The sequence below is a fragment of the Balaenoptera ricei genome, chromosome 9, assembly GCF_028023285.1.
Source record: "Balaenoptera ricei isolate mBalRic1 chromosome 9, mBalRic1.hap2, whole genome shotgun sequence".
Classification (NCBI taxonomy): Eukaryota; Metazoa; Chordata; class Mammalia; order Artiodactyla; family Balaenopteridae; genus Balaenoptera; species Balaenoptera ricei.
The window spans coordinates 57,601,329-57,662,276 of record NC_082647.1 but is presented as its reverse complement, the minus strand read 5'-3'; the positions used below and the strand labels follow the sequence as shown (position 1 = coordinate 57,662,276).

The following is a 60,948-nucleotide window of genomic DNA, read 5'->3' as shown; positions in this document are numbered from 1 at the left end:
AAATAATGCAAAATGTGCAGATTTAACAAAGCTGGATTGTATTCGCTGTTGGTTATATAATTTCTGAATACTTGACACATTTTTTTTCTTTGAATGCATTCCTTTTATTTTTTTGCTTCTTTTTGAATTTTATTTTATTTATTTATTTTTTATGCAGCAGGTTCTTATTAGTCATCCATTTTATACACATCAGTGTATACATGTCAATCCCAATCTCTCAATTCATCCCACCACCACCACCACCAACCCCCTCCCCACTTTCCCCCCTTGGTGTCCATACGTTTGTTCTCTACATCTGTGTCTCTATTTCTGCCTTGCAAACTGGTTCATCTGTACCATTTTTCTAGATTCCACATATATGCGTTAATACACGATATTTGTTTTTCTCTTTCTGACTTACTTCACTCTGTATGACAGTCTCTAGATCGATCCACGACTCTACAAATGACCCAATTTTGTTCTTTTTTAATGGCTGAGTAATATTCCATTGTATATTAACTTAGATATTAATGTTGATTGTGTTCATCTAATCCTCACACTTCATTCAGTTTTCACCAATTGTCTCAATAATGTCTTTTATAACAAAAAGACCCAGTTTGGAAGCACATGTTGCACTTAATCTCCTCCAGTCTGGAACATTTCCTTAACCTTTCCATGATATTTATGACCTTGACACCTTTTAAGATGACAGGCCAGTTATTTTGCAGAACATCCCTCAATTTAGGTTTGTATGATGTTTCATTAGATTTAAGCTATGCATCTTGGCAGGAATATCACAGGAGTGATGCTGTGTACTCATTGCATCCCATTAGGTGATGCATGATGCTCATTTGTCCCATATTGATGTTGTTCACCTCAGTGACTTGAAAATACCACTGAAAAAAGGGCATACAGGCCAGACTTCTCCACTGTAAAGTTAAGTCTTTCCCCATTTGTCATTAGTATTTGGTGGAGAGGTAATTTGAAACTTTGTAAATACACTATTTCTCACCAAATTTTCCATCTATTCATTTACTTATCTGTATGGACTCATGGTTTTCCATTTCATTCAGTGAATTATCTGATTATTCAGTGGATAATCTGTTACTACACTATTTATTTTGATGCTCCAATTGTCCTAGATTTGACTAGTAGGAGCTTATACAAGTTGACTAGACCTTTTCATGTTGTCCTTATCTTTCTTTGATTTCTTCCTTGCTTTCTGAACAAAAGATGTTCCAAGCTTATCTAATACTTTCCCTGTCCCATCTCTGGAATCAGCTGTCTTTCCAAGGGGCCCTGGTTCTTCATAGAGAAAAATGGCATTTAGAAGACACCATCTGAATGCTAGTTGTGTTCATTGCTATTGTGGTGTCTCTATTCCCTCTCAATCAGCAAGCCTAGACAATATATTCACAGCTATATTTATTTCTGTACCTAAATATATTTAAAAACCATGAGTTCACACAGATATCTCCAATTGTAGTTCCATACTGCAAGTTACTCTCTTCTCGTGTTTGTAAACCACTTCTCCAACAGTGAGAAATATGGCTTTCATTTCCTTATATATTTCCTTATTTGAGCAATCCCTCTGTGTAATCAATCTTCTATCTCAATGCCCAGCAATCCCCTGCCCAGCACAGGTGCATTCCTCTCTCAACTCAGATCTGACTCTTGACCAAAGTGGCCTTTAATGATCCCCTAAGCTTTACTAAACTTTGGACAGTCATCTTCTAGACTATAGGTCCCTGACTAAAGGCCTCCCTTTCCTTAGAGCATTTACTTTAGAAAATTTGTAATGGCAAATTTTTTCTCTGCCCCTTTAAAATGTATGTAAATCTTGGGATTTCCCTTGTGGTCCAGTGGCTAAGACTCCACACTCCCAATGCAGAGGGCCTAATTCGATCCCTGGTCAGGGAACTAGATCCCACATGCCGCAACTAAAGATCCCACATGCTGCAACTAAAAAGGATCCCGTGTGCCACAACTAAGACCCGGTGCAGCTAAATAAATAAATACATATTAAAAATTTTTAAATATTAAAATGTATGTAAATCTTCTCCCACCCTGTTGCCAATTTTATAACCCAGGATTGTCTTTCTCAAGCACCAGGGAACCAGGTATTTGAAATGTAAACATCAAAGAAGATAGCACCCCTGTCTCCCAGTATCAGTAGGAGGGTGGAAACCTGACTTGGATGCACGTCAACTAGCAAACCCAGGTGGCCTAATCACAGAGAAAAACGTTTGCAGACTGAGGAGCAATCCATGCGCTTGACACACGCCACTGACCAACCTACCTGATAGTACTCCAGTTCTTTTCCACTAGTTCATTCCAGGGCTTAAAAACCTTCCCATGTTTTACTTCAGCTGAGTTGAGTTCAGTCTATCTCCCCTCTATTACCATAGTCTTGAATAAAGTTTTCCTTGCCTGTTTAACTCTGCTCAGTGCAATTTTTGACATTCTTCATTTTAGGATCTTCTCCCAGAAGAACATTGTCTTTTCTGCTTGAGCTCTGATATCCCACACCAGGCCAACTCTCCATTTAGACACTTTGCTCACTGTGCTTGGGCTCTGACACCCGAACCAGGCTGCCCCTGTACACCCTCCACGCCTCCTTCAGGCTCTTATTCCCAGTGCTGGCTCACTCTTGCAGGTGGATACTCCCTTCACACTGTCCAGGTTCTGACTCCTCACCCCAGGTCACCTCTCTGAAGGGCCACCTTCCTGGGCCCTGACTTCCCCACTCTCCCACCACAGACACCTACCTTTCTCTGCATATGTAATGATTGTAGGGCATAATTGTTTGAAAATGGAAGAGAAATAAAAAGGTAAGGGAAAGAAAAGGAAAGAGGAAGAGTTCATTTTATTCTAGACATTCTTGCCCTGTCTACATATTAGAACTGCTTAGGAAGCTTTTAAAAACTTACTGATATTTGGCCCTATGCCTAGGGATATATGATTGCCCAATAGCAGTCCTGGGCATCATCTGCCTTTTTTTTAAGTGTTTCTTTTTTTTTTTTTTTTTGGTTGCACCAGGTCTTAGTTGCAGCTGGCGGTTTCCTTAGTTGCGGCACATGGGCTCCTTAGTTGCAGCAGGCAGGCTCCTTAGTTATGGCATGCGAACTCTTAGTTGCAGCATGCATGTGGGATCTAGTTCCCTGACCAGGGATGGAACCCAGGCCCCCTGCATTGGGAGCGCAGAGGCTTAACCACTCTGCCACCAGGGAAGTCCCATCATCTGCTTTTTTTGAAAACTCCCCAGATGATGTTATTGTGGAGTCTGAGTTGAGAACTGTTCTATTAGGTACAGAGAGGAGAGGAATGTAGGGGTGCAGGTGGGTTTAGGGATCTGGAGAATGGAGCATGTGAGAAAGCCCACCTGATACCTTCAATTTTGTCCATTAGGTAGGAAGAGATGTCATCAGGTGAGAGTGATGGAGGTCAAAATTGTCGGGGGGTGGAAGTGGAGAATCTAGGAAACTATGCTTATTGAGAGAGGGAGACAAACTGAAATAAGAACGAAAGACTCTGAAAATAATGAATTTGACAAAAACTGTAGCAAGAGTCTTACTGGGGTGAATTGTTCATCTTTAGAATGTTGTAGTACACAGGAGCATGCACATTCTGAAAACCCACGCCTCACTTGGCTTTTAGAACAGCCAACCAGTTTGGTAAAACAACTGGGAGTATCAGTAGATATTACAGCACCTCAAACAGCTATAAAAATTATCTTCATTTAATAATGAAAAAATGTTCAAAACATTCTTAGAGAATTTTGTTTCTTAACAAGCTAACCAAGATTGTATGTGTGTGTGTGTGTGTGTGTGTGTGTGTGTGTGATTCAGATTTTATTGCTTATTAATTATATCATTCCATACAATTTTAAGTAAACAGACTGAGAAAATATACTGGGAGCATTAAACAGCTGATGGCAATATTGATGAGAATGTCCAAGTACTTTACATAAGGTAGTAGGAGGCACCACTGCCACTATCACCCTCCCAAAATTTGTGCATTTCATATAAAGGAGTAAAAATAATTCTTTGGCATTTAACTAACGTTATTCTTTGTAATCTATGAACCACAATACACCTGAACAATTTCAGAACTTCAAAGCAGAACAAAGTATTTTCTTCCACTAGCAGATGTAGCAGTTTGTTTCTTTAAAAAAAATTAACAAAAACTGTACACACAACCCCAAAACAAAAGTTGGCATATTCCAGTGGTCCTGAATTTTGATGTTCATATCATATTAATTCAAGAAATAAAATGTAAATAAATATAAATAAAATTCAGCTTTTACCAGGCACTGTTCACTACCTATTTGAAGTTATATGTTTCAAGGTTTGGTAAAATTTCCCAAATATTATATTTATATTTTTTTAATGTATGAATAGAGAAAAATACAATGGAAAATAGAGATTGCATTTGGATAATATGGTTCTCCCTGCTTCTTTCCATATTCTGTATTTCTTAAGTTTGAAAATGAATTTTAGTCATATTCATACTGAAAAGACTAATGTTTTAATTTTCAAAAAATAATGAAATTAATGACGACCCAGCACACAGAAGTATTAGTTTGCTGGAGCTGCCATAATAAAGTACCACAGACTAGGTGGCTGAAAAATCAGAAATTTATTTGCTCACAGAGGCTAGAAGTCCAAGATCAAGGATTTGGCAGAGTTGGTTTCTTTTGAGGCCTTCTCCTTGATTTATAGATGACTGTCTTCTCCCTGTGTCTTCACCCAGTCTTGTGTGTGTGTGTGTGTGTGTGTGTGTGTGAGAGAGAGAGAGAGAGAGAGAGAGAGAGCATGCAAGTGCCAATCTCTTCTTACAAGGAAACCAGTCATATCTGGATTAGGGTCCACCCTAGTGACCTCATTTTAACTTAATTAACTCTTTAAAGACATTATCTCCAAATACAGCCACATTCTGAGATACCGAGGGTTAGGGCTTCAACATGTGAATTTGGGGGCGGGGCGCAATTCAGTCCATAACAGGCACTTGGATCACACTGAGTTTTTAATATTTTCCCAGTGTTTTTTTCTATAGGTGTTTTTTCACCTTGATTTCTTAACTCTTATAACTTGAAACTCTGGTGAATAGTTTCTCAGCAATGGTTCAACTTTATTGGTAATTTTTTGTGATGTTAATCTTTTAATATTTTATAACCATTAAAATATATTTACATATATTATAAATATATTTAATATTTTATAAACCTAAATAAATACATTCTGAAGCAAAACTGAAACTGTTTGCTTTTCTACTTCCTCATTCTGCATCAGCACAGGGGCAGGGCATCAGGAGACCAGTAAACTTCACAACTTAAAGGCTTATTTTTTAAAAAGGATCCTTGCAATCATACATCTCCTACCCATTAGAAGAGGAATAAGAAAGCAAAGATTAAAAACCAACTGTTTCAAGTTTCTGACATAAGAAGAGGAAGTTTTCAGAAAAATCCTGGTAAGTTTCTGAATCATTACACTTTTATTTTTTATACTTATGAGGAGACAGCTATTTTCATAAACTCCAGCTGTACTTCTTTTATAATAAAACATGTGTTTGTGCATAAGCCAATTACTCGTAAAACTAATGAAAGTAATTAGAAATTTCAATGGGTTAAATACCTATCAGTATATCTAACTGAAGCTAACTTTGTAAATGCTCTTCTGCAAAGAAATGGATCATCAAGTATACGTTAAGGTGGCGAGAGTGTTTCTGGTCATGTAGGGCAGTGGGAAAAATGATACAGAAACAGTGCAAAGAAGTTCAGGAAGTTAAGCATAAAAGACTATAAAGGAACCTGTGGTTGTGTGCAATTATGCAAAATTCTGTCTTCCAGAACTTGAGATGTTACTAGAAGTTTTACATTTAATCAAAGATAACGTCCTCCAGAGGCTATTTTTCAATGTAAGTGCTTCCTTAACATCCATGTCATACAGCAATCTGGTTTAAAAATTAAAATAAAAACTTATCCTCAGGAAAATAAAGCCTAACTTGGCTTATGTGTGGTTTCAGCTCATCAGACCATTGGGGGAGTGTGTGTGTAGCCGTCCCAGGCAACAGCCAGGATTCTGAATTGTCTCTCCCCACTATCAGCTGTACGTCCTGTGGAGCAGAACAACTCTTCAGGGCATGGATATCTGGGGTGCTACTGAGGACGCTCCTGAGACGACGGTGGGTGGACTTAGCCCTAAGAGGACTTGTCCCTAAGAGCTCTGCTGATTTGTTACTTCTTGTTTAATACCTCAAGAGAGAAAACTGGAGGAGTCACTTGAGAATGGCGTCCTATAGCTCCTTTGCCAATAATTAATGTTACTACTAATAAGAAGATCTGTGTTCGTGATTATTTCAAAACAGGAAGATGAGGGCTCCTAGGAAGCCAAGAGTTATATCAAGGCATTCTCAAAATTTTTCCACACCAGTCATTTTAATCTTTATGTATCTCCAACAATATATATACATATGCTCTTAAAACTAATAAAGTATAAACTAGTTTAAAAACATTCCTCATAGGATTTCCCTGGCAGTGCAGTGATTAAGAATCCTCCTGCCAATGCAGGGGACATGGGTTCGATCCCTGGTCCAGGAAGATCCCACATGCTGCGGAGCAACTAAGCCCATGTGCCACAACTACTGAGCCTGTGCTCTAGAGCCCGTGAGCCACAACTACTGAGCCCACGTGCCACACCTACTGAAGCCTGTGCACCTAGAGCCCGTGCTCCACAACAAGAGAAGCCACCACAATGAGAAGCCCGCGCACAGCAACAAAGACCCAACGCAGTCAAAAATAAATAAATAAATAAATAAATTGTGAAAAGCATTACTGATAGAATAGGTTCAAATCATTATACGTTCACAACAGCTCTCATGTGGGGAGAGGGGAGTTGAGTGACTTTTGACATTATAATCAGTCCAAGGATATTATTGAAGAGTTTAGTATATAATATTGAGACCAGGTATTCCTGATGTTTCCATTTAACAGAAGAAAAGACTCCATACTTGAGGAATAAATGTCAGTGACCTTATTTGAGAAGAATATTTCTATTTCCCTGGTATCTATTGGCAGAATCAGAACAAAAGGAAGTAACAGAAAACTGTCACCTTTTAGATGGCACAAAGTTCCCTTTGCAGCATCCCCTACGTCAGACAGAGCACACAGTGAGTCACTGGTGGTATAGAGGCCAAAGAGCTGTAAGAATAAGGGGCTTACTGCAGAGGGAATTTCTTGATGCGCTGCTTCATTTCCAGAAGGTTGGGCCCTATTGGAATTTTGTAGTCACTGGTTAAACCAAAAGAGAAAATCTGGAGTCTGTCCTCTCACTCTTTAGGATATGCAGAGAGAGGGGGGATGGTTAAATTACTGAAAGAAGGCTCTGGCTAAGAGAAGGTATTGCATCGGACCTAAATAGAGTGTGTCTGTGGAAAGGGGCAGGCCCCTCACCTGGAGATCAGCTTCCCAGAGCAGAGGCAGGAGATTAAAACAGCAGAAGTGCTGAGGACCCAGAGGAAAAAGGAACCCATGCCGGGGAAAACCTGGTATGAGAAATGGCTTCATTTGGGGATTGAGAATGACACAGCAGAAAACTGATATGGGGTATTATGGAACTGGGGTACCTAGAAGGACTGGGGGAGGAAATATATTCATTTTCTTTTCTTTTTGATAAAAACTTTTCTTTTCCTTTTTTTTTATATCTTTATTGGAATATATTTGCTTTTCAATGTTGTGTTAGTTTCTGTTGTACAACAAAGTGAATCAGCTATAAGTATACATATATCCCCATATCCCCTCCCTCTTGAGCCTTCCTCCCATCCTCCCTAACCCACCCCTGCAGGTCGTCACAAAGCACGGAGCTGATCTCCCTGTGCTATGCAGCAGCTTCCCACTAGCTATCTATTTTACGTTTGGTAGTGTGTATATGTCAATGCCACCCTCTCACTTCATCCAAGCTTCCCCTTCCCCCCGGGTCCTCAAGTCCATTCTCTAAGCCTGCATCTTTATTCCTGCCCTGCCACTGGGTTCATCCGTACCGTTTTTATAGATTCCATATATGTGCGTTAGCATACAGTACTTGTTTTTCTCTTTCTGACTTACTTCACTCTGTATGACAGACCCTAGGTCCAACCACCTCATGAAAAATAACTCAATTTCGTTCCTTTTTATGGCTGAGTAATATTCCTTGGTATATATGTGCCACATCTTCTTTATCCATTCATCTGTCGATGGACACTTAGGTTGCTTCCACATCCTGGCTATTGTAAATAGTGCTGCAATGAACATTGTGGTACATGTCTCTTTTTGAATTATGGTTTTCTCAGGGTATATGCCCAGGAGTGGGATTGCTGGGTCATACAATAGCTTTATTTTTAGTTTTTTAAGGAACCTCCATACTGTTCTCCATAGTGGCTGTATCAATTTACATTCCCACCAACAGTGCAGGAGGGTTCCCTTATCTCCTCACCCTCTCCAGCATTTATTGTTTGTATGTTTCTTGATGATGGCCATTCTGACCAGTATGAGGTGATACCTCACTGTGGTTTTGATTTGCATTTCTCTAATGATTAGTGATGTTCAGCATCCTTTTATGTGTTTGTTGGCCATCTGTATGTCTTCTTTGGAGAAATGTCTATTTAGGTCTTCCACCTATTTTTGGATTGGGTTGTTTGTTTTTTTCATACTGAGCTGCATGAGCTGCTTGTATATTTTGGAGATTAATCCTTTGTCAGTTGCTTCGTTTGCAAATATTTTCTCCCATTCTGAGGGTTGTCTTTCTGTCTTTTTTATGGTTTCCTTTGCTGTGCAAAAGCTTTTAAGTTTCATTGGGTTCCATTTGTTATTTTTGATTTTTATTTTCATTACTCTAGGAGGTGGGTCAAGAAAGATCTTGCTGTGATTTATGTCACAGAGTGTTCTGCCTATGTTTTCCTCTAAAAGTTTTATAGTGTCTGGACTTACATTTAAGTCTTTAATCAATTTTGAGTATTTTTGTGTATGGTATTAGGAAGTGTTCTAATTTCATTCTTTTATATGTAGCTGTCCAGTTTTCCCAGCTCCACTTATTGAAGAAGCTGTCTTTTCTCCATTGTATATTCTTGCCTCCTTTGTCAAAGGTAAGGTGACCATATGTGTGTGGGTTTATCTCTGGGCTTTCTATCCTGTTCCATTGATCTATATTTGTGTTTTTGTGCCAGTACCATACAGTCTTGATTACTGTAGCTTTGTTTCAATCTTTTGTGACTAGATGATTGAAGCTAGACTTAGTTCTGGCCTAACAGGCAGCACAGAAAAGAAAGTTCCCCAGATTTCAGTCTGGGATTCAAGCCACGTAAAATAATTGACCTAGTGAAATGAGCAAAATCCCTTGACCCACAGACACTGCTAACTCAAGGGTTTTCAAAAATTCATTATTTTTTACTACTCTAAGAAAATATGTTATTTATTCGACAAATTTTTGTTAAGAAGCTACTATGTGTTAGGCACTGTAAAATAAGTGAACAAAACACACAAAAATGTTTGTCCTCATGAATCACACAGAATAATGGGTGGGGCAGAAAATAAACAAGGCAAATACGTAAAAATATATGGAATGGAATACTTGATTGTGGTAAGTCTTAACTAGATATTTTTAAAAGCCGGATGAGGGATAGGGGACCTTGGGAGATGGGATAGTTTTCAGTAGGCTGGCAGAGCAGTGCCTCTGTGAGAAGGTGGCGTTTGATAAAAGACCTGAAGGAAGTGAAGGAGTGAGCCCTGCAGGTGTCTAAGGACATTCCAGGGAGAGGAAACAAGTGTAGTACTGGAAGAAGGAACAGGTGCCACATGTGAGGAGCAACAAGGCAGCCAGGGAGCTGTACCAGATTTAGAGAGAGGAAAAATAAAACTAAGATGTTATATCAGAGGGGTAACAGGGTGCCAGGTCATATGAGGCCTTGTAGTTCATAATAAGGAGCTCAGCTTTCACTCCAAGTCAAACGGAAAGCCACTGGAAGGAGTGAACAGAATATTGGTATGTTATTTACATTTGAAAGGATCACTCTAGCTGCTATTTTGAGACGCTCCCGAAGGGATCAATAACAGCAAGAGGGAAACTCGTGAGACAGCCACTCCTATAATTCAGGAGAGAGACATGGGGACTTGAACCAGCTGGTGGGGAGTGGTAGCTGGTAATCAGATGCTTGTTTTGAAGCAACCTATAGGATTTTCTCCACATTGAATGTAGAATGTGGGAGAAGAGAAGGAGAAAGTATGCCTGCAACATATTTTGAATGTTTATTTTTTTTATTAACAGTATCAGTATTTAGGAATATAGGAAGAGATGCCATCTAGCTGAAGGATGTTCTTTTAAATCTTCTATGTTTGAAAATTTTTATAGTGGAAAGTTAAGGGGAAAATCTGTCCTGTAAACAATTTCTAAGCAACAGTCCAATCAACTACATTTTAATTTTGCTGTGATATCTCTTTTTTTTTAATGTAGTAGATTCTCAACAAATATACCCTCAGGTAAAACTAGGAAATGACCAGGTCTATTCTTCTCACATATCTACTTCCTCATAGATGCTTTCCGGGATGTGACTCCTGCAAATTCACAAGAAAATGCAACTCATCTAACTGCTGGAGGTCAAAGAACCTCTTGAAGAACTATTTCAAGTTGCTGATATGAAAAGTAGAAGTTTTCAGAAAAGCTCTGGTAAGTTTCTAATCCTTAAAGATATCTGTTTCATCAACTTTCTTTCAAAGCTATCTTTAAAAACTAATTCTAAAAACTAAAGCAGAACTTTGGAAATGAATATACTTCCAAGTGTACATAAGCCATTTCTAGCAAAATGATTCTAAAAGGAATGAGAAATCTCACTGCTTTCATATACATATCGCCAGATGCCACTTGTGCTGACTGCAGAGTTCTTCAAAAAAAGAAATCTTCCAGCAAGCAAGGTGCAGAATGTTTCTGATGGTGGAAGGCTCTGGAGATGAAGCTAGAAGACCTAAGTAAAATGTAGATCAGAAGATCAGGAATTCAAGCATACGAAACTGTGTGGAAAATTGTGACCACATGCAGCTATGCAAAATTCTGTCCTGTGTAACTCAAGATGATATCAAAAGTTTACATCTAGTTAAAGATGAAACCCTCCGAAGTTTAATCAACATTTTATTTAAGGCTTTCCTTCACAATTAGCTTGTACAGAGACTATGAGAAGAATCACATAATGTTAATGTAGTTAAACATAGTTCCAGAAAATGAAAGTAGCTAGCTTTGTAGTTTCAGTCCCGAAGAACATCAGAGCAGGGCATAAGCCTGCTGAGCTCCAGCCAGGACTTCGAGCATCCTTCCCTGGAGGCATGACTACCTGCAGGCTGCCAAGGCCCAGCCTCCTAGAGATGGGGGTGGGCACTTGTTCTCACCCTGAAAGCTGCTAGTTTGATCCTTCCTTCTCACCCCCCAAAGAGAGAAAATAAAAGTCCTTAGGGAATGGATCCTGAAAGTAAGTACTCATAAGGAGAACTCTAGGGTGCAAAGTTTTCCCAGAACAGAATAAAGAAGGTAAAGTGTAATTCTTCCCCCAGTTCCAAACAGAGCAGTTCCACCTTTACCCAATTAGACACAGAAGTTTCATGTGCATTTCTTTTGAAGAAGCAAAACAAACAACAAACAACACTGGTTCTGGTCCAATTCCCCTATACGCACAATGAATGGGAAAACAGGTTGTCTAAGAGGAGACATAATTTAATTATGGCATAGTTTTCCTGATCACAACTCCTCCCCCTTTACTTACACTATGCAGCTTCTTGCCAAACATAAAGGTCCCTCATGTTAAAAAATATGCCAACACTCCAGAACATAAATCTGATCAGATAATGTTCATGAAAGGACTTTGTAAGCCTCAGAACAGTGAACTATATTAAAGTTCTATATAAATATTAACAAATCATCACTGAAAAAAAGGTTGAAGGCACTGATGGGCCAAGGAGTTATGTCAAAGCATTATTAAAACCTTTTTGCTCAAATCATTCTCACCTTGAATTAAATACATAGCTCCAAACCAAACATGGATCAGAGACCACGTAAGTTGCTTATATAATTGACAGAGTACAAAATTCATCTGAAAGCGTTACCAAATGTATAGTAGCTTCAGATCATTATGTATCTTCTCAGCTCCCATCATAGGAGTGGCAGCTGAGAAATTTTTTAATGTTATAAAGGGTCTTCATCTTTGAATAATGGGGGAACCTTTGAGATAAGGTAGAGATAAAAAGACAGGCTTGGGGAGAACAGATGTCAGTCACCCTATTCCATCTCCCTGGATAGAATTCCTCGGAGAATTGAAACAATAAAGGAGAAAGCAAGAAGGAACCTGTTTCCCTGTGAGGTGGCACAAAGACAAGCCCTCCCACCATCTCCATGTTACACACGGGCACATGCGTGTGCCCGTGGACACGCGTGCGTACGCACGTACAATGTCTCTGGGCAAGTATAATAATAGCCGGTAAGCGGGAAGTCCTTCATATGCTGTTTATTGTAGAATGCTGGGCTCAGGGGCAATTGCTGCAATCACTGGCTCAAACAGGAGAGAAAACCTAGAGCTTCTCTTTACAGTCTTTGGGGCGCCCATTGGAGCGGGTGGGTAGCTTACTGAGAGAAGACTCTAGCTAAGAGAAAATAGTGCCTCGGACCTGGGCAGAGCAAGTCTGTGTAGAATGATAAGAGCATCTCCAGAGGAAAGTCCGTTTGCCCAGAACAACCAGAGCAGTTAAAACGGCAGAGGATAACGCAGAGACCCTGTGAGTCAAGCTCACTGAGGACCTGGAGTATAAAACTCTGGAAACAGGGTGAACCAAGACAGCCAGTGGAAGAAGCTTATACTTAGAAAATAGGCTTACAATGCAAGCCCACCTGTGCCAGTCATCCATCAAGTGAGTGTACACAGGTAAGTTAGAACCCTGTTTTCTCATTTGTCAAATGATAATAAACTTTGTTTGCAAGCGTCTGATGAGGATTAAATTGGATAGCACAAGTTACATATCTGGCACTTGGTAGGTTCTTATTAGGAGGCAAATTTATTGCGATAATTCACATACCATAAAGTTATACAGTTCAGTGGTTTTTGGTGTATCCACAGAGTCGTGCACAATCAATCACCAATTACCCCATCCTCCAGCCCCTGGCAACCACTAATCTACTCTCTTTCTCTATGGATTTGCTTATTTTGGACATTTCATATAAATGGAATCACACAATATGTGTTTATTTGTAAATGGCTTCTTTCACTTTGCATAATGTTTTCAAGGTTCACCCATGTTGCATTATCATGATTTCATTTCTTTTTACTGTCAAACAAATTCCATTATATGGATATACCACATTTTGTTTATTCAGTCATGAAAGGCAATTTATTTTTATGAAGCACTAAATGAATATTGCTTTATTGATCTAAGATGGGTGTGTTTTACCAAGTTTGCTAAGGCCTTCTTGAATTTAAATAATAGCTGTCTTTGTCACTCCGTTTCAGTCTTTGGTTAAAGAAAGTTATTTACTGACACTCTACTTCAAGCCCTTTCCCCTAAACATACAACCTTAGTTTTCTCAAACTGTATTGTTCACCCCTTTTCCAATATTCATCTTCACAGGTAGATATGTTGCAGTACATCAGTTTATATGATTTTAAATAAAAACAATATTTTCCCAGTAGTTGGAAAACTAATTATCACATTGGAAACAGGGAAATGAACAACTGGATGGAAAAACAAAAAACAAACCCATAGGTTTTTTTTAGTTCATTACTCATACCTAAGTTAAGTATAAAGTGAAAAAACAATTATACCCCAGAATGTTTCTTCAAACCATTTAAATGTTTTATTTTTTCATTTTTATTTGAGAAAATAAATATCGTTCCTGAATATCAAATTTGCATGAGTTATCTAAGAGCCAGAATATCTTTAAACGTGGTTGGCTTCTACTGAGCACTGTGAAGCCATGTTACAACACTTCCTGAGGGATGGGTAAATACAGGCCCTTCGGATCAGCAAATCCTTTAGGGAACAATCATTCTATTTTCCAATATTAACAATACTTCCAATGTTTCCTCAAAACACATGACTAGATAAACAAAGAGACTGGATTAGAGAAAAACTTACAGTAAGCTTGGTATCACTCTGAAGGGATAACTGGTATATTAGTTTGGAAATACCTATAATAAGAAATGCGCTCTCCCAACATGGCGGCCTCAGCAAAAAAGAAGAATAAGAAGGGGAAGACTATCTCCCTAACAGACTTCCTGGCTGAGGATGGAGGGACTGGTGGAGGAAGCACCTATGTCCCCAAACCAGTCAGCTGGGCTGATGAAACAGATGACCTAGAAGGAGATGTTTCAACCACTTGGCATAGTAATGATGATGACGTGTATAGGGCACCTCCAATTGACCGTTCCATCCTGCCCACTGCTCCACGGGCTGCTCGGGAACCCAATATCGACCGGAACCGTCTTCCCAAATCACCACCCTACACTGCTTTTCTAGGGAACCTGCCCTACGATGTGACAGAAGACTCCATTAAGGAATTCTTTAGAGGATTAAATATCAGTGCAGTGCGTTTACCACGTGAACCCAGCAATCCTGAGAGGTTGAAAGGTTTTGGTTATGCTGAGTTTGAGGACCTGGATTCCTTGCTCAGTGCCCTGAGCCTCAATGAAGAGTCTCTAGGTAACAGGAGAATTCTAGTGGACGTTGCTGATCAAGCACAGGATAAAGACAGGGATGATCGTTCTTTTGGCCGAGATAGAAATCGGGATTCTGACAAAACAGATACAGACTGGAGGGCCCGTCCTGCTACAGACAGCTTTGATGACTACCCACCTAGAAGAGGTGACGATAGCTTTGGAGACAAGTTTCGAGATCGTTATGATTCAGACCGATATCGTGATGGGTATCGGGACAGTTACCGTGATGGCCCACGCCAGGACATGGATCGATACGGGGGCCGAGATCGCTATGATGACCGAGGCAGCAGAGACTATGATAGAGGCTATGATTCCAGGATAGGCAGTGGCAGAAGAGCATTTGGTAGTGGGTACCGTAGGGATGACGACTTCAGAGGAGGTGGGGACCGCTATGAAGACAGATATGACAGACGAGATGACTGGTCATGGAGCTCCAGAGATGATTACTCTCGGGATGATTATAGGCGTGATGATAGAGGTCCCCCCCAAAGACCCAAACTGAACCTAAAGCGTCGGAGTACTCCTAAGGAAGATGATTCCTCTGCTAGCACATCCCAGTCCAGTCGAGCAGCCTCTATCTTTGGAGGGGCGAAGCCTGTTGACACAGCTGCTAGAGAACGAGAAGTAGAAGAGCGGCTACAGAAGGAACAGGAGAAACTGCAGCGTCAGCTGGATGAGCCAAAACTAGAACGACGGCCTCGGGAGAGACACCCAAGCTGGCGAAGTGAAGAAACTCAGGAACGGGAACGATCGAGGACAGGAAGTGAGTCATCACAAACGGGGACCTCAGCCACATCTGGCAGAAATGCACGAAGGAGAGAGAGTGAGAAGTCTCTAGAAAATGAAACACCCAATAAAGAGGAAGACTGTCAGTCTCCAACTTCTAAGCCTCCCAAACCTGAATAGCCTCTAAAGGTAATGCCAGCCCCTCCACCAAAGGAGAATGCTTGGGTGAAGCGAAGTTCTAACCCTCCTGCTCGATCTCAGAGCTCAGACACAGAGCAGCAGTCCCCTACAAGTGGTGGAGGGAAAGTAGTTCCAGCTCAACCATCTGAGGAAGGACCAGTAAGGAAAGCAGATGAAAATAAAGTAGATGGGGTGAGTGCCCCAAAAGGCCAAAGTGGAAATTCCAGCCGTGGTCCAGGAGATGGAGGGAACAAAGACCACTGGAAGGAGTCAGATAGGAAAGATGGCAAAAAGGATCAAGACTCCAGATCTGCACCTGAGCCAAAGAAAGCTGAAGAAAGTCCAGCCTCTAAGTTCAGTTCTGCAAGCAAGTATGCTGCTCTTGCCGTTGATGGTGAAGATGAAAATGAGGGAGAAGATTACACCGAATAGACCTCTGCATTCTGTGCTTTCTCCTAGTCTCTCACCACCCTGGAACATTCGAGAGCAAATCACACCTCTATCCAGACAAGACAAAATAAAACTCACCATCTCCTGGAGACCTTTCTTAACTTTTTTTTTTTAAAAAAAGAAACGAAATGAAATTCTTTTGCATGCTGCTGCAGCCTTTAAAATATTGAACTGGAGAATCACCAATGTAGCCAGAGAGAGACATACAGCTTTTAATGCTGTAAGTTTAAAGTTGTGGTGCATTTTTATGACACGTGCAGTTGCCTGTGTGATTAGTGCCTAGGGGCCTCCGTTTAGCAAGATGGCAGTGATAGTGATGCAGTGTCCGGAATCTAGTTGGGCAGTAGGCAGGTATGAGGAAGAGTGTGAGGTTTCTACCTTTAATTCTTATCCTGTTGTGGCATACATGAATTCGCAAACAGTATCTGAATAAATTCTCCATTCTTGGCAAGGTAGGTTTAGTCTCTGATGTTGTTTTAGTCTCCAGGAGGCTTCCAGCCCCACCTCTTATTTAATTCTGAGTTACTGGGGCCAGCCTAAGGGGGAGTTCCTTCATTTGTGCCCCCCAGGGGGGTAGGTGGGAGTGAGTCTACAGGCCACTGAAGAATAGGACTGTTTGATGACCAAAGTAAATGGGGAAATCGTGGTTTGAAAAGAAGCTTGGGGATTTGATGAATTATTTTGCACCAGTAACAGGGAAAATGGTATGACCTCCAATAAACACATAATCGTTTACCTCCTGGAGCAGGAAGCACTTAGGGGTTGTGGGAATTCCCAGGTCTTTTATGTGTCCTGGTTTCACCCTTTCTTAAACACTATCCCTTCTGAAAGTTCAAATATATCCACATTCTGTTGAAATCTTAAAGCTTTAAAAATTAAAAAAAAAAAAAAAAAAGAAATGCACACCCAATGTGGAATTTTAAATCATGTAAATAGTATTTTAAGTTACCAAAAAACTCTTAGCAAAGAGATATGTAACAAGAGGCAAGAAAAAAAATTTTTTTTTGGCTGCACCACACGGTTTGCAGGATCTTATTTCCCTGACCAGAGATCAAACCCAGGCCCCAGCAGTGAAAGCACCAAGTCCTAACCACTGGACCTCCAGGGAATTCCCAGGAAGAAATTTTTTTAAGAGACATCAAAGGTCAAAGGTCTCTGCTTAAAGCTGAGTAACCCTTAGGTAAATAAAGCATACCTATATGCTCTGAGTTTAACCAATTTTTTTTTTTAAACATTTTGTGGACTAGAGACTCTGTTGTCCAAACATGCCTAGTCCATGTGGGAAAATTGGGCCTTCCAGGTGGACAGGTGGCAATGCGTTAGCTATTGCTCATAGGATATAAGCCAGTTCCTGAATGGAGTCAGCTCTTCAAGGAGCTTCATGTGTCCAAAAGACTGAAGATGTGTATTGGGTATAAATAGCCACAGGAAGATTCAATTTGTTCTTACATTCTTAGAAAAAGTGGAAAGTAGCATTCAAATGAGTCATGGCATACAATATATAATTCCATCCAGAAAGAAAAAATTAGTAATAGTTAGAGAGTTAATAGGAGATATCCATGTGGTCTGCGGTTATTTAAAAGATATCCATTGTGTGCAAAGGAGCAAGAACTGCCTAGTAGGATACAATATCCATATGTGACCCTTATAATGTCACTTTACTTTGTTCTTTCAACCAATTGTATTAAATTTCTATCTGCCTGCTCAATATGTAGAAAGCAGATTCGCTTTGCTGGCTCATCTTGGAAGTCCTGAAATGATGTTCATTACAGCTATTGTAAAAATATAAACATTGACTAATGAGTGCCACATCTGACCACTCCTAAGATGGTGAGAACATATTAGACAGTTCTAACATCAGGCCAGATATTATGGGTACCAATTAAACTAAACCCCTTTTACTCACAGGTGTGGTGGGGTAAAATTGTGATGTCTGGCAGCCTCAGACTTTTGATATGGATGTGCCAAGTATCATTATTTCTTTATTCCTAAATTTGCCAGGTGAGATTACACCAGTTCCTTATTTCACTTTGATAGAGTCGCCTGATACAAAGACTCACCATGCCTTAAAGAGTATTGCTTCTGGTACCAGTTTGGACAAAGGCTTAACAGTTTTGTTATAAAGTTAAACATGCACCTATTTGATCCAGCAATTCCTTGCCAGGGTTATTTACCTAAGAGAAATGAAGATATATGTCTGCACAAGACTTGTACAGAAATAGTTATAGCAGCTTTCTGTGTGATTGCCAAAAATGGAAATAACTCAAATGTCTATTTAAGGACATTAGATAAGTGTGGTATGTTAATAAAACAGAATACTATTCAGCAATAAAAAGAAACGAACTATGGATACATGCAACACTTAGACCAATCTCAATGACATTATGTTGAATAAAAGAAGCCAGTCACAGAAGAGTATATTCTATATGATTCCAGTATATCAACACTTGGATCAGGCAAAGCTTTTTCAAAAAAAAAAAAATCAGCAGAGTGGTTTCCTCTGGAGGGGGTTAGGAGTAACTGAGAAGGGACATGGGATAACAGAAATGTCCTATATCTAGATTGGGGTGGTTTGTCAAAATTTTACATTTAATATATGTGCACTCCAGTTTTACCCCAAGAGTAGCAGAATGTAAAAAAGAGAGAATAGCAGAAAGCTAATAGCTTTGAAGCTGAGTGGTGACTACATGGGGATTCATTATGCTGTCCTGTTTACTTTGTTTGTATTTAAAATTCTCCAAAGAAATTATGCCATAAAAGTCTATTTCATGATGTGGGGAAACAGAAGCTATATTTTGCTAAGTAGAAGAAAAAAACATTATAAGGCATATACTTCTACTATTGGGCAACTATTTATCTGAGAGATTATCTATAAAAGACCGAGAGATTGTATACCAAAAATGTTCATAACTATGAATGGGGGATGGGATTCAGGTAGAGCTTGTTTTTCTTCTTTTTTTTTCTAGTTGTTTCTGATGTTTTTAATTGAACACATATTAGCTTTTTAACTAGAAAAATATACTATAAATATTACTTTCTTAAAAATGACCAGTGGGGCTTCCCTGGTGGCGCAGTGGTTGAGAATCTGCCTGCCAATGCAGGGGACACGGGTTCGAGCCCTGGTCTGGGAAGATCCCACATGCCACGGAGCAACTGGGCCCGTGAGCCACAATTACTGAGCCTGCGGGTCTGGAGCCTGTGCTCCGCAACAAGAGAGGCCACGATGGTGAGAGGCCCGCGCACCGCGATGAAGAGTGGTCCCCACTTGCCACAACTAGAGAAAGCCCTCGCACAGAAACGAAGACCCAACATAGTCATAAATAAATAAATAAATAAATAAATAAAAGAACGTGAATTTCTTTAAAAAAAAAATGCAGTTGTTTATAAGAAAAAAAAATGGTTTCACAAGGTTGCCACTTGCAAAGTCAATATACAAAAAAAAAAAAATGACCAGTAATAACAACCAAAAAAAAAAAAAAAAAAAAAAGACTCAGTCCTAATTACTCTGAATCAATAACAACAAGGGAAATGTGCTCCGGACACTTGCAAAAATCCTGTCTCATGGACTAAGAGGCTTCTTGGTATTATAATATGGCAATACTTCCTTCATCTGAGAGAAAGAGGAACATGATCGAATGTAAAACTGTTGGTGGTTCTGTTCCTAAGAGAAATTTTATAAAAAAGGAGAATGGAATGAAAGCATGAGATATTCTACAGAGTGTTTCTAGATCATGACACATTTTTCTGTGCTTGCTACATTATAATAATTTTATTAGAGCATAAGGACCCGAAATGAGTTAAAAGAGAAACATTGATCAGATAGTATCCAGGGAGCTTAACTTCGAACACTCTTAAGAAAGGGATCCTCACTCTTTGGATTATTGAAATAATTTAAATAAAAGAGTTTAAAAGAAGGCCTGGAAAAGAGAAGGAACTTCCCCTGATCTTTACCAGAGAATTCCTCTCAAATATAGAGCGTGTCCTCTAGTGAGACAGGCCACATCCCAGGATTATTCAGAGGCTTACTTGAAGGAGAGGGCTGATGGGTGAAGAACCAGACTGAGATCCAAGAGCGCAGGAGGAGAGGGATAGCTAGGCAACATCAGAATTCACCAGCAGGATCCACCCCCTCAGGTGGAAAGGCATAACTGGTTTCCCTTTTCTATAGGACTGTTTCAGGAAACAGTTGGCCCAAGAAGTTCGTATGCAATAGCAGGACTGAATCAACATGGTGGGTGAAGTAATGAGGAATCCAGGCAAACAATATTTGCAAGTCTAGATCATGCATTCTCAACTGGGACGCTATCACCTCCAAGGGAGTAAAAATTTGTTCTTGGAAGCAAAAAAAAAAAAAAAAAAAAAAAAAAAACCTTTCTTTAAAATAGACTTTATTTTTTTAGAGCAGTTTTAAGTTCATAGCAAAATTGAGAAGAAGGTACAGAGATTTCCCATATACCCTCTGGGGGAGAGGGTATATATTTTCAGAGTGTCCAAAGTTAATCTCCCTCACTATCAACATCCCTCACCAGAGTAGCACATTTGTTACAATTGATTAACCTACACTAACACATCATCACCCAAACTCCATAGTTCACATTATAGTTCACCCTTGGTGTTGTATCTTCTATGGGTTTTGGCAAATACATATATAATGGCATAAATCCACCATTATAGTGTCATATAGAATAATTTCATTGTCTTAAAAATCCTCTATGCCCCACCAATTCATCCTTACCTCCTCCCTAACTCCTGGCAACCACTGATCCTTTTGCTGTCTCCAAAGTTTTGCCTTTCCCAGAATATCATATAGTTGGAATCATATAGTATATAGCCTTTTCAGATTGACTTCTTTCACTAAGCAATATGCATTTAATATTCCTCCACGTCTTTTTATGGCTTGACAGCTCAATACTTTTCGGCACTGAATAAAAATTCCATTGTCTGGATATACCAGTTTATTTATCCATTCACCTACTGAAGGACATCTTAGTTGCTTCCAAGCTCTGGTATTTATGAATAAATCTGCTATAAGCTTCTGTGTGCAGGTTTTTGGTGTGGACATAAATTTTCAACTCCTTTGGGTAAAATTTACACCAAGGAGTGTGATTGCCAGATCATACGGTAAGAGTAGGTTTAGTTTTGTAAGAAACCACCAAACTGTCTTGGAAAGTGGCGGTACCATTTTGCATTCCCACCAGCAATAAATGAGAGTTTCTGTTGCTCCATATCCTCACCAGCCCTTGGTGGAGTCAGTGTTCTGGATTTTGGCCATTCTGATGGGTGTGTATTGGTATCTCATTGTTTTAAGCTGCAATTCCCTAATGGCATATGATGCTCTTTTTTAGGTATAAAGCACAGATACACATAAACAGATATACAGCATATCTGTAGTATTACAATTTCAAGGGAGGGGACAACTAGGTTAAAATTCCCCTCCTTAACGGGGAAATAGTCTAATAAAGAAATGGAGAAGCACTGTCTGGGTGGTCAGAGAGGCAGCGTGAGGAGGGCGACACAGGATAGAAGAGAAAGGTTGCTCATGCTGAAGATCTGGAACCTGGCCTCACAAGGAATGTTAGCAATGAGATAAGCTAGGGGAATAAGACTGCTCTGAGACAGCAGAGAAGTTAATTTTTATAACCCGTTTGTATTAGGGTTCTCCAGAGAAGCAGAACCAGTAGTACATATTGGAGAAAGAGAAGGAGGGAGGTGGGGGGAGAGAGAGAGATTATTTAACGTCTCTGCGCCTCAGTTTCTTTAGCTGTAAAATGGAAATAATAATAGCATCTACCTCAGAGGATTGTTGTGAAGAGTAAATAAATTAATATAAAGCACTTGGAACAGTGCCTGGTACATAGTATGTGCCCAATAAGTGTTTAAAAAACATATGAAGCCAGTGTGAATCAACAGTGGAATGTGGAAACCAAAAGCTAACTGAGCACACACAATAAATTTTAACACTTGCTATCAATTTTTTAAATGCTAGCTATTTTCTTCACTCTCACTCAGGCTGTTCTGTGCCTGTCCCTGAGGCTGACATTAGAAAAGAAAATCCCTGCAATGTGGCCACTAGGGGTCCCACCCTCGTCTGCCCTGCAGAACTAACCCAGAGGAATTTAGCATTTATAGGGAGCTCCAAAAAGTCCCCGAAAGCCATTCCTTTACATTATCTTTAGGAAAACAGAGATGGATGGATAGTCCACCCAGGAAGACCAGTGAAATGCCAACATACGTTCTTCCCTACCCAAGTTCTAGGCTCTCTGCAGCCCTCAAAACTCTCAAGCAAAGAACAGATTTTAAACCTTTGGCTTCTAACCAAACACACCAGAAGGTGGAAGATTAATGGCTTACCAAAAAAAAAAAAAAAAAAAATCATTTCAGAGAGCAAAGTCACTTCAGTAAATTCAGATCTAAGGAAACGAAACTGAAATCAATTCTGCAGGCTTCCTCCTCCCCCACCTTCCAGTTTCGGCACACCCATTACTGAGAAACACTGCCCTTTCTGAGCCGATTAGAGTTCAGATTGAAGTGGAAGCAGAGGAGAAACTTTCATAAAAACTGGAGTGAAAAAAGTATTTTTCTCTAACACAGTAGGAAGAAGAAAACACAGACGTTTGAATGTTTCCTACACCGAAATACATGGTTTTTCCCTCGTTTATGTGGAAGAACTTTGCAAGAAAAATCTGGGTAAGTACAATATCTGTTATTAATAGTATTATTACTCTCTATAGCAGCATTTTATTGACTAGGAAGGAATCTACTTCTCAATTAGAAAATTGAAATATACTCCAAAAATAATATTTTAAGCCTAAAAATATTTTAAGCCTAGACTGTTCATTGCTGTGACAGAGTCTGCTTTATATTAGTTGAAGAAGGAGTCACAACATTCCGTAAAAGATGCAGTGGAAAACTAGAGGCACTTTTATTGATGAAATCCCCCAAGGCGTTAGGAGCATCTTCAGAAAGAACAGATAATGAAAATTTAAAGATGTACTTTACATTAATCAAAGATCCCTTCCACCATCTACTCTAAGGAGTTGCCAGAAAATAAAACTCCCTGATAACTTCTCAGATATTAGTGTCAAATTATATGTATAAGAGACAGACAGACAGACAGACAGAGACAGAGACAGTGATAGAGATGAAGACAGACTACTACAGGAAGCACCTGAAATTATGACAGCTTTCTTATTTCTTCCTAAAAAATCCTGGGTTTACGTCTGATTTCCCCCAACGTAAGGAACAAGGTAATACAAAGAGTTGGGGGAAATACGGTTTAGATTAAAGGCCTGCCCTTCAACTTCCTTTAGAAAAGCTAACAAGCCCTACAGTTAACCCTACGGTTCATAAATATATGTGGGTTTGATCAATCATGTAACAAATTATGTTTCCATTTTTTATGGGGTTGCTAAGAAGCTCAGAACGAAAGTTTCAGGCCAATTCTAGTAAAGTATATAGAACTGAAAAGTTACTTTAGGCACTGACTTTACTCCATAGCTTCACCTTCTTTCCTCTTCTACCCATATTTAGCCTTCTCCCTGATTATGTTTCTGACTTTTTAATTTCTTTCTTCCAGTTTATTAAGATATAACTGACATATCTTATATGTCATATAAGTTTAAGGTGTGCAGCATAATGATTTGACTTACATGCGTCATGAAATGATGACCACAGTGAGTTTAGTGACATCCATCATCTCATGTAGATATAAAATAAAAGAAAAAGAAAACCATATTTTTTCCTTGTGATGAAAACTCTCAGGATTTACTCTCTAAACATCTTTCATGTATAACATACAACAATGTTAATTATATTAATCCTGTTGTACATCACATCCCTAGTACTTATTTATCTTGTAACTGGAAGTTTGTACCTTTTGACCACCTTCAAGCCACTTCACCCATCTCCTCTGGTAACCAGAAATCTTATCTCTTTTTCTATGAGTTTGTTTTTGAAGTATAATTAGTTCCTGGTACACAACATAGTGATTCAATATTTCTGTACATTACAAAATGATCACCACTGTAAATCTAGTCAGCAAAGATATTACTATTGATATTATTATTGACTATATTCCCCGCACTCTGCATTTCATGCCCAACACATTTATTTTGTAACTGGAAGTTTGTACCTCTTAATCTTCCTAACCTATATCACTCATCCTCCCACCCCTCTCCCATATGGCGACCACCCATTTGTTCTCTGTATATATGACTCTGCTTCTGTTTTCTTTTTTCTGTTCATTTGTTTTGTTTTATAGATTCCACATGTAAGTGAAATCATATGGTATTTGTCCTTCTCTGACTTATTTCACTTAGCATAGTACCCTCTAGGTCTATCCATGTTGTCCCAAATGGCAAGATTTCATTCATTTTTGTGGCTGAGTAATAGTCCATTGTGCGTATGTGTATGTATGTACATACCATAACATCTTTATACATTTATCTATTGATGGACACTTAGGTTGCTTCCATGTCTTAGCTATTGAATATAATGCTGCAATGAACATAGGGGTGATTATCTTTTCAAATTACTGTTTTTGTTTTCTTTGGAAAAATACCCAGAAGTGGAATTGCTAGATAATATGGTAGTTCTATTTTTAATTTTTTAAGGAACCTCCATACTGTTTTTAACAGTGTGTGTACCAATTTACATTCCCACCAGTAGTGTACAAGGGTTCCCTTTTCTCCACATCCTCTTCAACACTTGTTATTTCTTTTTCATAATAGCTGCCCTAATTGGTGTGAGGTGTTATCTCATTGTGGCTTTGATTTGCATTTGCCTGATGATTAGTGATGTTGAGCATCTTTTCATGTCTGTTGGCCATCTGTATGTCTTTGGGAAAATGTCTATTAAGGTCCTCTGTTATTTTTTATTTGGGTTACTTGTTTTTTGATATTGAGTTGTATGAGTTCTTTGTATATTTTTGATATTAACCCCTTATCATATATGTCATTTGCAAATATCTTCTCGGTTTTAGTAGGCAGACTTTTTGTTTTATTGATGGTTTCCTTCACGGTACAAAAGTGTTTTAATTTGATTCTCATTTGTTTATTTTTGCTTTTGTTGCACTTGCCTGAGGAGGCATATCCAAAAAAATATTACTAAGACTGAGGTGAAAGAGAGTATTGCCTATGTTTTCTTCTAGGAGTTTTATGGTTTCAGTTCTTTCATTTAAGTCTTTAATACATTTCAAATTTATCTTTATATATGGTGTGAAAAAGTAGTCCAATTTTATTCTTTTGCATGGAGCTGTCCAGTTTTCCCAACACCATTTATTGAAGAGTCTATCTTTTCCCCATTGTATATTCTTGTTTCCTTTGTTGTAGATTAATTGGCCATATAAGCATGGGTTCTTTTCTGGGTTCTCTATTCTGTTCCACTGATCTATATGTCTGTTTCTTTGCCAGTACCATACTGTTTTGATTACTGTAGCTTTGTAGTACAGTTTGAAATCAGGGAGCATGATACCATCAGGTTTGTTCTTCTTTCTCAAGATTGTTTTGGCTATTCGGGGTCTTTCATGGTTCCACACAAATTTTAGAATTATGTGTTCTAGTTTTGTGAAAAATGCCATTGGTATTTTGATAGGGATTGCATTGAATCTGTATATTGCCTTGGGCAGTATGGTCATTTTAAAAATATTAATTCTTTCAATACATGACCACAATATATCTTTCCATCTGTTTTTTTTTATCAGTGTCATATAGTTTCCAGTGTACAGGTCTTTTACCTCAGATTTATTCCTAGGTATTTATTATTTTTGATGCAATTGTAAATGGGATTGTTTTCTTAATTTCTCTTTCTGATAGTTCATTGTTAGTGTATAGAAACACAACAGATTTCTGTATATTAATTTTATATCCTGCAACTTTACTGAATTCATTTATTAGTTCTAATAGTTTTTTGGTGGCATTTTAGGATCTTCTATATGTAGTATTATGTTATCTGCAAACAAGGACAGTTTTACTTCTTCCTATCCAATTTGGATGACTTTTATTTTTTTTCTTGTCTAACTGCTGTCACTAGGACTTCCAATACTATGTTAAATAAAAGTAGCAAGAGTGGGCATCTTTGTCTTGTTCCTGATCTTAGAGGAAATGCTTTCAGCTTTTCACTACTGAGTATGATGTTGACTGTAGGTTTGTCATATATGGCTTTTATTATGTTGAGGTATGTTCCCTCTATACCCACTGTGTTGAGAGTTTTTATCATAAATCAATTGTCAAAAGCTTTTTCTGAATGTATTGAGTTGATTGTATCATTTTTATTCTTAAATTTGTTAATGTGGTCTATCACATTGATTGATTTACAGATATTGAACCATTCTTTCATCACTGGGATAAATTCCACTTAATCATGGTGTATGATCCTTTCAATATATTAGTGAATTTGCTTTGCTAATATTTTATTGAGGATTTTTGCATCTATGTTCCTTGGTAATATGGGCCTGTAGTTTTTCTTTTGTTGTGGTATCTGCCTGATTTGTTATCAGGGTGATGCTGGCCTCATAATTCAGAAGCATTCCTTCCTCATCAATTTTTTGGAAGAGTTTGAGAAAGATAGGCATTAACTCTTCTCTAAATGTTTGATAGAAGTCACCTGTGAAGCCGTCTGGTCCTGGGCTTTTGTTGTAAGGGGTTTTTTTTATTACTGATTCAATTTCATTACTGGTAATCAGTCTGTCCATATTTTTTCATTTCTTCCTGATTCAGTCTTGGAAGATGGTATGTTTCTAGGAATTTATACATTTCTTCTAGGTTGTTCATTTTATTGGCATATAATTGTAGTAATCTCTTATGTGGTATGTTTCTAGGAATTTATACATTTCTTATAGGTTGTTCATTTTATTGGCATATAATTGTAGTAATCTGTTATGATCTTTTATATTTCTGTGCTGTTGGTTGTAACTTCTCCTTTTTCATTCTGATTTTATATATTTGAGTTATCTTTTATCCTTTACAATGGTGTGTTAGTTTTACAATGGTGTGTTTTACAATCTTTTATTCTTGATGAGTCTGGCTAAAGGTTTATCTATTTTGTTTATCTTTTCAAAGAACCAGCTCCTAGCTTTATTGATCTTTTCTATTGTTTTTTTAGTCTCTATTTCATTTATTTCTGCTCTGATCTTAATGATTTTTTCCTTCTATTAACTTTGGGTTTTGTTTTTTCTTTTTCTAGTTCCTTTAGGTGTAAGGTCATGTAGTTCATTTGAGACTTTCCTTGTTTCCTGATGTAGGCTTGTATTCTATAAACTTCCCTCTTAGAACTGCATTTGCTGCATCCCATAGATTTTGGGTTGTTGAGTTTCCATTTTAATTTGTCTCCAGGTATTTTTTATTTCCTCTTTGATTTCTTCAGTGATCCATTGGATGTTTAGGAGCATAGTGTTTACCTACCACCTGTTTGTGTTTCTGCAGTTTTTGTCTTGTAGTTGATTTCTAGTCTCAGAATGTTGTAGTCAGCAAGATGATTGACATGATTTCAGTCTTCTTAAATTTATGGAGACTTGTTTTGTGGCATGGCATGTGATCTATCCTTGATAATGTTTTATGTGCACTTGAAAGGAATGTGTATTCTGCTGCTATAGGATGAAATGTTATATATATATATATAAAGTCCACCTCACCTAGCGTGTTGTTTAAGACCAGTGTTTCTTTATTGATAGTCTGTCTGGATAATGCATCCATTGATATAAGTGGGATGTTAAAGTCCCATACTATTATTGTGTTAGTATCAATTTCTTTATGTTTGTTAATATTTACTGTATGTATTTACGTGCTCCTGTGTTGGGTGCATATATATTTGCAACTGTTATATCTTCTTGTTGGATTGATCCCTTTATCTTTATATAATGTTCTTTTTTGTCTTTTCTTACAGTCTTTCTTTTAATGTCTATTTTGTCTGATATAAGTATTGCTACTCCAGCTTTTTTTTGTTTCTATTTCCATGGAATACCATTTTCCTCCCCCTCACTTTCAGTCTGCCCATCCCCCTTCCCCACTCCAGCACCTGGTAACCACTGTTCTCTGATTTCAACTTTGGGTTTGGTGGGGGGCGGCAGGGGGGAGTTGTTTTTTAGATTCCACATATAAATGAGATCATACGGTATTTGTCTTTCTCTTTCTGGCTTATTTCACTTAGCATAATATCCTTCAGTTTCATCTATGTTGTCACAAATGGAAGGATTTCCTTCTTTCTCGTGGCTGAATAATGTGTGTGTGTGTGTGTGTGTATCACACTTCCTTATCCACTCATCCATTGACAGAGAGACACTTAGGTTGTTTCTTTATCTTGGCTATTGTAAATAATGCTACAATAAACATGGGAGTGTATCTCTCGTCAAGATACCTATTTCATTTCCTTCTGACATATAGTCAGAAGTGAGATTGCTGAATCATGTAGTAGTTCTGTTTTTAAGTTTTTGAGGAATCTCCATAGAGTTTTCCATAATGGCTGTACCAATTTACATCCCCAGTAACAGTCTACAAGGGTTCCCTTTTCTCCACATCCTCACCAACTCTTGTTATCGGTTTTATTTGGGATAATCACCTTCTAACAAGTGTGAGGTGATAATCTCATTTTGGTTTTAATTTGTATTTTCCTGATGATCAGTGATGTTAAACACTTTTTCCTATATCTGTTGGCCATTTGTATGTCTTCTTTTGAGAAATGTCTATCCAGGTCCTTTGCTTATTTTTCAAATAAGGTTATTTGTTTTCTTGCTATTGAGTAGTTTGAGTTCCGTGTGTATTTTAGATGTTAACTCCTTATTAGATATGGTTTGCCAATATTTTCTCTCATTCCATAGGTTGCCTTTTCATTTTGTGGATTGTTTCTTTTGCTGTGCAGAAGCTTTTTAGTTTGATGCAATCCCATTTATCTATGTTTTCTTTTACTGCATGTGCTTTTGAGGTCATATCCAAAAATCATTGCTCAGACCAATGTCAAGAAGCTTTTTCTCTATGTTTTCATCTATAGTTTTTTGGTTTCAGGTCTTAGATTTAAGTCTTTAATCAATTTTGAGTGGATTTTTGTATATGGAGTGAAATAAGGGTCCAATTTCATTCTTTTGTTTATGGAAAATCAGTTTTCCCCAAATTATCTAAAGAAGAGACTGTCCTTTTCCCATTGTGTTTTCTTAACACCTTTGTTGAAGATCAATTGATCATTAACCTGTGGATTTATTTCTGGACTTTCTATTCTGTTCCATTGGTCTATATGTCTGTTTTTATGCCAGTACTATGCTGTTTGAACTATAGCTTTATAGTATATTTTGAAATAAGGTAGTGTGATGCCTCCAACTTTGTTTTTTCTACTCAAGATTGCTTTGTTTATTCATGGTCTTTTGTAGTTCCATATGAATTTTATGCCTATTTTTTCTATTTCTGTGAAAAGTGTCATTGGAATTTTGATAGATATTGCATTGAATCTCTAGATTGATTTGGGTAGTATGGGCATTTTAATAATATTCTTCCAATGCATGAACACAGGATACCTTTCCACTTATTTGTATCTTCTTCAATTTCTTTCATCAATGTTTTATAGTGTTCAGTGTACAGATCTTTCTCCTACTTGTTTAAATGTATTCCTGAGCAGTTTTTACGCTATTGTTAAGTGAGACCGTTTTCTTAATTTTTTTTTTCAGATAGTTTACTGTTAGTGTATAGAAATGCAACTTTTTAATATTGATTTTGTATCTTGTACCTTTACCTAATTTGTTGATTAGTTCCAACGGTTTTTTTTTTTTTTTTTGGTGGTGGTGTCTAAGGTTTTATGTGTATAATATCATTACAAACAGACAATTTTACTTCCTTCTTTTCCTTTTTGGAGGGCTTTTATTTCTTTTTCTGCTAATTGATCTGGCTAGAACTTTTAGTTTTTTATAGAATAAAAGTTGTGGGAGTGGGAATCCTTGTCTTGTTCTTGATCTGAGAGGAAAAGCATTCAGCTTTTCACTACTGAGTATGATGCTAGCTGTGAGCTTGTCATATATGGCCTTTATTGTTTAGGTACATTACTTCTGTACCTAATTTGTTCAGGGTTTTTGTCATGTAATAGTGTTGAATTTCATCAAATACTTTTTCTGGATCTATTGAGATGATCATATGATTTTTATCCTTCATTCTTTTAATGTGGTATATCACATTTATTGATTTGTATATGTCAAACAATCCTTGCATCCCAGAGATAAATCACATTTAATTATGGTATATGATCTTTATAATTCTTATAATGTTCTGTTGAACTTGGTTTGCTAGTATTTTGTTGAGGATTCTTGCATTTATGTTCATCAGTGATATTGGTCTGTAACTTTCTTTTTGTTGTACTGTCCTTATCTGGCCTTGGTATCAAGGTTATGCTGGCCTCATAAAATGTGCTTGTAAGTGTTCCCTCCTCTTCTATTTTTTGGAAGAGTTTGAGAAGGACTCACATTAATTCTTTAAATATTTGGCAGAATTCACTGGTGAAGTCATGAGGTCCGAGGCTTTTCCATCTTGGGAGGTTTCAGTTACTGATTCAGCCTCCTTACTCGTTATTGGTCTGTTCAGATTCTTTATTCATGATTCAGTCTTGGTAGTTTGTATATTTCTAGGAATTTATTTATTTCTTCTAGACTGTCCAGTTTGGGGACATATAAATGTTCATAGCACTATCTTATGATCCTTTGCATTTCTGTGGTATCAGTTGTAACATCTCTCTTTCATTTATAATTTTATTTATTTGAGTCTCCTCTCTTTGTTTCTTAATCTAGCTAAAGGTTCATTAATTTTGTTTACTTTACAAAAAACAGCTCTTAGTGGTAAGAGAAGATGGATGCCTTGGTCATTAATTTGGCTGGTCTCCTTTTCTCTCTGCAGTATTATTTCCTTCATGCTATTTTTAAGAAACTTGGTATCAGTGGGAAGGTCTTCTCTTGAAGAAGGTGGAGTAGAAGGACTCTAAGCTCATCTCGTCTCAAGAGCACACCCAAATCACAACAATCCGCAGAAAAACCATCATTGAAAAAGACCGAAACCTACCAGCAAAGATCCTCTACGACTAAAGACATAAAGAACCACAACAAGACTGGTAGGAGGGGAGAACTAGTGATATAATCAAACCCCATTCCCCCCAGGTAGGTGACCCACAAACTGGAGAATAATTATATTACAGAGGTTCTCCCACAGGAGTGAGAGTTCTGAGCCCCATGTCAGGCACCGCAGCCCGGGGGGTCCGGCACCAGGAAAAGGTGACCTTTTCTATTGTTTTTCTAGTTTCTATTTAATTTACTTCTGCTCTGATTTTATTATTTCATTCCTTCTGTGAACTTTAGGTTGAGTTTGTTCTTGAGGTGTAACATTAGGTTGCTTATATGAGATTTTTCTTTTTTCTTAAAGTGGACATTTATCACTATTAACTTCTGTCTTAGAACTGTTCTGCATTTCTTAAATTACGGTATGTTGTGTTTCCATTTTTAACTGTCTCAAGATATTTTTTGATATCCCTTTTGATTTTTTCTTTGACCTGTTGGTTGGTCAGAAGTGTGTCATTTAACTTCCACATATTTATGAATTTTCCAATTTTCCTTCTATTATTGATTTCTCATTTTATATCATTGTGGTCAGAAAAGACATTTGATATGATTTCAAGCTTCTTAACTTTGTTAAGACTTCTTTTGTGGGCTAATATATGGTCTATCCTGGAAAATGTTCCATGTGCACTTTGAAAGAATGTGTACTCTGTTGCTATTAGATAGACTGTACTGAATGTGTCTGCTAGGTCTATTTGATCTATGGTGTTGTTTAGGTCTGCTGTTTCCTTGTTGAATTTCTGTCTGAATGACCTATCCATTGTTAAAACTGGGATATTGAAGTCACCTACTCTTATTGTATATGTCTATGTCTCCCATTAGTTCTGCTAATATCTGCTATATTTTTAGGTACACTGAAGTACCTAAATTTGGGTGCATTATATATTTACAATTGTATATCATCTTGATGAACTGACCCCTTTATCATTATGTAGTAACCTTCTTTGTCACTTTTGACAATTTTTGACTTAAAGTCTATCTTGTCTAATTATAATCACTCCTGCTGTCTTTTGGTTACCATTTGCATGGAATATGTTTTTCCATCCCGTCACTTTCAGTGCATGTGTGTCCTTAAATCTAAAGTGAGTCTCTTGTAGTCAGCATATTACTGTTGGATCTGATTTTTTTAATCCATTCAGCCACATTGTATCTTTTGATTGGATAATTTAATCCTTTTACATTTAAAGTAATTATTGATAGGTAAGGATTTACTATTGCCATATTGTTCATTGTTTTCTGGTTGTTTTATAATTCCTTCATTTTCCTTTCTTCCTTTCTTGCTGTCTTCCTTTGTGATATGATGACCTTTTGTAGTGGTATGCTTTGATTCCTTTCTCTTTATTGTTTGTATATCTACTACAGGTTTTTTATTTGTGGTTACCATGAAGTTTACATTATTCATCTTATAGATATAACAGTCTATTTTACGTTTATAACAACTTAAATTCAACCACATACAAAAACTCCACACTTTAACTTAACTTCTCCTTTCACATTTTATGTTATTAATGTCACAGTTTACATCTTTTATATATGTTGTATCCATTAACACATTATTTTACCTATAGTTATTTTTAATACTTTTGTCTTTTACTTTTTTTTTAAAGATTTTTTTTTAATGTGGACCATTTTTAAAGTCTTTATTAAATTTGTTACAATATTGCTTCCATTTTATGTTTTGGTTTTTTGGCCACAAGGCATGTGGAATCTTAGCTCCCCAACCAGAGATTGAACCCACACCCTCTGCATTGGAAGGTGAAGTCTTTAACCACTGGACCACCAGGGAAGTCCCTATCTTTTACTTTTATACCAGAGTTAAGAGTGATTTATCTACCACCATTACAGTATTAGAGTGTTCTGAGTTTGACTGTATTCTCACCTTCACTATGTTTCATACTTTCATATTCTTTTCATGTTGTCAGCATACTTTTGTTACAACTCAAAGACCTCCCTTTAGCATTTCTTGTAAGACAGGTCTAGTGGTGAAGAACTCTACAACTTTTTTGTTTGTTTGTTTGTTTGTTTGTTTTGGTCTTGGAAAGTCCTTATCTCTCCTTCATTTCTGAAGGACAACTTGTAAGGTTCTTAAGTATTCACGGTTGACAGTTTCAGCACTTTGAATATATCATCCCACTCTCTATTGACCTATAAGGTTTCTGCTGAGGAATCTGTTGATAGTCTTATGGAGGTTCCTTTGTATGTGGGAATTTTTTTCTCTTGCTGCATTTAAAATTCTTTGTCTTTGATTTTAGGTAGTTTTATTATTATGTGTCTTAGAGAAGACCTTTTTGTGTTGAAACTTTTGGGGCACCTATGAGCATCAGGAACTTGGATGTCCAAATCTCTCCCCACATTTGGGAAATTCACAGCCATATCTATAAATAAGCCTTCTGCCCTTTTCTTCCTCTCTTCTCCTTGAACTCCAACAATAGTAGATTTTACTGTCAGTGGTATCCCATAGTTCACATAGGCTTTCTTCACTCTTTTTCATTCTTTATTCTTTTTTGCTCCTCTGAATGGAGAATTTCAAATGTACTGTCATCAAGTTCACTGATTCTTTTGCTTGGATGAGTCTGCTTTCGAAGCTTTCTGTTGAATTCATCAATTCATTCACTGTGTTCTGCAATGCTAGGATTTCTGTTTGTTCATTTATGTGTTTTTAATGGTTTCTATTTCTTTGCTGAACCTCTCATTTTGTTCATGCATTGTTTTACTAATTTTGTTTAACTGTATATCTGTGTTTTCTTGTAGTTCACAGACTTTCTTTATGAAGATTATTCTGAATAATTTGTCAGGTAGTTCATAGATCTTCATTTCTTTAGGGTCATTTATTGGAGCTTTATTAGTTTCCTTTGATGGTGTCATGTTTCATTGATTATTGGTAATTCTTCTGGCCTTGCATGTTTCATTGATTATTCATAATTCTTCTGGCCTTGCATTATTGTCTGTACATTTGAAGAAGTAGGCACCTCTTTCGGTCTTTACAGACTGGGCTTGGTCCAGAAAAGCCCTTCACCAGTCAGCTTGTCCAGAGATTGTGGGTGAATTGTCTGGTAGATTCTGTGGATGGGCTTGAGCCTCAGGTGGGAAGGTCTGGTGCCTGGGTCAGTGGCTGGGCTGGACTAGTGCTTGGGTCTACAGAGGTAGGCTGGCATTTGGGTCCATGGGGTGGACCTGGCCCCTGAAGTGCTGGTGGTGGGCCTGGATTCTGATGCCACAGGAGTTGGCCTATAGCCTTGGGGTACAGGTGCTGTCCTGAAGGTTGGGTCCATGAGGTGTAGCCTGACACTGGGGCTGGCCATGTGCCTGGGTCCTCGGGAGCCAACCTGGAGGCTGGGGCAAGCCAGGAGCCTGAGTCTATAGGAATCAATCTGGAGTCTGTGTCCATGGAACCCAGCCCAGCACCAGGGCAGGCAAAGAGCCTGGGTACATGGGAGCTGGCCTTGCACTGGAGTGAGGCAGGAGCCTGGATCTTCAGGAGACTGCTTTGAGCCTGGGGCCTCAGGGACTGGATTGGCACTGGGGCAAGGCAGGAGCCTTGGTCCATGGGAGCTCACCTGAAGGCTGGGTTTGCAGAGGCTTTGCTAGTAGGGTAATACCAGCTTCGTAAAATGAATTGGGAAGCATTCCCTCTTTTACTGTGTTCTAGAAGAGATTATATAAAATCAGCATTAATTCTTTAAATGTTTGGTAGAATTCTTCCAAAGACAGTGAATCTGTCTTGGCTTGGAAAAGTTTCCTTGTAGGGAGATCTTTAAAATTAAAAATCCAGTTTTCTTTAAAGTATGGGACTATTCAAATCATCTGTTTCATACTGAATGGACTGTGGAAGTTTGTTTTTTGAGGAATTGTTCTATTTCATTTGAGTTGTCAAATTTGTGTGTGTGAAGTTATTCATACTACTCCCTTGTTCCCTTTTTTTTTTTTTAACATCTTTATTGGAGTATAATTCCTTGTTCTTCTCTTTTTTATTCTTTGTCAGTTTTGCTAGAGTTTTGTCGATTTTACTGATCTTTCAAGGAAGCAGATTTTGTTTCATTGATTTTCTCCATTGTTTTCTGTTTTCAATTTAATTGATTTCTGCTCTTATCTTTATTATTTCTTTCCTTCTGCTTACTTTGGGTTATTTTACTTTTCTTTTTCAAGGTTTTCTAAGTTTTTGAAGTAAGATCTTAGATTATTAATTTGAGACTTTTCTTCTCTAATGTATACATTTATTGCAACAGTTTTTTCAATACTGCTTTAACCATGTACCACAAATTTTGGTATGTTGTATTTTCATTTTCATTCACTGCAATGTATTTTTTTTATTTCACTTGAGACTTTTCTTTGGCCCATGAATTATTTAGGAGTGTAGTTTTAGTGTTTAGTGAGTTTCCTCTTATCTTTCGTTATCAGTTCCTAATAAGATTCCATTGTGGTTGGCAAACATATTCTGTATGATTTCAATTATTTTAAACTTGTTGAAGTTTGTTTTATCATTTAGGTTATGGTCTATTTTGGGCACTTAAAAAGAAAGATTTTCTGCTGTTGTTGAATAGAGTGTTCTATAAATGTGGTTTGGTACCTGTTGGTTGATGGTGTTGAGTTCTTCTGTAACCTCACTAACATTCTGTCTAATTTTTCTTTCAATTATAGAGAGAAAGGTGTCAAAATATCCAGCTATAAATGTGGATTTGTCTAAAACTGAAAAGTTCTGTCAGTATTTGTTTCAAACATTTTGAAACTTTCTTGTTTGGCACACACACTTTTAGGATTGTTATGTCATCTTATTGAATTGAACATTTTATCATTATGTAATATGCCTTTGTCTCTGGTAATTTTCTTTTCTCTGAAGTCTACTTTATCTGACACTAACATAACCATTCCTGTCTTTATTGATTAATATTTGTATTATATATATTTATCCATACTTTTCTTTTCAACCTATTTATATCATTATATTTTCAAGTGAGCATCTTATAGACAGGATATAGTTGGGTCATGTTCTTAATCCACTTTACCAATTCTGTCTTTTAACTTCTGTATTTAGGCCATTTATATTTAATGTAATTATTTATATGTTAGGACTTATATTTTTCAATTTTCTATCTTATTTTCCTGATGTCCTGAGGGTTACTTGAAAGTTTTTTTACAATTCCACTTTTATCTACAGTGTTTTTGAGTGTGTCACTTTGTATGGCTTTTTTATTGATTGCTCTAGATGTTTCATTATACATACATAACTTATGACAGTCCAATAGTGGTTTTTTCTTCTTTTTGAATTTTTTTTTTTGAATTTTTTATTTATGACTGTGTTGGGTCTTCGTTTCTGTGCGAGGGTTTTCTCTAGTTGAGGCAAGTGGGGGCCACTCTTCATCGCGGTGTGCGGGCCTCTCACTGTCGTGGCCTCTCTTGTTGCGCAGCACAGGCTCCAGACACGCAGGCTCAGTAATTGTGGCTCATGGGCCTAGTTACTCCGCGGCATGTGGGATCTTCCCAGACCAGGGCTCGAACCCGTGTCCCCTGCATTGGCAGGCAGATTTTCAACCACTGCACCACGAGGGAAGCCCCTAATAGTGTTTTTTTTACCAGTTTGAGTGAAGCATAGAACTCTTACTTCCCTTCATATCCTTTTACCCTATCCACATATAATGGTCTTAAATATTTTCACTGCATACATTTAGAACCACATCAGTCAGTGCTTCAAAAATCAAACGTAATTTTGAAAACCAGAGAGGAGAAGTCTATTATATTTACCAATATTTTTGCTTACTGTGTTCTTTTATCTTCCTAATGTATCAGGGTTCCTTCTCTTATTATTTTCTTTCTGTTTAGAAAACTTCCTTTAACCATTCTCTTAAGGTAGGTTGTGTAGGTTGCATCATTTTACATTCCCACCAGTAGTGCACAAGGGTTCCTCCAATTTCTCCACATCATCCTTGCTAATACTTGTTATTTTCTGGGGTTTTTTAACATAGTAGTCATCACAGTAGATGTGAAATGATATATCACTATGTTTTAGGTTTGTATTTCTCTAATGATTAGTGATGTTGAACATCAATTTATATGTTTGTTGGTCACTTGTATATCATCTTTGGAGAAATGTCTAAATCCTTTGCTCACTTTTAATCAGGTTTTTTTTTTTTTTTTGTCGTTGAGTTGCAGGAGTTTTTTAAAATATATTTTAGATATTAACCCCTTATCAGATCTATGATTTGAAAATATTGCAAATATTTTCTCCCATTCCATAAGTTGCCTTTTCATTCTGTTCATTGTGTCCTTCAATGCATAGTTTCTAAGTTTGATATAGTCCCACAAAAGGGGCTTACTGGAGGGTGGGACGGAGGAAGATTAAAAAAAAAAAGAGAGAGAGAAAAAAAAAGGGGGGCTTACTTTAAAAATTAGTGCACTTAAAGCAATTTCCCACCTCTACTCTTTTCTCTCTCCCCAGCTTATTTTAAATTTGAGCTTCTTAATCTCTACAGGCCAAATAACTGAAAGAAATTTCACCTCGTTCACTTTTTTAAGAAGGCATTAAATCTCCATGGTTTCTGATTGTCATAGTATTATAAGAGAGTAAAATTTCCATCAGTTGTGCATATCTTTGCCTATTTTTGTATTAATGTAGCTGTAAGGTATACCTTTTATTCACTTAATATGAATGCAGGAGTTACTAACCAAAAAATAATAGCTTTAACACTGGACCATTGCTTTGGCAGCTTTATGTCTGGACAGGAAGATAGATCCTAACCTTGATTTTGTATGTACCACTGGTAGGTAATATTCCTTTGTATTATTTCATGGAAGTGTGCCTATATAGTCTATTTTCCACTATTCTCCAGGCTTATCTTCTCTGTTGATTTGATTTCTCCCATGGTGATTTTATAGGAATGGCTCACATTATTTGAGCCATTTTTGGATTGTACTTAAAGCTGACTATTATTATCTGGATTCTATTGTGTTTTTTTCTAACCATTGCTATATTTCTGCAACCCAGATTGCCAATGATTTTTCCAAATAGTAGTCTTTCAATCTGCATACCAAATAGTAATGCCATTTGTTACTGCCCAGGAATTAGCTATTACCAAATATTATGTGAAAATTTACATGGATATAATAGTAGCCCCCAAGTTCACTACCCAGCAAGCTATCCCAGAAGTCATGGAACAGAATGGCTCACAGATCAATTTAAGGTATTTGAGGCACATCTTTATTAAATCAATTAAAATACACAACAAAAAGCAGGGGGAAAGAGATGGGTAACACACTTTGGATAAGGTACAAGAGGGGTGGAAGCATCTCATTACCTGACTTATACAAGTTCATATATCCTCTCTCTCCCTCTCTGCAGTATCAGCATTCTCCACTGATTGTGTGATTTTGAGAACCAGAGTTGAGGTCTGTCCAGGGGGGATCAACAGATACAAGACACCTCTGTGTCAGTGACATACACTTGCTCCAATCAGAGAGATGCAGAGGGGCATATATGCCTGACCACAGCTCTAACTCATCAGTTAGCCTGATAAGCTACTCTGGATTTTATTTATGTCTTTTAATTAGAGTATACAAAGGATCAGAATGGGTGTCAACAGTAGGTGGCCCAGTTAAGATGTCAAAAATATAAAGTGCTTCAAGTGTGCCTCATGAATATTTAATACCTACTTGGCCCTTCTTTCTCTTCCTAACTATGTTTAACGCTCATATGCTTTATTTACTTTATCTATGTCTATTATAACATGTTTCACAAACTACTTGCTTCTATACCTTGTTTCATATATCCTCCTCATATCATAATCCTTCTCTCTTTAGTTTCATATAGCCTCCTTTGTTTTTCTTATTTTCTATAGCAGAATTGAATATTTATAAACAATAGAGCTAACACACATTATAGAAAACAACCATTAAGAAGAATGAAACATCTCTCTCTATATATATATATTGACTGGAAGCATCCCCAAGATACAGTTAGTGAATAAAGCAAGGCAAAGAGAATTGAGTATAGTATGTTGCCATTTGAATGGGAAAAAAGTGTTTATGCATTTGTATTTGGTAGTATTTCTCTGAAAGGATATAGAAGAAACTGATAATGGTAATTTCCTCTCAGGAGGGTAATTAAGTGGAATGTATATCCTTTTGAGCTTTTTCAGTTTTATAAGACATGTACATATTGTCTATTGAAAAATTAACTGATTATTTTTAAAATTTACTTATAAAAATACTAAATAATTTTTCTTTTTCTATACATAGGTATCAGAATGGCAGCACAACTTAACTTACCAGATAATACAGATGAATGGACAAAAGAGGATGTAAATCGGTGGTTAGAAAGTCATAAAATTGACCAAAAACACAGGGAAATTTTGACTGCACAAGATGTGAATGGCGCAAACTTGAAGTACTTAACTAAAGATCACCTTGTTGCTATGGGCATAACATTTGGACCAGCTATCCAAATAGAACATCTCTTCAAAGAGTTGCTGGAAACATCCTCTGGAGATCCTTTGCAGACAAGTAAGAGGGGGAAAGGCAGTAAAAATGTTCCTAAAAAACAGGAGAAAAATGGAGAAACTTCAAAGCAAAAACAAAAGGAGAAAGAGAAATCAGACATGGTTAATGACTCTACAATGAGTACAGTTACTAAAGGTTCTAAGTCACTAAAAAATGAGTTCATGAACGATGAAATAGATGACACAAAGGAAGAGCAGCCATCCATAGAACCAACATGTATATCATACCCTTTTGATGAATTCAGTGATCCATATCGTTACAAATTAAATTTTAATCTACAGCCTGAAACAGGACCACTCAATCTCATTGATCCAATACATGAATTCAAAGGCTTCACGAATACAGAAACAGCCACAGAAGAGGATGTTAAGATGAAATTTAGCAATGAGGTTTTCCGGTTTGCTTCAGCTTGTATGAATTCACGTACCAATGGCACCATTCATTTTGGAGTCAAGGACAAACCCCATGGAAAAATTATTGGCGTGGAAGTCACCACTGTCACCAAGGAAGCCCTCATTGACCACTTCAATCTGATGATCCACCAATATTTTGAAGACCATCAGGTCCAAAAAGCAAAGAATTGCATTCGAGAGCCAAGATTTGTAGAAGTTTTAATGCCAAATAGTACTCCGTCTGACAGATTTGTTATTGAAGTGGATGTTGTTCCAAAACATTCTGAATGTGAACATGATTATTTCCAGATTAAAATGCAAAATTGCAGCAAGAAGACATGGACACAAAGTCCAAAATTCTCAGTCTTTGTGCGAGATGGGGCCAGTTCTAAGGACATCGTGAAAAATAATGCATATTTCACATCATTTAAATTAGATTTAAAAAGACTGGCAGAATCTCGGAAAGAAGCAGAAGAAAAATGCAGAGTGAAAACAAATAAAAAAGAGAGTGAGGGACCAAAGCTTGTTAAACTGTTGACAGGAAATCAGGATTTGTTAGATAATTCCTACTATGAATGGTACATTCTTGTAATAAATAAGTGCCATCCGACTCAAATAAAACACTTAGATTTCCTAAAGGAAATTAAATGGTTTGCTGTGTTGGAGTTTGATCCTGAATCTGTGAGCAAGGGTGTGGTCAAAGCTTACAAAGAAACCCGAGTAGCAAACCTTCACTTCCCAAGTTTATATGTGGAAGGGAAAACCACTAACGAGAAGATTACTAGTCTGAATCTTTATCAACAACTCAGCTGGATTTTCTGCAATGGCAGGTTAGACCTTGACAGTGAAAAATATAAACCCTTAGATCCAAGTTCCTGGCAAAGAGAAAAAGCGTCTGAAGTCAGGAAACTGATTTCATTTCTTACACGTGAAGACATAATGCCAAGAGGGAAGTTTTTGGTGGTATTTCTATTACTCTCCTCTGTGGATGACCCAAGAGACCCACTCATTGAGACCTTCTGTGCTTTCTACCAAGATCTCAAAGGAATGGAAAATATATTGTGTATTTGCACACATTCACGCATATGTCAGGGATGGAAAGATCTACTTGAAGCAAGATTAACAAAACAGCAAGATGAATTATCAAGCCAATGTGTTTCTACTTTAAGTCTTGAAGAGATAAATGGAACTATTCTTAAGCTAAAATCTGTGACTCAATCTTCAAAGAGATTTTTACCATCTATTGGTTCATCTACTGTCCTTCTGAAAAAAGAAGAAGATATCATGTCTGCTCTGGAAATTCTCTGTGAAAATGAATGTGAAGGTACACTCTTAGAGAAGGACAAAAAAAAATTACTTGAATTCAAAGCATCAAAAGAGGAAGACTTCTATCGAGGTGGCAAAGTATCATGGTGGAACTTCTACTTTTCTTCTGAAAACTATTCTTCCCCTTTTGTCAAAAGGGATAAATATGAAGGACTTGAAGAAATGATTCAAAACTGGGCAGATTCTTCTAAGCCAACATGTGTCAAAATTATTCATCTGTTTCATCATCCAGGCTGTGGTGGGACTACCTTGGCCATGCATGTTCTCTGGGAACTAAGGAAGAAATTCAGATGTGCTGTGCTGAAAAACAAGAGAGTGGATTTTTCTGAAATTGGAGAACAAGTGACTAATTTAATAACCTATGGGACAACAAATAATCAGGAATACTTACCTGTACTACTGCTTGTTGATGATTTTGAAGAACAAGATAATGTCTATCTTCTGCAGGCCTCTATTCAAACAGCTGTAGCTAATAGGTATATTCGATATGAGAGGCCTCTAGTGATCATCCTAAATTGCTGGAGATCACAGCATCCTGAAAAAAGTGCAAAGATCTCAGACAGTATTGCCCTAATACAACAACTATCTTCCAAAGAACAGAGAGCTTTTGAGCTTAAACTGAAAGAAATTGAAGAGCAACATAAAAACTTTAAAGATTTTTATTCCTTCATGATTATGAAAACCAACTTTGATAAAAAGTACATAGAAAATGTGGTCAGGAATATTCTGAAAGGACAAAATATTTCCACCAAGGAAGCAAAGCTCTTTTCTTTTCTGGCTCTTCTTAATTCATATGTGCCTGATACCACCATTTCACTATCACAGTGTGAAAAGTTCTTAGGAATCACAAACAAGAAAGCTTTCTGGGGAACAGAAAAGCTTGAAGACAAGATGGGCACCTACTCTACAATTCTAATAAAAACAGAGGTGGTAGAATGTGGGAACTACTGTGGAGTACGCATTATTCACCCTCTGATTGCCATTCGCTCACTGGAAGAATTGAAGATAAGCTATGACTTACATAAAAGTCAAATTATGCTGGATATGCTAACAGAAAATGTGTTCTATGAAACTGGTATAGGAAAAAGCAAATTTTTAGAAGATATGCAAACACTGCTGCTCACAAGACAGCGCAATGAACATGAAGGTGAAACAGGAACTTGGTTTTCCCCATTCATTGAAGCATTACATACAGATGAAGGGAACGTGGCAGTTAAAAATGTATTACTTGCAGGTATTCATCGGTTCAACCCAAATGCATTCATTTGCCAAGCCTTGACAAGACATTTCTACATTAAAGAGAAGGACTTTAACAGTGCTCTGTGTTGGGCAAATAAAGCAAAAAAGATAGAACCTGACAATTCTTATATCTCAGATACACTGGGTCAAGTGTACAAAAGTAAAATTAGATGGTGGATAGAGGATAATGTAAGAAACAGGAACATTTCAGTTGATGATCTATCTGATCTTTTGGATTCAGCAGTGCATGCCTCAAATGCATTCAAAGAATCTCAACAGCAAAGTGAGGATAGAGAGTATGAAGCAAAGGAAAGGTTTTACCAGAAGTCGAAAAGGCGGTATGATACTTACAATATAGCCGGATATCAAGGGGAGATAGAAGTTGGGCTCTACACAATCCAGATTCTCCAGCTCCTTCCTTTTTTTGACAATAAAAGTGAACTATCTAAAAGAGATATGATCAATTTTATATCAGGAAGTAATGATATTCCTGGAGATCCAAGCCATGAATTTAAAGTAGTCCTCAAGAACTTTATTCCTTATCTAACCAATTTGAAATTTTCTTTGAAAAAGTCCTTTGATTTTTTTGATGATTACTTTGTCCTTCTAAAACCCAGGAACAATATTAAGCAAAATGCAGAGGCCAAAACTCGGAGAAAGGTGGCTGGATATTTTAAGAAGTATGCAGATATATTCGGTCCCTCAGAGGAATTACAGAATAAAGATCTTGGACCAAAGCTTAGTTTGCCACTTCAAGTAGAACTGTATCGGAGAAGCCTAGAAGTTCTAAAAGCAGACAAGTTTTCTGGGCTCTTGGAATATCTTATCAAAACTCAAGAAGATGCTATATGCACCATGGAAGATATAATGAACAAATATACTTTTCTCTTTGAGCAATGCAGTGTCAGAATCCTGCCAAGGGAAAAGCAAAATTTCATCTTGGCCAACATCATTCTCTACTGTATTAAACCTACCTCCAAAATAGTGAAGCCAATTAAAACACTGAAAGATCAGCTTCGAGAAGTCTTGCAACAAGTAGGAATGACTTGTCGATATTCAGAACCTTATTTCCTAGCTTCCCTGTTATTCTGGCCAGGAAACCAACAACTAGATCAAGATTCTAAACTAATGGAAAAGTATGCTTGGTCGCTGGAAAATTCTTTCAGGGGGCAATATAAGCATATGTATCGTACAAAGCAACCAATTGCATATTTCTTTCTTGGGAAAGGTAACAATATGAACAGACTTGTTCACAAAGGAAAAATCGATCAATGTTTTAGAAAGACAGCTGATATTAATTCCTTGTGGCAGAGTGGAGATGTATGGAAGGAGGAAAAAGTCCGAGAACTTTTGCTTCGGTTAAAGGGAAGAGCTGAAAATAATTGTGTATACATAGAATATGGAATCAATGAAAAAATCACAATACCCATCACACCTGCTTTTTTTGGTCAACTTAGAAGTGGTAGAAGCATAGAAAAAGTATCTTTTTACCTGGGGTTTTCCTTTGGAGGCCCACTTGCTTATGACATTGAGGCTATTTAAGAGTTTGATCTTCTCCCTCCAGGAATGTGGACACAAAAGCACTTAATTTTTTTAGACCCAAGATCTATACTTTAAATTGGCAAATTTATAGATACAGCCTCTGACTTTTCAGCCCTGTACATACAATATTTATATTTCCTCTTAAGCATGTTGTGAGTCCCAAATAGACTGTGGTGGAAAAGGAAGGAATGAGAGTTGTGGAAACTATCAAATATCTACCCTGGCTTGGACAACACCATCGAGGGCAAAATAAGGAGCTATGGATGGAATTAGGAGCGGTGAATGTAATCATTCAGCCACACAGAACCCCACCACTTCCCTCAATTAACCAACCAAGGCATGGATTGAGGAAGACTGCCTACTTTCTTCTTAAATGTAAAAATTTTTCAGAATTGAAAAACAATAGTTACGGTACCAAGACATTACAATATCTGGGAAACCGTTTCACAAAAACAGGTGAAAACTCTCAACATCAACATTTATTCCTACCAGGCAGACCAGAAAGGTACCATGTACTTGGCACTGAAGGGTCTTTCAAAGGAGAGGACCAACCAGTTCTCTGAAAGTCATACCCATAGAGGTCTGCAGATCTTACCAAAGTAAGTAGGCTGGAGAATTAGGCTTCCTTTTCATGCAGTAGCAGGCAGTTGAGCAAAAATGAATTTCGTTTCTACAGCTGATAAGCTCATAGACCTCCAAACAAACAAAAATACACCAAAATTCCAAAGCTAATGAATAAAAAGGACTCTTGTGAAAAGACTAATGAGTCCCCAATCCAGGGGATCCCAGTGTTCTAGCATGTATACATATAACCTATGCACAACCAGTGAGAGGTAATCAAAATGTAATTTTTCCTAATAAAATTATTGATATGGGAAATCATCAGTGGTTGCTAAAACTGATAAAAAGCTGATAAAGAGGGGCTTCCCTGGTGGCGCAGTGGTTGAGAGTCTGCCTGCCAATGCAGGGGACACGGGTTCGAGCCCTGGTCTGGGAAGATCCCACATGCCGCGGAGCAACTGGGCCCGTGAGCCACGGCTACTGAGCCTGCGCGTCTGGAGCTTGTGCTCCACAACAAGAGAGGCCGCGACGGTGAGAGGCCCGCGCACCGCGATGAAGAGTGGCCCCCGCTTGCCGCAACTGGAGAAAGCCCTCGCACAGAAACGAAGACCCAACACAGCCATAAATAAATAAATAAAAAATTAAAAAAAAAAAAAAAAAAAAAAGGTTGGGGGTAGATTTAAAAAAAAAAAAAAAAACCTGATAAAGAACTATAACAGATGACTCAAACTGTCCTGAATCCTGATCAATATTAACATTGCTGAGAGAGAACCAGACATCATGGGCCTGGAAGTCCTGTAGGAGTGCACACAACACCTGTGAGACAGTCTCACCAAATAATTGAAACTGAATCTGATCAAGCCTCTGGATCTTACTTCCAATTTAAAGGAAATACAGACATTGGATATGCTTCAAAGTAATTCTGTGTATGGGGTATGGGGATGGTGAAAGGAGAGTAGATGGGCAGTATAGTTGCAACAAGATTCGACAGGAGTTAACAATTGCTGCATTATGAGGACATGGGAGTTCATCAGACTCTTCTCTCTTCTTTGGACTGTGCTTTTGAAGTTTTCTGTTATAAAATATTTATAAAACAAAACAAACAAGAAATGCTATTTGTTTTGTCTTTACAATCCCATTCAAATTTTTTCACTGGAGGAGGTTTTTCCTTTGCTCCTGCATGAAATTTCAGCTTCATAACTTACCAATTCACTCTTGGCATAAAAAAATCCTCTGCTCAAGTACAGTCTCAATTTAGAGAGGAGAATGTCCAGTTGCATTTTTTTCTCTGGGGCCACTTCCCACTCTGCTCCAGGTTTCGTTCTACTCTAAAGAGAACGGTCTCTGTTGGAGTCCTTTCACCTTCTCAGGTGATCCTTTAGAACTCAAATTAAACCAGCTTAGGCAGATGCTGTCTCCCCCGTGATCTACCTGGGGTGCATGAGAAACACTCATGGATGTTTGTTCTACCATTGGTAGGGAGTGCAGCTAACATCCAATCTTGGGAACAACATGCCCCATAAAGTCAAGAGGATGCATCAAGCACTTCACGTGGTCCTCTTGAAGCCCCCCTCTCTCTAGGCTCAGGATGAGGTTCTCGTGGTGGTTGGGAGAACTTTCACCAAAAGAACCTCTTCATAAACCGTCTCTTCCTCAGTGCCAGCAGTGGGCAAACTACAGCTCGTGGACCAAATGCAGCCTGTCTTTTACTTTTAAATACAGTTTTATTGGAACACAGCCACACTCATTTGTGTAAGTATTGGCTTTGGCTGCTTTTGCATTGCAACAGAGTTGAGTAGTTGCAACAGAGACCATACAGCCCACAAACCTAAAATATTTACCATCTGGCTCTTTACAGAAAAAGGTTGCCAACCCCTGCTCTATGCTGTCAGTGCTTTTATGTCTTTATTGTAGGTCAATTGTCTAATTGTTTCTTGGACATTTACTTTGAAAATATACATTTTGGTGTATCACCTAACTTTGGTATCTGATTTCTATCATTTTAGGGCCAAAGTTAAAATTTAACAACAATTTGTTTCACTGAATCTGTTTTTCACAGATAAATCTGATTATTCTTCAGGCAGGGGTTCTGTCTGTATACCTTACTTGTCCACCCTCAGAAAGTCAGAGCCCCAGGCCAGCCCCATGCTACTGCCTCTCCCTGTTTTGGAATTGGGAGGTGGCCCTGCCAGTGCATCTCTCCCTTGCAAGAAACTCTAGACCATCTCCGGAGAGCAAATGGCTATGATGGGGTGGGGTGGGATGGGGGCTCGTAATGATGTGCCAACACATCTGCTTTTTAGGCTGCTATTTACTGAGGTGGCTTTGGTGGACCCTCCCTTGCAGCTGCAGTAACTCATGGGTCCTTATCGAGGTGGTGGTCTTGGGGTAGAATCCCTCTTTTATTTTACCACTTGATTTAAAACATTTATTTTTGACTAGGCCTGTGGCTTCCATTAGCAATATGTTTCCTTTCCCTAATATGCAAATACTGGCTTTATTTGCTCAGTTTTGTGAGTGCTTTGGAATTTAGATGATTGTATAACTCAAGAAGATCACGATCACTTTTTTATCTTGCTCAAAATAATAATGATGATAATCATCATCATCATCATCATTCAGGCCCACTTTACCAAGGAACAGCAGAGTAATAAATGTGTCAGTTTTTCTTCTGCAAATAAAACATAGCTTGAATTACGCTGGATAAATTTGACAAGCACATTGATTTATCATAATTCTCTTTATTTAGCTTTATATTTTCCTTAGGTCCATGGAATTTGGTCTTGAAAAATAGAAATTTGGAATGTAAGATTTAAATATTAATAATTTACTATTCATAAGCCAGCAGTTCTCAGCTGAACAGAATTCCCCGAGAGGTCTTTCCAAATTGCCTGTTCTGTCTCCCAATTCACATAGAGCCTACCTAGAGTGAGAAGGCATCAGATATTTTTTTTAACTTGAGAATAATTGATTAGGTCATTGTAATACAAAAGTTTCCCAACTCAGTGTTCAAAAGGAAATGTTAATCAACACTCAAAACAAATGGTGACCAGAACAAATGAGCTTTGGAAACTGCATGGGATTCTGCTTCTGGCTATTTGGAATGTGGATTAGCAAAGAAAACTCTCAGAAAGTAATCCCAAAGGGAAGTTCACTTATTGAATAGACTAAGTTATTTCTCTTAAAACTTTTTATTTTCTCACTTATTTTTATATTTCTTGCTCCTCCAAAGATCTTCCTGCTGCACAACTTAAAACATACTAGAAAAGAGTTCATATGCACTGAAATATTTATAGATTTTTCACCTTCTCTACTGTCAAGAAGCCCAGCTCTAATTAAAGTATGTGTACTATAATTCTCTGTTCTTTTCTGTATTTTTAAAACTTAAATATGTATATATACCATCATCATAACGTTGTAGACGAGTTTCCAATTCCAAGGCAGGCTGTATAGCCTGAGAGTCCTATGTCACCACTGAATACATTCCAAGTAAGTAAAATATTGCATCTTCTTTCATTAGTGGAAGGAGACAATTGTTCAGTTTGAAATCCAGAAATTCACCCTTTAGGGAAATGCTATCATCATCTCATCCTTGTTGCCAAAAATATAGTTTAAGCCCATATTTTAGTGATTTACTTAAGATGTGTGTCACTTGGCTAGGGCAAGGTACCCAGATATTTGGTCACCCACATATTATATCAAACAGCCATCTAGATGTTGCTGTGAAGGTAATTTTTTTAAATAAATTTATTTATTTATTTATTTATTTATTTATTTATTTATTTATTTATTTATTTATTTATTTATTTTTGGCTGCGTTGGGTCTTTGTTGCTGCGTGCGGGCTTTCTCTAGTTGTGGCAGGCGGGGGCCACTCTTCATTGTGATGTGTGGGCTTCTCACTGCGGTGGCTTCTCTTGTTGCAGAGCACGGGCTCTAGGCACATGGGCCTCAGTAGCTGTGGCACATGGGCTCAGTAGTTGTGGCACATGGGCTTAGTTGCTCTGCAGCATGTGGGATCTCCCCCAGACCAGGGATCGAACCTGTGTCCCCTGCATTGGCAGGTGGATTCTTAACCACTGTGCCATTAGGGAAGTCCCAAAGGTATTTTTTTTAAAGATAATGTTAACATTTAAATCAGCAGACTTCGAGTAAAGCAGTTTGCCCTCCATAATGTGGGTGAGCCTCATCCAATCAGTTGAAGGTCTTAAGAAAGAAAAGACTGAAGTCTTCCAAAGAAGAAGAAATTCTAGAGAAGTTGCCTTCAGACTCCAGCTGCAACATACACACACAATATGTGAGTGTGGAGTGTGTGTGTATACATCTCTCTCTATATATACATCCTATTAGTTCTGTTTCTCTGGAGAACTGATTATCACAGTCCTTAAACCAAAAATCAGCCATCAGGAGTCTCAGATATCCCAGAAACCAGCCTGCCTTAGTATTCTTGCTTTGATAAATCATTGGCTGCAAGAAACCCATGGAATTTGCCTTGGTGCAAATGCAGGAATGGATTTCAAAGCCCAGCAGCAAAGACCCTTGGTCAGTTAAGCTCCCTATGGTTAGAGATCTGCAAAGTGCATTCCCATGGCTATCACAAACACCAAACTCAAAACAAAATTAAAGCAGTTCCAAGTCCTAGATAAAAACAGATCCCATTTACTAAACTAAGACAATCTGATTTCTGAATGTCTACCCAAAGAGGTTTCCAAATATAAATATCTGTAGAGAAAGCTCCAAGTGAGCTAAGTGTTTAAAAATAATTTAGCATTAATTCAAAATCATGATACAGAAAAAAAAAGCATTATAGCTAGTTTATTGGATAAGAAAGAAGTTGATCTGCACATAGTTCAGATTCACTGGCCCATGGTAATGACTAGATATAGGATGAGAGGGATCATATAAAACAAGGAAAATTAGCCATTCACAGAAATGGGCTGTTTACTTCATGCTGTTAGTGTGTTTCATTCAGCATTATATTCTGCGATCTGAAGTAGGGCTTTAGGATTTCATTGGTTCTTTGAACAAATCCAAACAGGATCAGCAATAGAAAAATGATAAACAAAAAGGTAGCAATAATGTTATTTTAATTTATTTTAGCCTACAGTAAATATGGCATCAATAGTTCAGGTATCTTTAGAGTTAGTGAGAAAATCTGTTGCAGTTCACGTTCTCCTGAAAGCAGACTCAGACACGTTTTACTGATGTGACCAGTCCCCGAGTCTTCAGAGTGTTTATCTCCCATCCTCTGGGGCACTTGTTTCTTACCAAACCTTCTAATGTGCTGGCCAGCTTGTGCTCATCTGACTTGATTTGCATGATGTTGTCAACGTAAGGGATCACAGTGATGTTCAGCAAGATGTCCAGATATGTGCAACTGATATCATGACAGAGGGACCAAGAGTTTATGTAGTCCTTGGGCAAAACTATTGACTGTATACTGCTGTCCATTTCTGATCCTTTTTTCTGATAGGGCTAGAATATAAGGCATTGGTTAAAACAATGCCCTCATACCATGTGCCTGAGATCATTCTAATCTTCTCTAGGAAAGATACCACAACTGTCAATGAAATTGCAATTAGGGCTACTACTTGGTTGAGTTTCTGGTAATTTATTGTTTATAGAGGAGGTCTTATCAACTTCAAACAATAAGCATAAGCAATGCACATTCTTGGACTATAGTGCAAGGAAGTCTGAAGTGGATAATAAAAATAACTAAACAGAAACACCCTTATATATTTGGAAATTTAAAATCAAACCAAAAAACTTATAAGCTAAAGGAAAAAAAGGAAATTTTAAAGCACTTATAACTGAATAAAAATTAAAACATTACATTTCAAAACTTGTGAGATGAGGCAAAACTGTTGCATGGAGAGAAATGTATGGCCTTAATTGCTTATTCCAGACAATAAAACATAATGAAAATCAATTAGGTATAAACTTAGGAAATTAAAAAAATAGAATATCTCAAAGAAAATTTTATATTACAATAAAGATAATAGCAGAAATTAATGATATAAAAAAGAAGAAAACAGAAGAGCTCAATAAACCAAAAACTGGCTTTATGAAACAAACTAACAAAATACACAAACTTCTGGTATGATTGATCATAAAATAATTAAAGAAAAAGAAACATAATTACAGATAAAGCTAAAAATACAGATTTCAGCTTTTATGAAGATGGAGTAGGTACATTTCCCCCTATTCTTTTCACTAAGTACAAAAGATGTCAAAAGATGGCTTTTAAAGGTAGAGAATGGAAGATAAACTCACTAGGGACCTAGAGATCAAAAGAAACAACATGATGCAGGGTATTATCAGCACCAAATGGGAAACCAGAACTCTCACCCTTGTTCAGTAGTAATGCCCCACTCAGGTGTTAATGGAAACCAAGTGGGAAAGCTGGATTTTTATCCCCACCAGGGAGGAACAAGGCAAAGGGCACCGCCATTTTCCCTGACAGAGTGATGTCACAAAAGCCAATTAAAACAGAAGCTTTAAATAAGATTTAGATCCTCATAACAGAGTACCCAAAACGTACAGGTTTCAAAAAAAAAAGTCACTCATCATACAAAGAACCAAAAAAAAAAAAAAAAAAAAACTCAAAATGAATGAAAAAATACAATTGATTGATGCCAACACCAAGATGCCAGAGAGATTCGACTTCTCTAACAAAGACTTTAAAACATAGTAAAAGTGCTTCAGTGAGGAACTGTGAAGGCACTTGAAACAAATGAAAAAAGAGTTTCAGTAAACAAATAGAAGATGTAAAGAAGAACTATATGGAAATTTTAGAACTAAAAACACAATAATTAAAATAGGCAACACAAAGGATTGACTCAACAGAATTCAGGGGACAGAGGAAAGAATTAGTGAACTTGAAGATAGAATAATAGAAATCACCAGTCTGAAAAAATGCAGAGAGATTCAGGAACTGTGAGACCATTAAAAAAAAAAATCTATTATTCATTTAACAGTAATCGTAAGAGTGGAGAAAGAGGATGGGACTGAAAAATTACTGGAAGAAATAATGGCTACAAACTTCCCAAAGTTGGCAAAATATATAAATCTACAGATTCAAAAAGCTGAGCAAAGGAAACCTCACTTGAATAAACCCAAAGAAAACCACACCAACACATACTAGAGTCAAAGATAAGAGCAGAATTCAGTGAAACTGAAATCAGAACAATAGAGAAAATCAACTTTTAAAAAGCTAGTAATTAGAAAAGATCAATGAAATTGACAAACCTCTAGCAAGATTGATAAAGAAAAAAAAGAAAAGAATTACCAGTATCAAGAATGGAACAGGGATATCATTGTAGACTCTGAAAGCATCAAAAGGATAATAAGGGAATACTATGAACATCTCTACACAGATAACTTTTACAACTTAGATAAAGTTGATCAATTCTCAGAGAAGTACAAACTACTATATCTTATCCAGTGTAAATTAGATCATTTGAATAACCTTATAACCCCTAAGGAAATTGAATATATAATTTTTAAATTCCCAAAAATGAAGTCCCCAGGCCCAGATACTTTCACTGGAGAACTCTACCAAACAAGTAAAGAAAAATTAATGCCAATTATATACAATCTCTTCCAGAAAATAAAAGAACCATTCCTAATTGATTTTATAAATCTAGAATTACGCTGATGCCAAAACCAGACAAAGAGAGTGCCTCACCCAAAGAAAAGTAAAGACCAATATCCCTCATGTACATAAACACAAAAGATCCTTAACAAAACATAAGCAAATAGAATTCATCAATATATAAAAGAATTATATACCATGGCAAGTGGAGTATATACCAAAATACAAGGGTGATTCAATATTCAAAAATTAATCAACTACCATATTAACAGGCTAAAGTAGAAAATTACATAACATGCCAACTTATAGAGAAAAATCATGTGACAATATTCAACATCCATTTGTGATAAAATCTCATTGAAAACTAGGAATAGAGGAGGACATCCTCAACTTAATAAAGAGCATCTACAAAAAACCATACAGTTAACATCATACTTAATGGTAAAAGACTAATTGTTTATACCCCAAGAATGAGAACAAGGCTAAGATGTGTGCTCTTACCACTTTTATTCAACATTGTACTGGAAGTTCAAGCTAATGCAATAAAGCAAGAAAGGAAATAAAAACATACAGATCAGAAAGGAAGAAATAAAAACTGAAAATTATGTGATTTTCTACATACAAAATCCTAAGGAATCTACCAAAAAAACCCACCTAGAACTTATAAGCGAGTTCAGCAAGGTCACAGTATACAAAATTAACATACAAAAATAAATAGTCTTTCTATATATGAGCAATAAACACATGGACACTAAAATAAAAATATCAATATCTTTGATAATCACTCAAAAAAGTGAAATAGTTCAATTTAAGTCTAACAAAACATGTGCATAACTCTTTTTTTTCTTTTTTCTTTTTTCTTTTTGTGTTAGTTTCTGTTGCAAAACAAAGCGAATCAGCCATATGCATACATGTGTCCCCATATTCCCTCCCTTTTGAGCCTCCCTCCCATCCTCCCTATCCCATCCCTCTAGGTCATTGCAAAGCGTCGAGCCGATCTCCCTGTGCTATGCTGCTGCTTCCCACAAGCCAACTATTTTACATCCGGTAGTGTGTATATGTCGATGCTACTCTCACTTTGCCCTCCCATCCATGTCATCAAGTCCATTCTCTATGACTACCTCTTTATTCCTGCCCTGCAACTAGGTTCATCAGTACCATTTTTTTAATATACATTCCATATATATGTGTTAGCATACAGTATTTATTTTTCTCTTTCTGACTTACTTCACTCTGTATGACTGACTCTAGGTCCATCCACCTCACTATAAATAACTCAATTTCATTTCCTTTTATGGCTGAGTAATATTCCATAGTATATATGTGCCACATCTTCTTTATCCATTCATCTGTGAATGGACATTTAGGTTGCTTCCATGTCCTGGCTATTGTAAATAGTGCTGCAGTGAACATTGTGGTCCATGTCTCTTTTTGAATTATGGTTTTCTCAGGGTATATGCCCAGTAGTGGGATTGCTGGGTCGTATGGTAGTTCTATTTTTAGTTTTTTAAGGAACCTCCATACTATTCTCCATAGTGGTTGTATCAATTTACATTCCCTCCAACAGTGTAGGAGGGTTCCCTTTTCACCACACCCTTTCCAGCATTTATTGTTTCTAGCTTTATTGAAAATGGCCATTCTGACTGACGTGAGGTGATACTCATTGTAGTTTTGATTTGCATTTCTCTAATAATTAGTGATGTAGAGCATCTTTTCATGGGCCTCTTGGCCATCTGTATGTCTTCCTTGGTGAAATGTCTCTTTAGGTCTTCCACCCATTTTTTAACTGGATTGTTTGTTTTTTGATATTGAGCTCCATGAGCTGTTTGTATATTTTGGAGATTAATCCTTTCTCTGTTGTTTCAATTGCAAATATTTTCTCCCATTCTGAGAGTTGTCTTTTTGTCTTGTTTATGGTTTCCTTTGCTGCACAAAAGCTTTTAAGTTTAATTAAGTCCCATTTGTTTATTTTTGTTTTTATTTCTGTTACTCTAGGAGGTGGGTCAAAAAAGATCTTGCTATGGTTTATGTCAAAGAGTGTTTTTCCTATGTTTTCCTCTAAAAGTTTTATAGTGTCTGGTCTTACATTTAAGTCTTTAATCCATTTGGAGTTTGTTTTTGTGTATGGTGTTAGGTAGTGTTCTAATTTCATTTTTTTACATGTAGCTGTCCAGTTTTCCCAGCACCACTTATTGAAGAGGCTGTCTTTTCTCTGTTGTATGTTCTTGCCTCCTTTGTCATAAATTAGGTGCCCATATGTGCATGGGTTTATCTCTGGGCATTCTGTCCTGTACCATTGATCTATTTTTCTGTTTTTGTGCCATACTGTCTTGACTACTTAGCTTTGTGGGATAGTTTGAAGACAGGGAGCCTGATTCCTCCAACTCCGTTTTTCTTTCTCAAGATTGCTTTGGCTATTCGGGGTCTTTTGTATTCCCATACGAATTGTAAAATTTTTTGTTCTAATTCTGTGAAGAATGCCACTGGTAGTTTGATAGGGATTGCATTGAATCTGTTGATTGCTTTGGGAAGTACAGTCATTTTCACAATATTGATTCTTCCAATCCAAGAACATGGTATATTTCTCCACTGTTTATGTCATCTTTGATTTCTTTCATCAGTGTTTTATAGCTTTCTGAGTACAAGTCTTTTGCCTCCTTAGGCAGGTTTATTCCTAGGTATTTTATTCTTTTTGTTGCAATGGTAAATGGGAGTGTTTCCTTAATTCCTCTTTCTGATTTTTCATTGTTGGTGTATAGGAATGCCAGAGATATCTGTGCATTAATTTTGTATCCTCCAACCTTACCAAATTCATTGATTAGTTCTAGTAGTTTTCTGGTGGCATCATAGGATTTTCCATGTATAGTATCATGTCATCGGCAAACAGTGACAGTTTTACTTCTTCCTTTCCAATTTGGATTAATTTTATTTCTTTTTCTTCTCTGATTGCTGTGGCTAGGACTTCCAAAACTATGTTGAATATGAGTGGCAAGAGTGGACATCCTTTCTTGTTCCTGATCCTAGTGGAAATGCTTTCAGTTTTTTGCCATTGAGTATGATGCTTGCTGTGGGTTTGTCATATATGGCCTTTATTATGTTGAGGTAGGTTCCCTCTATGCCCATTTTCTGGAGAGGTTTTATCATAAATGGGTGTTGAATTTTGTCAAAAGCTTTTTCTGCCTCTATTGAGATGATTATATGGTTTTTATTCCTTAATTTGTTAATGTGGTGTATCACATTGATTGATTTGTGTATATTGAAGAATCCTTGCATCCCTTGGATAAATCTCACTTGATCATGGTGTATGATCCTTTTAATGTGCTGTTGGATTCTGTTTGCTAGTATTTTGTTAACGATTTTTTCATCTATGTTCATCAGTGATATTGGTCTATAATTTTCTTTTTTTGTGATATCTTTTTCTAGTTTTGGTATAAGGGTTATGGTGGCTTTGTAGAATGAATTTGGGAGTGTTTCTCCCTCTGTAATTTTTTTGGAAGAATTTGAGAAGGAACGGTATTAGCTCTTCTCTAATTGTTTGATAGAATTCGCCTGTGAAGCCATCTGGTCCTGGACTTTTGTTCGTTGGAAGATTTTAAATTATGGTTTCAATTTCATTACTTGTGATAGGTCTGTTTATATTTTCTAAGTCTTCCTGGTTCAGTCTTGGAAAATTGTACCTTTCCAAGAATGTGTCCATTTCTTCATGGCTTTCCATTTTATTGACAGATAGTTGTTTGTAGTAGTCTCTTATAATCCTTTTTATTTCTGCAGTGTCTGTTGTGATTTCTCCTTTTTCATTTCTAATTTTGTTGATTTGCATCCTCTCCCTTTCTTTCTTGATGAGTCTGGCTAATGGTTTACCAGTTTTGGTTATCTTATCAAAGAACCAACTTTTAGTTTTACTGATCTTTGCTATTGTTTTCTTCATTTCTATTTCATTTATTTCTGTTCTGATTTTTATGATTTCTTTCCTTCTACTGACTTTGGGTTTTCTTTGTTCTTCTTTCTCTAGTTGTTTTAAGTGTAGGGTTAGATTGCTTATTTGAGATTTTTCTTGTTTCTTGAGGTGAGATTGAATTGCTATAAACTTCCCTCATAGAACTGCTTTTGCTGCATCCCACAGGTTTTGGGTCATCGTGTTTTCGTTTTCATTTGTTTCTGTGTATTTTTTTATTTCTTCTTTGATTTCTTCAGTGATCTCTTGGTTATTTAGTAGCACACTGTTTAGCCTCCATGTATTTGTGTTTTTTACAGTTTTTTTCCTGTTTTAGATTTCCAATCTCATAGCGTTGTGGTCAGAAAAAATGCTTGATACGATTTCAATTTTCTTAAATTTCCGAGGCTTGATTTGTGACCCAAGATGTGATCTATCCTGGAGAATGTTCCACGTGCACTTGAGAAGAAAGTGTATTCTACCACTTTTGGGTGGAATGTTCTATAAATATCAATTAGATCTATGTGGTCTATTGTGTCATTATAGCTTGTGTTTCCTGATTTATTTTCTGTTTGGATGCTCTGTCCATTGGTGTAAGTGGGGTGTTAAAGTTCCCTACTATTATCGTGTTACTGTCAATTTCTCCTTTCATGGTTGTTAGCATTTGCCTTAGGTATTGAGTTGCTCCTATGCTGGGTGCATAAACATTTATAATTGTTATATCTTCTTCTTAGATTGATCCTTTGATCATTATGTAGTGTCCCTCCTTAGCTCTTGTAACAGTCTTTATTTTAAAGTCTATTTTAGGGACTTCCCTGGTGGCACAGTGGTTAAGAATCCGCCTGCCAGTGCAGGGACACAGATTTGATCCCTTATCCCAGAATATCCAACACGCCGCGGAGCAACTAAGCCTGTGCACCACAACTAGTGAGCCTGTGCTCTAGAGCCCATGTGCCACAACTACTGAAGCCCGTGAGCCTAGAGCCCGTGCTCCTCAACAAGAGAAGCCACTGCAATGAGAAGCCCGTGCACTGCAACAAAGAGTAGCCCCCGCTCCTGCAACTAGAGAAAGCCCGCGCACAACAACAAAGACCCAACACAGCCAAAAATAAATAAAATAACAAGTAAAATAAAGTCTATTTTATCTGATATGAGTATTGCAACTCCAGCTTTCTTTTGATTTCCATTTGCATGGAATATCTTTTTCCATCCCTTCACTTTCAGTCTGTATGTGTCCCTAGGTCTGAAGTGGGTCTCTTATAGACAGCATATATATGGGTCTTGTTTTTGTATCCATTCAGCCAGTCTGTGTCTTTTGGTTGGGGCATTTAATCCCTTTACATTCAAGGTTATTATCAATATGTATGTTCCTATTACCATTTTCTTAATTGTTTTGGATTTGTTTTTGTGGGTCTTTTACTTCTCTTGTGTTTCCAGCTTAGAGAAGTTTCTTTAGCATTTGTTGTAAAGCTGGTTCGGTGGTGCTGAATTCTGTTAGCTTTTGTTTGGCTAGAAAGCTTTTCACTTCTCCATGGAATCTGAATGAGATCCTTGATGGGTAGAGTAATCTTGGTTGTAGGTTTTTCTCTTTCATCACTTTAAGTATATCCTGTCACTCCCTTCTGGCCTGCAGAGTTTCCACTGAAAAATCCGCTGATAACCTTAGGGGGATTCCTTTGTATGTTGTTTTTTGTTTTTCCCTTGCTGCTTTTAATATGTTTTCTTTGAATTTAATTTTTGTTAGTTTGATTAATATGTGTCTTGGTGTGTTTTTCCTAGGGTTTATCCTGTATGGAACTTTCTGTGCTTCCTGGACTTGGGTGACTCTTTCCTTCCCCATGTTAGGGAAGTTTTCCACTATAATCTCTTCAAATATTTTCTCAGACCCTTTCTTTTTCTCTTCTTCTTCTGGAACCCCTATAATTCGAATGTTGGTGCATTTAGTGTTGTCCCAGAGATCTCTGAGATTGTCTTCAATTCTTTTCATTCTTTTTTCTTTATTCTGCTCCTCGGCAGTTACTTCCACCATTTTGTCTTCCAGGTCACTTATTCGTTCTTCTGCCTCCATTTTCCTGTTACTGATACCTTCTAGTGTATTTTTCATTTCAGTTATTGTGTTGTTCATCTTTGTTTGTTTGTTCTTTAGTTCTTCCAGGTCTTTGTTAAACATTTCTTGTATTTTCTCAGTCCATGCTTCCATTCTATTTCCGAGATTCCAGATCATCTTTACTATCATTACTCTGAATTCTTTTTCAGGTAGATTGCCTATTGCCTCTTCATTTATTTGGTCTTGTAGGTTTTTACCTTGCTTCTTCTTCTGTGACATAATTTTTTGCTGTCTCATTTTTTTTTTTTTTTTTTTTAATGAGTGGGATTGTGCTCCTGTCTTACTGGTTATTTGGCCTGAGGCTTCCAACACTGGAGTTTATAGGCTATTGGGTAGAGCTGGGTCTTGGTGCTGAGATGAGGACCTCTGTGAGACCTCACTCCGATGAATATTCCCTGGGGTCTGAGGTTCTCTGATAGTCCAGTGGTTCGAACTCAGAGCTCCCACTGCAGGAGCTTCCACCGGACCCCAGACTCTCAAACAAGATCCTGCAGCCTGAGTGGGGTGGCAAAAAAAAAAAAAAAAAGAACAATAACAAAGTAAAAAATAAAATTAGACTAGGAAATTAACAGATATGTTAGAAAGAATGTAAAAATAAAAATATAGATGAATCAACGACCAGAAGGTACATCAGTACCACAGTAGTAAAAAGAGGAGGAGGGAAAAAAAAAAAAATGGGGGTGGAAGGCCTTGGCTGCGGAGAGCAGGGCCTAAGCAAGGGCAAGGCTTGGGCAGTGGGTGGGGCCAATGCTTAGGACCCACAGGGCTGGAAAAGGCCCTGGGGGCTGTAGGGGGTAGGGCTTAGGCTCAAAGAACAGAAGGGGCCCAGGTGTGCCCCCCACCCCTGGTCTCAGAGGGCAGGGGACCTCCCCTGGGAGCCCAGCAGGCTTCCTGGGCTCGAGTGGGTGGGGCAAATGCCCTCCTCTCCTCTACTGCTCCTCCTGTCTGGGGTCTGGGAGGACCCCTCCCACCTGCCACTCCTGATCTCCCCAGCCTCCCTCCTATGCCCCCAGGACCCACGCTGCCTGGATGGGGCTTTGGAGTGGGGGGAACTGGCTTGGGAGCTCAGCAGGCTCCTGGACCAAGTGGGCTAGGTGATCACCCTCTGCTGCTCTCCAGCTCTTCCCAGAGAGTCCCTCCCACCTGCCTCTCCTGATCTCCCCGGCCTTAGGGGGGCTGATCTTGTCTGGCCTCCACTTCTCCTCCTGCCTCGGTCCCCCTACATCCTATTGGTTCACTCTGGAGTTCCTCCCATCTCCTTGGGGATCAGAGTCCCCCAGCAGCGGCCGGCAGGCACCCTAGTTGTGGGGAGATGCTAACTCCACGTCTTCCCACACTGCCATCTTGATTCCCCCTCCCCCCGCAGTTTCTTTAAAATCTAACTGTGCAGCTATTATACGATCCAGCAGTTGCACTCTTGAGCATTTATCCCAGAAAAATGAAAAGCTATGTTTACACAAAGTCTTGTACATAAATATTTAAAATAACTTTCCTCATAATATTCCAAAACTGGAAACAACCCAGGTGTCCTTATGGTAAATAGGTAAACAAACTATAAAATGCCTATGCTATAAAATATTACTTAGCAATAAAATGAATAAATTATTGATACACTCAACGTCTTGGAATTGGCTGTAAAAAAATTCAATCCCACAAGTTTACATACTGAGTGATTCCATTCATATAACATTCTTGAAATGATGAAATTATAGAAATGGAGAATAGATTATTGGTTGCCAGGAGTCTGGGGAAGTAGGGAGAAAAATGGGTATGGCTATAAAAGGGCAATAGACGTGATCCTTGTAGGGATGGAATTGTCTGTATCTTGACTGTATCAGTGTCACTATCCTGCTTGTGATTTCATACTGTAGCTCTCCAAGATGTTACCACCACTGGGGGAAAGTAGGCAAAGCATACACTGGATCTCTCTGAATTACTTCTTACAACTGCATGTGAATCTACAGTCTTCCCCTCCAAATCTTTTTAATTTAAAAAAAAAGTTAATGAGAAAAAAAATGTAATAAGAGACTGCTACCAAAAATTTACACCAACAAACTTGAAAACAATTAAACTACTAAATTCTTAGACATGAACTTGTGTTTATAGATTTATTCACATATATTTGTGTTTATTCACATATGTATGAATTTATTCGTATATATTATTTATAGCTTCCTGAAATTGTACATAAATCTATTTGGCTTATGTTGTTTTTGTAAGAAGGTTTAAAAACAATAGTTTAATTTTCCATAATAGTAATAGGACTTTTTAAGCTTACTGTTTTTTTAGCTAATTTTGTAAACTTTCTATAATTTAAGGAAACTTGAGTAAACAAATAAATGTATATATATGCACATATATGTGTGTATAACATAAATAATATATAATGTATATGAATATATGCCTAATAATAGATGTGAGTTAAAATAACCTATTTGTAGCCCCTGGCAAGCTACAGCACTGCAGTTACTAAGACTTTCATCTGTGGTAAATTTCTGTGGGATACAGTGGAAGGAGACACACTTATCTCTGTAATACATTTGAGACTTACAGAGGAAATAGTAACTATGAAGCGTGTGGGATGAGTTGGTAGTTGCTAGGCTCACTTGATTAATGAAGACAGAGAATGATATGCTCAA

At 37.5% G+C, this 60,948-nt stretch overlaps 2 protein-coding genes and 1 long non-coding RNA gene across 7 annotated transcripts; all 3 read left to right on the top strand.

Moving 5' to 3' along the window:
* Positions 1-5,848: 5,848 nt before the first annotated feature.
* Positions 5,849-9,096, top strand: LOC132371513 (uncharacterized). Its single transcript, XR_009504865.1, has 3 exons — positions 5,849-5,895; positions 6,004-6,162; positions 9,020-9,096. It is a non-coding gene; the product is annotated as an uncharacterized LOC132371513 (long non-coding RNA).
* A 5,093-nt stretch (positions 9,097-14,189) lies between these two features.
* Positions 14,190-16,142, top strand: LOC132371973 (eukaryotic translation initiation factor 4B-like). Its single transcript, XM_059933839.1, is given in 1 exon segment — positions 14,190-16,142. A coding segment is annotated over 1 exon segment (1,839 nt). The 5' UTR covers positions 14,190-14,196; the 3' UTR covers positions 16,036-16,142.
* Positions 16,143-22,457: 6,315 nt separating this feature from the next.
* SAMD9 (sterile alpha motif domain containing 9) lies at positions 22,458-45,786 on the top strand. Of its 5 annotated transcripts, XM_059933834.1 has the most exons (4): positions 22,458-22,740; positions 30,915-31,171; positions 37,828-37,881; positions 39,356-45,786. In XM_059933834.1, the coding sequence occupies exon 4, from the start codon at positions 39,364-39,366 to the stop codon at positions 44,113-44,115; it is 4,752 nt and encodes a 1,583-aa protein (XP_059789817.1). In that variant the 5' UTR covers positions 22,458-22,740; positions 30,915-31,171; positions 37,828-37,881; positions 39,356-39,363; the 3' UTR covers positions 44,116-45,786. The 5 variants fall into 5 exon arrangements, with proteins under 5 accessions (XP_059789817.1, XP_059789818.1, XP_059789816.1 ...); XM_059933835.1 differs by lacking the exon at positions 37,828-37,881 and having other exon boundaries at positions 30,915-31,125; XM_059933833.1 differs by lacking the exon at positions 37,828-37,881.
* Positions 45,787-60,948: the final 15,162 nt, after the last annotated feature.

Excerpts from the sequence above, each read along its gene's own strand:
- SAMD9 (XM_059933835.1), top strand. The coding sequence starts at position 39,364 with ATGGCAGCACAACTTAACTTACCAGATAATACAGATGAATGGACAAAA.